We start from the raw sequence: 72089 nt of genomic DNA on the forward strand, positions 1-72089 counted from the left end.
GATAGAAAATAGTAAAAAAGAGAAGAAATGAAGGAATGCCGGCGGGGGTCAAAAAACTAGTCTACCTAAACACTGCAAATTGACTCACGTGCCTTTGCGTGAACGCCACGAAAAGCCTATCATCCAATATAATTTTCTCTTAAAGAAAAAATAAAGTAGAATTTCAAAAATTCGTTTTTTTTTCTTTTTGAAATCTAGTCGATTTCTAGATAAAGTGTAAAAATATTTTAATATTTACACCCAAAATCAATTTTACTCTTAATATTTAAAATGATGCAATTTTATTCTTTTAAGAGGTGTTCAAACTTGGGTTGGATGGGTCAAAAGCAATGTTACTAACGTTGGTAAGTTTGGTCAATTTCAAATATTATTATAAAATACAGATAATTTATTCTTTATTCTGTACTAATTGCATATCATCAGCTGGTTCTAAAAAAGATTTCATATTTTTTTATAATTTTAATAATAGAATTAGAGATTAATATTTATAAATTCGGTAAAAAATTTAAATTTTTTGTGACCAACTCAGATTGTATATTTTTTTTTATTTTGTTTTTAAAAAATTTCACGTATATGTTTGTAATCAGTCTTGATCACATGCACCTTAATAAGCACGTAGAATTTGCTCATTCACCGTTAGATCTAGGCTTATTAGAATCCTAAGGTGGAGATTCAAAGCATCCTGAGGCTTAGATTTAATACGGTGAATGAGCAAATTCATTTGCTCATTAAGGTGCATGTGAAAATTCCTGTGTTTGTAATATGCTACTAATGAGTGATAAATTGATGCACATGTGAAGTGTATATGATAAAATTTGTGACCAAGGTCCAAGAATATTAGCTGCATACCGGTGGCTGGAGAATTCACAGACCGATAATGGTCTTGTTGCTGACGTGGTTGCATATGGATAATTGTTGCTAGTGCTACTAGAGATTTTGGGAAGAGGTAAGTATATTAGTCCGGGTGCGCTTACCACTTTAATAAAAAAAAAACCGACGTGGAAGGAAATTGGAAAGTCAAGCTTCATCTTCTGTAACATGAACTGAAAATTGGAAAGCTATATGGAAATTAAACGTTCCCCCAAAAATACAACATTTCCTATGGAAAATGTTGAAGAACAACCTTCCATGTTTAATTAATCTATAGAAAAGGGGGATTACAATTGATACATTATGTCGTAGTGTGACCAAATGCCGAAAACTGTGCACCATGCTCTCCTCAAGTGTCCAAAGATTAAAGATATATGGCAATCAATTGATCTACCAACACGATTGGATAAAATTAAAACGATTGATATGTGGGAAGTTTTTCATTTTTTATTGTAGAATTTTAATGTGCAGGAGCAGCAGGTGGGTGTAATGGCTTTGTGGTGGGCATGGTTCAAACGCAATCGAAGGATTTTTGCGAAAGAGGAGATACCAAACGGTGTAATTTTGCAGAAGGTGGATGCGTTGCAGCTTGAATGGAATCACAGTATGACTCAACGTTTTTTATGCAGGCCTCATTCGACAGCTAGGACGCCTAGGGTGGATGTATGATGGAAACCACCGATTGCCGATGTATATAAACTCAATTGCGACGCATCCTGGGACCCGACTAGCAGAAGAACTCGAGTCGGCGTTATTGCTCGTAATTCTCTGGGCTAAATACTGGCGTCTGCAGGAATCCCAGTGGCTGATTGTGTTTCAGCAGAGGAAGCTGAACTTCTTAGTATCCTGGAGTGTCTAAAATTCTCCCAAGACTGCTGTTTGAATCCTATTGCAATTGAATCGGATGCCGGACGCATTATTTGTTGGCTAAAAAGAGGAATGGTTCCAGAGTCACATTTATCTTTTCTTTATGCGGATGCATTATATCTTTGTTTTGTGTTTGCTTCATGTAGTTTTTCTTTTATTCATCGTGAGGGAAATAAAGTAGCCCACGCTGTCGCTAGTTGGGCAAAGGATTTTGATTCCAAAATTGTCATTATGGAAGATTGTCGGACGAGTGTATGGAGCTTAATATGTAATGACCAAACCTGTTTACAGGCTTAATCTATTTTATCATTCTTTGATAATAATAATAATAAATAAAAAAAAAAAAAAAACTGACGTGGAAGCATCAACCTTGGGCAGAGGAAGGGTGGATCCGTATCAAGGATGGAATAATTGTTTTTTTACGGGCATTGTGAGTTATGACTAGTTAAGAGTTAGAGTCCATAACACTCTAATGATTTTATCTTCTTTATCCAAAGGCCATTAATAATTTTATTTTGAATTAAAAATTAATGAAATATATAGTAATTAAAAAATAATCGAAACTTTTGCGAGTTTCTAGGTCGAGCCTAAAAAAACTCAGGCTCAGCTCGTTATGTGTTGAGAGCTCTATCGAGCCGAACTTTGATCAAGTTGGCTTGAATAGCCTGTAAGCTACTCTAATTTCCAAATTGTTTATTGCGTTTTGATTTATGACTAATCTTAAATTCGATATTGATCTTGATATAATTTCAGTATATCATAAAGACATGATAATTAAGTATTTATTGTATAGAAATTTAATTTACGTTGGGTGTTGCATAAATGGATACGATGCCATGTTTTAATGTTTTAATGTGTACACTTTCTTTCTTTACATAAATTTTATATTTTTGAAATTGAAATATAATATTTTTGCCATGTGTTTTAATTGTTTGAAACTGTTTCTTTAACTTTTTTGTACTTATAGAAGATTAAACCTTTAATTTAAATAGTGTAGCTCAGTTGATAATACAAATTAAATTTATGAGAAGATCTTTCAAATTCAATTTCTATTAAATACATTCATAAGAAGACATGAAGAACATTAATGTGATTAAACTCCGATAAAAAAAAATTATCTCAAAAAAGATATATTGCTTTAGACAAAAAAATTGTAAAACTTCTTTTAAATCGTAGTTGCTGAACTTGTATTATCTAATTGCTGTGAGACTTCCTAAAATATTCGTTGGAAACTCGTTCCATTTTTTTACAGAACTTTTTTTTCTTAAAACTTTCAAACAAAAGTTTGTATTATTATTATTTTAAATATTATATTTTTCATCAATTTTTAATGCATTTATTTAAGTTCTTGAAAATTTTATTCAGCTTTTTTTCGTTGTGTCACACGTTTTTTGGAAAGGTAATCAGGTTGCAAATGCTTTTGCCAACTTTAGCAGGATCAGCTCGGAATCTCACTGGTGGGATTCACATCCTCATTTTTGTTCTAGTTATATTTGGAACAATTGTAACGTCCGAGACTTGTATCAGTTCGCTTAGTCTTACCATTTCTCTTTTGACTTTATTTGTATTTTTTTATTGATTTGAGTTCGAGGGTTATTGTCTGGAGTCCCAACCTTATTGGGATGATCCGAGCTTCCTTTTCCCTATCCTCTACCTTTTAATAAAAACAATAACACCACGTCTATTATAATAATAATAATAATAGACTTGGAACAACATTCATTTACTCCATTTCTGTTTTTCTTTTGATCCTCCTCAAACTCAATCAATAAAATAAAATATTTAAAAAGGAAAAAAAAAAGTGAATGAGAGGATAAAATTACTTTTTCATTAAAAAAGAGAGAGAGGTGAAGTTAGTTTTGTCATTTTCAAATAGGGGCAGTTTGGCAAACTGAAATTTAAATTATAATAATAATTAGAGTATTTATGTAGAAGTAGTTTGCCAAATATATAAAAATAGAATAATAAAAGACTTATGGATTGAGCCAACATTTATTGGATTGGAGGATTAGATTTTGGAAATAGACATGTCATAGTAACATCTCTATCCAAACTACTTTCCACCTTCATCAAACTAAAACATTCTCTTTTCTCTATCATTAACACTCAATCTGCTTTCTACCAACTTTTATAAATTACTCTTCATTTTTTCAATTTTATAGGTTTGGCATGTCATTTTCCTTTTTAAATATTTAATCCTCATCTTTCTTTAAATATTGAGCCTTATTAGATGAAATTTATTTTTTTTGGGTAGAAAAGGAAAAGAAAAACGAACAACAACAAACTACTCAGGAATTAGCCTATGAAAGCTAACCCCAATCCTATCTTCTAAGAGAAGAGGAGAGATGAAACTAGGAGAAACAGGAAGGGTAGTAACGCCTAACGTCCCTTCATGGCCCGCCGCCGCCAAGCGATCAGCAACACGATTCTGCTCTCTAAAAATGTGTCTGAACTCTACGAACTCAAAGGAGGAGCAAAGCCTTTTAATAGCTTTGATGAGGTTGCGACTGTTAAGACCCATAGAATGATTCTCAGAAATCATTTTGATTGCTTCCAAATTATCAGACTCCACAGAGAGCCTCTTAACACCCAGCCTTTTAGCAAGATTGATTCCAGTAAGAATAGCCCAGAGCTCCGCAGAAAAGGAAGAACCCAACCCTAAATTCTGGGAGAACCCAGAAAGCCAGGCGCCCCCTGCATCTCTAAACACACCTCCAACCGCAATCTTACCGTTACTGAGGCAGGAACCATCAGTATTCAGCTTCACAACCCCCTCTCTTGGCCTGCTCCATCCCACGAGATGGACATCACAACACTGAGAGGCTCTGGCAAGGGACTCTCCTCTGAAACTATCGATAATAGAGAAAAGTTTTTTCGAGAAGAAATTAGCTAAGTTTGTCATAAAAACAGTTTTATCTCCAAAAATCTACTCGTTTCTCCATTTCCAAACTTGGTGACAGATAATAGCAAAGAAAATGTCACCATGCTCCATGTATGGAAGCAACTTTCCTCTAACACCATCAGAGAACTAGTCGACCTCAGAATGTGCCATGAAGGAAGAGAAAATATGGCGTGGGAGAATTTTCCTCCAAACCTCTTTACTATTAGAGCAATCTCTAAGAGCATGGCACAAAGTCTCATCATGGCCTCTGCATCTACTGCAAGCTCCAGAATCAGCCAAGTGCCTTCTGTGCCTATCCGAATTAGTAAGAAGCCTGTCCTTAACGCCCAGCCACAGGAAACTCCCAATACGGAAAGGAACTTTAAGGGTCCAAATCGACTTCCACACATCCGAGGGAGGATCAGATCTAAAGAGAGAGAAAGCTTCAAAGGCCGATTTGCAAGAATAAACTTCATTGTTAGTCAGCGCCCAACAGTGCCTATCCAAGTCTTCCTCTTGATTACTCACCTTCACTCCCCGCATTCTAAGGAGAGTCTCAAGGCTAAAGAAAGTATCAAACTTTGACCAGATCCAGTCCCCTTCCGAGTCAACCACATCGGCAATCCTCCAGTTGCGTATATCACTAGGCGGGGGGGGGGGGGGGGGGGGGGGGAAGAACACACCTCAATTAACGGTATATCCCCAATCCAGTTATCAAACCAGAAACTAATGGACTTACCATTCCCCACCTCCAGGCCAACTCCCGAGCAGAACTCATCAAACACAGCACTAAGTCCTTTCCAGAGGAAGGAACAATTAGCAACTCTCTCTTTCGGGCCCCCGAAGATTTTGTCTTTCCGATACTTACCACAAAGGAGGCGAACCCAAAGAGAGGAGGGGTTTTACCACATACGCCAAAGGAGTTTCATTAATAAAACTTTATTATTGTCCTTTGCTTTCCTAATACCCAGACCCCCAGAATCTTTAGGCTGGCAAACCTCACTCCAAGGCACAAGATGGATCTTCCTGCCCCCCGCAGCTTCCCCCCACAGGAACCTACGGTTAATCTTGTCAAGATCATTAAGCACAGGATCCGGAAGCTTACAAGCCTGCATGATGTGATTGGGAGCAGCACAATTAACAGATTGAATTAACGTGAGGCGGCCAGCGAGAGATAGAGTCTTGGCTTTCCAAGTGGCACACTTCGAATTAGCTTTATCCAAAGTCTCTTTGAAGGAGCCTTTAGACACACGCTCACTGTGGAGGGGAACGCCCAGATACTTCCCAAGAGAATCAGTAAGAGGAATACCTGAGAGATCACTTAATCTCTTACAGACTCTCTGATTCATATTCTTAGAGCACATCATCCTAGATTTCTGGATATTAAGCTTCTGCCCCGAGGCCGAAGATGAAATTTAATTAATGTTTCAAATTCTAAATGTTGTTTATCAAGGAATCATTTGAAAATGATTAAGGTAATAGTTAAGATCAAATAATAATTTTCATTATTATTTCTGATAAGATGTAAAAGAATTAATGATAAATATGAATAGGATTATTGTTATTGTCTAAATAAGCTTCATTGTTAATAGGGTTAAGGTGCAAAAATACCCCTAACGTTTTGGGTAAGGAGCAATTTTACCCCTAACGTCTAAAATTGTGCAATTTTGCCCCTAACGTTTGTAGCCATGAGCAATTTTACCCCTAACGTTGGTAATTTGGGTCAATTTCAGACACTATTATAAAACACATATATTTTTATTCATTATTTTGCACCAATTGCATATCAATTCATACTAAAAAAAGTTCATGTTTTTTGTAATTTAATAATAGAATTGGAGATCAATATTTGTAAATTCGGTGGATTTTTTGATTTTTTTTGTCTAATTCATACAAAAGACAGAATATTTTTTTTATTTTTTTATTTTTTTTCACATCTCAACATATGTTTATGATTTGTTACTGATAAAATGACGCACATGTGAAATGTAGATGATAAGATTCATGACCGAATAGACAGTTTGATGAATTATTTCTGAAATTGACCCAATTTATCAACGTTAGGGGTAAAATTGCTCTTGGCAACAAACGTTAGAGGTAAAATTGCACCATTTTAGACGTTAGGGGTAAAATTGCTCCTGACCCAAAACGTTAGGGATATTTTTGCACATTAACCCTTGTTAATATATAGTATTCTACTTATATTATTTCTAATTAAATACAAATATTTGTCTATATAAACTGTTGTATATAGTTTATTATTTTAATATAAAAGAATGTGAGACTTTTATATGGTATCATAGCTACAAAAGTTTAAAACTCAAAGATTTTAATTTATGGCTTTACATCATCCTCCGAAAGAATGAAAAAGAAAAAGAAAATATATATCTCTTATGTGCTTCTTTGATGCTTGATTTAGAGAAGGTTTTAATGAGTTTGATACATCACTAAGAGGTGTTCTTCCATCAATCGTTTTGCTTTTCCCTCAAAATTAAATTCATGGGCACAAACTGAGAAAAATGTTTTATGCCTCTTCTCCCTTTCCCCTCTTCCATTAGCCGGTTGTAGTTTTCTAGGTGGAGCCAAACCCTAAACGCTACTAATATCCATTGGCCGAGTTTTGCCAAAGTGTTACAATCACTCGATTTGGTTTAAAAATCCGTATCAAGAAAAGTTGTTATTGTAATCAAAATAATTAGAAGATGCATTTTTTTTAAGTCTATCATACATAGAGCTTATTATCGTCTTCCAATTTCACTGATTGGCCCAAACTGGATATTTTTCTTTTCTTCTTTCTTTCTTTTGGTGAGATTTTGAACAGTCTTGAAATTTTGAAGGCTCAGAGATAAAGTAGCAAAAATAGGCCCTATTCAATAAGTATAAATAAAAAATAAATAAATACATAGGGGAACAGTCTCCTTAAATAACTGTCTGTTCCGCTTCTCTTCTGAATATTCAGAAAGACTTAAAGGATAAAGTTTGGATTGCAAACACTATTTTGCGGATTTAGATTTCCAAGAAGTATATATTTTATTATTTTTTTTATGTTATTTACACCTTTTATGGTTTGTTTTGCTCATTGCAGTTGTTTTTATCTCGTTGTAGATCTTGTAAGGTTTGATTCCTTACCGTTTTACTTATTGTATTTTCATTTAATGAAACTATATGCATTTCATCAAATAATAATAATAATAATAATAAAGTAGGAAAATAAATTACATAAAAAATTACTTGAAAATGACAATTTTTTTATTACACTTAACAGGTGATCTAATAAAAACATTCAATTTAATATGAAAAAATATTTTAAATACCTAATTAAAGATACAAAGCATTTTCTACAAACATTTGACTCCTTTTCAATGCTCCTTTGTTGGAGGATGCAGAAACTGACTGAGTTTATTAACAGCGAAGGCCACATCTAGACCAGTGAGAGTAAGGCATTGCAGCGTGCCCAGAATACTCCAGTACTCATCACTCCAGAAAGTACTTAGTATGATACACGGCCTAATTCATTTTCGATGGCCTGAATTATATGATGAATCATTGAGGAACTGCTCCATGTTATGGGGTCGACAAACCCTCTGCTACCCCTGTCCCTCCAACCCTGCTAGACTAGCAGAACACCATATATTAAACTCCCTGTCAATCTGAGAAAATACAACTCAAAACAGAAAAGGACCAAACAACCTGAGAAAATAGGCATTAACAATAAATTGGCAAAACCCTAGTATGGAACTCCCTTTGTCATATTTTGTCTTCATTCCGAATCCAATTTCAATTACTAAAAGGGAAACATAAATATTTTACTAATAGGGTGTTCTGCTAGTCTAGCTCACAGTTTGATTATTTTTAAGATTTACTAACACAAATTTGAATAGGAAAAGTATTCATGAACACATATTTGCAATTGAGAGACATTGTACCCAGTTGTAGAATTTAACAAGTACAGAATGTATTTTACCAGTCATTGCAGTACTGAGTTATGGCCTCCAACTTTCAGTCACCGCCATCCCCATCTTCTAGAAACAGCTGTGGCAGGGGGTGCGAATGGAGAGTTTATAACTCAACACACACCGCTAAAAACGCAAACATCAGCTACATATACATTTTATTAAGACATCTAAGAAGAAGCTTTTCTTTCCGGGAAAGGAGAAAGTTTAATATGAACTCCGAATTAAGTTTCACTTTTAACCAGTTTCTTACATCACATCACTACCTTCTTTTAATGCTCACCGGAAAATTAATCTATAGGTTCGCTATGTGGATCCAAATCTACATCCAAATCTACGAAATAAAAACATGAGACCATGTTAGTGCACCATATTTGCATAAACAATAACAGACAGCTAAATGAAACAGACACCAAGCATTGGGAAATTGCTAGGTTACAAATTAGATGTTGATTAATATCTCATATCATGTACTAAACTCTAAGGCCTTCAAATGAATTGAATTGCCTGTACACTAATGTAAGAATGTAGTGTAGCTTTCCATGAGTTCGCAAAGCCATAAGAGCAAGATGCAGAACATACAAGGGAACAAAGATCATGGCTTTTCGAAAACTGGGTAATTGTAAAAGATAATTCAAGATGGCTAGCTTATATGATGTCGACTCAACAAGAGTGGAATAGGAAAACCAAGTAGAATTACCAACCTAAATGTTTGACAAGGAATTTAACTAAATATAGTTGGTTTGGGTTATATATATTGAGATAATGACAAAATGATAGATTTCGAAATAGCTAGGAATTAAACTTACTTAAACTTACCTTCCAAAGAAAATTGCTGCGGTTTTAAGGATTCAGTTCATCTGTAGTTTGAATAAATAACAGCAATTACACTACCCCTTTTCCTTGGTTTTTCCATCACTGCAAGTCTGCATCAGGATAATGTCTAACATAGGCCAACAAATGTTGTTATATATTGTTGGTCACTTCTTGTGTATCATACATCATTTCTTGTGCAAAACAAGGTCATTCATTGCACCATTTCCTTTTTTTATCTTTTAATAATTTCTTCAGAGTTTCAACTTGAGATGCTGATGAGATAGGTTGAGTCCATAACTTTCTTCCATATCATGCTCTGTGTTCTTGCAATATCAGTGAACATGCAAATTTAATTCTTCACCTCAATGCAGAACTCTGATATTAGTCAGCATTAAAAACTAGGCTACTATCTGTGTTCGTAATACATTGATAATGACACTTCAAACCATGTTCTTTACCTTATCTGCTTTCTTCAAGATGCTCCATTTGCCCATAAGATCCATGAGGTGTTATCCTGCTAGCTGCATCACCCATAGCTCGAACACTGTTATTCTCCAAGCCACTTTCAAGCCAAGCCAGGTTACTTATATCTGTGGCTATTGCTGCCAACTCATAACTTGGAAAAGATGGGGGCTCTAAGAAGTCAACAAATTCTGGACCCAACAACGAACTATGAAAATTAGAGTCATTTTTTACCTCACAACAACAATGGCCACATTGGCGAGGAACAAATTGCTCAATGTAAACCCCATCAAGCAATTTGCAAATCCCATCATCTGGTGTTGAAACATTAATTAAAGGTCCTTGCCCTGGAACGGATCTGGAAAATGATGAAGTTGTTTCTGGAGCATCGATGGGATTATAAATGCTAAATGCACTAACACGTGCTGTGGGACGGAAAATTATAGGTGGTTCTTTTGCTTTGGCATTTGATGGGATCTCTGATTGTGTCTTCCCTTCACTCTGATCATCCATGATATCCGGGGAGCTTATGTCTCTTCCTTCTAAGGATTTGAATGAACTGGTATCCCCACAAGACAGAGTTTCTTCAGATGATGCTTTAGCTTTTTCGAAGTTAGCATCCTGATCTACCATCCCAGAAGCCACTCTTAACCTATCACGTTCGGTGCTCCTGCGTCTTAGGGTGGAATTCCAATGGTTCTTGATTGCATTATCTGTTCTCCCTGGAAGAAGCTTTGCAATTACTGCCCATTTGTTTCCATGTATAGCATGAGCTGCAGCTATAATACGATCCTCCTCATCTGCGACAAGTTAATGTTATGAAATAAACTTTGTTCATGGGGAAGCACTAAACATCGAAAATATATAGTCATTCAAGCATAGATAATGGACAAAGTTTAATATAGAAACATAATTTCTATTAAGACAAACAAATGACATTGAGATAATAGACAAGCAAATGATTTCAATTTTACCCTTAGCTTATGACAAGTGAACAATTCTCCCCATCACAATTGACTACTAATGCTTGCAGGTATAAATCTTAACTCTATCATTAAGAAGCCCAACTCCTTCAAAAAGGAACCTCAAAGGGAAAAAATTGTCGAAGGCTCGCAGAAGGAACTTTGGCTCATTAATCAACCAACATGAAATATCTTAACGAACCAGCTCACAACTAGGGGTGAACATCTAGAGCATAAAGCTTATTTGAAGATGGCATAACATCAAACTATTTTGATGATATATTGAATTGTATCTGAAAATTGCTTCTTTTACTTAGTTATTTACACACAAAACTGAACTTACAGCTGATCTTTGACTTTATTCTAATAACTTTCAAGAAAGCTAAGTAACCTGTTGTGTGGATTTAGCGAAAGATAAATAAACGAAAATCGAAAACACAGATTTTACGTGATTCACCAACGTTGTGTTAGTTAGTCCACGGGCAGAAGGAGAATAGCTTTTATTAAGGAAGCGGAAAAACAGATTACAAATTAGGGTTTACATAATAGAGTATTTATAGTACTCAATCTATCCTAAACCGACTTAGACCCCACGATGTCGCTTCCAAGTAGAAAACCAAAAGCCAATACTAATCCGAATAGGAAACAAGATATACGTCGGGCTGGGGGCGACTCCGCCCCTGGACCCCAGGCCAGGGGGCGCATGGCCCTCCTGGACCCCCCCCCCCCCCCCGACTCGCTGACCGGGCAGCGAGACCCTGTTACTTCCTATCGTAGTGTGTTATACAGATTCAAGACATTATAACCGAATATTAGTCATTGTTTAACTACATATTACTCTGGCTAATCTCTTGTAATACTGCATAATAATTCAACTCAATTAAGGGAGATAAATCTTTGCATAGAAAAATCCACCGAAGACAGAGGGGAAAGGGCGAATTGTTGCAAAGTGAAATTTACAGGTATAATATGTTTAGTTTCAGCATAAGAGTATGATAAGATCTTATAGCCACAGAGACGAACATGATCGTTTTTCTTTTTCTTTTCTTTTTTTAATGACATTAATATATATCCTGATCTCCCCTTAAACTATGCATCTGTTTGAGTGTCTGAATGTTTGCACAAACACATAATCAGTTATTCTCCCAAGTAGAAAGCATATGAACTACAAGGATTCAATTCAACAATTCCAGATGCCAGTGGGCAAGAGGACGGTGACACACTTCGCCCCTAAATAACAGATACAATAACTCAAAGATGAAATTTGAAAACTAAGAAGTTGCCATTTGCTTGCAACCCATACCAAAATGTAAAGATTCATATTTAATGCTAATTGCCTGACAGAAGATAGATTGAACATAATTGGCATTTCCAACATGAACTACATAATCATAAACCTAACTAGCCCTAATTAGTTGAAAAAATTGAATCATCAATTACACTCACAATAGTTCATCCTTGACAGAAGAAATCAACACATGAATCCAGCTAGCTTACCCCCAATTCAAATATCACATGTAAATAAGGTTCGGGTGAAATTACTACTAACCAGAAAAAGGCTTGCGCTTAACAGCGGGGTCTAGCTGATTACACCACCGGAGCCGGCAAGACTTGCCAGATCGACCGGAAATTCCTCGTGCGATCAAGCTCCAATTCCTGGCCCCAAACTTGCTCACTAATCTACTCAAAACGGCATCCTCTTCCGGAGACCAAGGTCCTTTAACTCGGTCTCTGCATGCGCGGCTGCTCCCCCTTCCGCTACCGCTCCCCTCCCCTACAGCCAACAGTAAATCGTCTCCACTTCCGCCGCCGCAGTCTTCTCCAGAGTTGGCACCGCCGATTTCGACGATTATCTTGTCTTTCGCCTCGATTTCCATTCCCCCTTCCATATCTGTCTCTTCAATTGTACTTCCGGTAAAGAGCCACTCCTCTCCGGTGTGTTAAAAAGAGCAAAGACAGCTGAAGGCTGAACTGAAGTGCAGTGGTTTCACCCAATGACCAAGATACCCCTCCTCGAGTTGATAAAATAAAAGGATAAAATCCAAATTTGCCAAGAGAAATGTACATTTTGATCCCTAAACTTTTGAAAATAAGATTAATTTTAAACAGACTGATTTATTATTATTTTACTCGTACTTACATTACGATTTAACCTTTCAAGTATCAATTATCTAAAATACTAATTTTAACAATTTGTCAAAATATCAGTATTTAAATCTATTAGATATAAATTGATCGCAAAAACTATCTGAAATGTATACTATATTATTAAACAGTTACAAATAACTTGTTAATGTATACGAAATTACTTAAGTTTATCAACACACTTGTTTGAAAAATCTCATGTAACAATCGAATAACTATCAAATCAGTTCGTTCAATTTTTTTTTTGTTAGATATGTGATAAAAAAAATGGTACTTTTACAACATTAGAAATAAAATTATATTATTTCATATTTCATATGTTCCAGATAAATGTGAACTTCCCTAAAAATGGTAATGCAAATTTGGATCTTATCGCTAAAATAAATAAATTTTTCAGTTTGCTTAATGGAAAATATTTTCTTTATAAAATTAAGGGTAATTAATTTATTAGTCCTTATATTTTAACAAAACACACTGTTTAGTCCCTATATTTTCAAAAACACACGGTAAAGTCCCTAACGTTTTTCTCAGTGAACTGTTTAGTCCCTAATGTTTTTCTCGGTGAACTGTTTAGTCCCTGCCGTTAGATTCTCATGAAGATTCTGTTAGTCAATTTGGATTTGCGTTCTTCTTTTCCTTTATTTTCTTTTCTTTTAAACTTTAATGCATCTGAAATAAACTTTGAGTGTTTTTCTTCTTGATTTTCTTCTTAATCGTTCAAATTCGTAAGCATTGAGTCTGTTCCTTTTCTTGTTCTCCATACAAATAACTTCTTCTAAATTAGATTTCCTCTTCTGAAGTTTGAAGGTAAATAGTAAAAGGTAATTTCGTCATTTCCGAAGTCATAAACGGTAAAAAATCTAACAAACAGACGGAAGGGCTAAATAGTTCACTGACAAAAAGGTTAGGGACCTTACCATGTGTTTTTGAAAATACAGGGACTAAACATTGTGTTTTATCAAAATATAGGGACTAATAAATTAATTAACCTAAAATTAAACTAGAATGAACTCTCGCTACGCTTTGGGAATGTTAATCTTTTTTCGGCAGAAATATGTGATGCAAATATATATAAAAGTGTACTAACATATGTTACATTATTCGAAATAAATAGAAAAATAAGACATACTCGTTCATAGGTAAAGCAAAGGACCCGTAAATGTGTATATGGCCATACACTTGCTAAGTGTCTCATTCGCTAAGTTTTGATCGACGAAGAAGATAAACTGTAGAAAAAAATGGGAAAGACCCTAACAATTAGAAATAGATACAATTGGAAGACCATTTGGTCCCTTAAAATCCCCTACCGCATGAGGAGCTTCCTGTGGCTGGGCGTTAAAGACAGATTACTTACTAACTCAGATAGATACAGAAGGCATTTGGCGACCTCTGGAGCTTGCGGTAGATGTAGAGGCCATGTTGAATCGTTGTGCCACGCTCTTAGGGATTGCCCTAAGAGTGAAGAGGTTTGGAAGAAAATTCTCCCTCATCATACTTTCTCTTCCTTCATGTCCCATTCTGTGAACGACTGATTCTCAGATGGTATTAGGGGAAAGTTATTGTCTTATATGGAGCATGGGGACATTTTCTTTGCCATTATCTGTCATCAAGTGTGGAAATGGAGGAACGAGGAGATTTTTGATAATAAAGTTGTGCTTTTGCCTAACTTAGCTGAGTTCTTCTTGAAGAAACTCTCCTCTATTATTGATAGTTTCAAAGGTGAGTCCCTTGTCAGATCTTCCCCGAGTAGTGATGTCCACCTCGTGAGCTGGAGCAGGCCGAGAGAGGGGGTTGTGAAGCTGAATACTGATGGTTCCTGCCTCAGTAATGGTAAGATTGCTACCGGAGGTGTTCTTAGGGATGCGGGAGGCGCCTGGCTTTCTGGGTTTACCCGAATTTGGGTTTGGGTTCTTCCTTCTCTGCGGAGCTCTGGGGCATTCTCTCTGGGATCCAGCTGGCAATTAGGCTGGGTGTTAAGAGGCTTTCTGTGGAGTCAGATAACTTGGAGGCCATCAATATGATTTTGGGTAGTCATGCCATGGGTCTTCATAGCCGCAACCTTATTAAAGCTATTAAGAGGCTTAGCCCCTCATTTGATATCCTTGAGTTCAGCCACATTTTCCGGGAGCAGAACCGTGTTGCAGATCACTTGACGGCGGTAGGCCATGAGGGGGTGTTAGGTGTTTCTACCCTTACCGTTCCCCCTATCGCTCTTTCTCCTCTTCTTTTAGAGGATAGGACTGGGGTTAGCTTTCCTAGGCTAATCCCGGCGTAGTTGCTTGTTTTGCTTTGCTTTCCTTTCCTTTTCTACCAAAAAAAAAAGAAATAGATTATTCAAAGAGCTATTAGAAATGTGTACAACAACAAAGTTACAAAAATTATAAAATATAATAGTCATTTAGTGTTACGTATTCCATGCGTATTTTCCTACTCAATGCATTGTTGATGGATATCTCACATGATGGGTTATCTTCTTTAAAATGCAAGGTCCTTTGTGATTGGACGTCAAAGTAAGATGAGTAGATGATATGAATAATGAGCTTGAACTTTCTTTTTTTCGGATTGTGTTTGAACATGTAAATGACTTTAATCATATGTTTGTCGAGTCATCGACCAAACTGCCAACTTGTACCTGAAGTATTTTCTCAATTCTATAAATTTTTGTCATCAAATGATGTTTATTATGTCTGTCCTTGAAACCACTTGCCAAAGTGTGTGATAAAATGTCAATTAAAATTATACCTTTAGGGGCAAATCTTGTGATATCTTCCATAACTAGCTTGATTGTGTATTGCAATGAATCAAGATTTTAAAAGATTACATGTTCTATGTGAAGAAGTAAAAAATATACCATGTCAATGATAATTCTTTGATATATCTACAGTTTTACACCAGAGTTTTCATCGATATTATGCACCATAAGGCCGACCTTTTGAGCCAAATAAAGAAAGCAATCAGTACAATCAATAAAAAAAGCGAGAAGAAGTAAGCCCTTGGCGAACTGGTTGGTATGCCAACGTCGTATTCGATGATGGGATATATTAGGTAAAGAAGCTCAACCCCGAACTCTTCAACGGCCAAAGCATTAAGCAGTTGTTTTCGGTTCGTTTTGAGTTGAATTCCTTTCTACATGGACCCCCACGCATCGGGGATATGGGGTAAAAAGGGAGGCTGACAAAGCAACATGGGTAAGTCCGCTAAGTCCAGCTAGTCCAGTCAAGCTAGTCTAAGCAATTATGGGCATAATCAATACCACCAACCCTCAGACTGATAAATCTCTTTGATTCTTGCTTTACATGTGAATTTCATATCCTTAATGAAAAATAGAAAGTAATAAACATGTAATCCAAGAAGGAATGCAATTCTCATACTAACGCGAAAAAAAACAAAGAATGAAAAAAATGTTCGATCCTCATTTACTCCTCTCAACGCCCTTAGAAAGGAAGTACTTATGTGGATAGAAAAGAGCATGAGTAAAAAATACATCTAGTGTCCAATCAAGAATAAGGGAAAAATGTATGGAAAGGATCATGGAGTTGGCAAGAGAACTTCTGGATTCTTCTATGGTTAGTGTTTAAGCTCTTGATTCGCAAGCCTTCTCGGTGATGGGCTTCGCTTAAGCCTTAAGACCCAAATCAATATCTTTGAAATTTTGCTTAAAATTAACCAAACACCTCAACAAACACATTAGTAAAAATAAATCATTTTTTGTCTTTTTAATGGGGTAAATTTCATCAATGGTGTACAACATTTGACTCATTTCACATTTTGGTGTACAACCTTCATTTTGTCTCATTAATATGTACGACCTTATTGGTGACCTCCCACTTTGGTGTATAGCAGGTAAAAATAACCGGTCAATGCCTGGTCAACACGCCACCTCACAATTTTTCAATTTTAATTAAACACATTATATATGCAATTACAAAAATATCCCTTCATGGTTTCCTTCCTAAATAAAAAAAATATACCCCCTCCTTCATTTATTTTCTGGAAATAGTTTCTCTCTCTAACTTTTCATTTCTCTCTCTAACTACTATTCTCTCCTTAACTCCTCTCCCTTTCTAACTTCAATAATCAAAGACAAAAGGAATATTTAAGGATTTTTCTTGAAATATGGGTGGTTTTGTCAAAAACTAAAATATGCAAATTTGACCTTCAAAGTTCAAAGTTCCCAAAATCAAAACCTGAAAGCTAACAATTTCACTAAAATCAATATATGGCAGTGGGCTGAGTCTTGATAATTTGTTCAACCTTGTATAATTGATTCATTGGTAATTAGTGGAGGCGTTAATTGGGAATTTTTTTACAAAAGGAGTTTGTTTATATGCCTTGTCTTCTTTTTAGCTTTTTTCCCTCAATCAGATCCATGAATCACATAGAGATTTTTATGCCTATGCTAGAAACATCAAAAGAGAAAGAAAATATTTCAGAAATCAGAGTTATAAGTACCAGAAATTCTGGGTTTAAATCAAAACAGGAGATAGAGAGAATTAGAATAAGGAATCTACAAATCTCAGATTTGCGATTTCTTTGTTTTTTCCAGTTTCAAAGAGGAAATGGGAGCTTGATTTTTCACAACCAAAGAAGAAGCTCCGTCGAGAAAAGCGGTGGTTGAAGCGGCGGAGGAATTAGTTTTAGGGAAGAAAACTCACAGCAACCCCATACCCAAATGTTGTTGAACTGCAATTTGGAGTTCACCATTGCTTAAAACTTGGGAAAGCTTTAGGTATGGCAGAAGAAACTGGGGAAATTAGAGAGATGATTTAGAGAGAGGAAGAGAGAGGGAGGAGTTGCAAGGAGGGTATTTTAGTAATTCCATAAGGGATAGGGTATTCTAGTAATTGTGTAAGGAGTGGGTCCTATTTTTTTAAGTGGTTATGATGAAAAATGGTGAGGTGGCACATTGGTCAGGTGTTGACCGGTCATTTTTACCTGCTGTATACTAAAGTGAGAGGTCACCTATAAAGTCATACATATTAGTGAGACAAAATGAAGGTTATATACCAAAGTGTGAAATTGGTCAAAGGTTGTACATCATTGATGAAATTTACCCCTTTTTAATGTGTTATGAGTTATGGAGATATAGTTATAACATTTTTGTCATAATCAAAATCTATGTGGAAATTGTGTTTCAACGGAAACTAATAGGTTGCCTAGAAAGCCTATTATGAATACATATTTTTCTGACCTCTATGATATGTTCATGTTAACCTTGAGCTGTAGGTTTGCTTTGGTGAATTCCGATATCTGAGTGTCAAAGTCAAAGCTTGAGAAATCTAAGATAAACTTTGAGTCCGTCCACCAAGATCGGTCAAGTTTGTTTTAGTTCTATAAGGCCGATCAACCTTATTTCCTAAAATCCAAAAACAACTACAGATGCAGGTTAAACACACAACAAGTCATCAATTATCATATATATAATAAATTAAAGTTGAGAATTACAGTGTAATTCAAAAAATTTAAATATATAAATTAGAATTATATATTCATTAACCCTATAAATTGATTAGATTGATATTATAATTTTTTTAGTATATAACAACTCATTTTCACTATTTTTTTCATATATAAAGCTATTTAGATCCTGTCATAGCAGTATTACCATTAAATCTAGGCACATAATTTATAGTTGTTGTATCTCATAATTTGCTTAAGACACAAATATATAAGCCTATTAAATAATATAAAATTATCAAACAACTATGAATATTCAATGAGAATCAAAAGTTAGTTAATTTTGGTGAACAAGGAATTTTGGCATTTTGTTATATGAAAAGCTGTTGTTTGAACTTGTCTTAAAAGACAAATTTTGATCGTTATATCTTCCCTATTATTATAACTATTCTTTTTTCTTGTTGAGGGGATGATTTGCCATAGATTAATTTTCATTTTAATGAAAATCGAACATTCAATTCTTTGAAATCATTGAAATAAACTATAGTTTGGTGGTTTACCAAAGTCCCGGCAACTGTTTCTATATTAAAAAAAAAAAAAAAGTTTTGGCAACTGTAACTGAGATTGAGTTTACAGGAAGAGGCCCGGTCCCTCCGACCACCGGAACCATCATGACTAGAGATAGTTTCAGCACTTGTCCCCATAAATTTAAATTTAATGATCAGGAATTTTCACATGCACCTTAATGAGCACGTGAATTTGCTCATTCACCCATAGATATAGACTTATTAAATCTAAACCTCAGGATGCTTTGAATCTCCGCCTTAGGATTCTAATAAGCCTAGATCTAACGGTGAATGAGCAAATTCACGTGCTCATTAAGGTGCATGTGAAATTGGTTATTTGATTAAACTTTGATTAGGTACTTGATAAACTGGGAATTTGACCTAGAACTTTGATTGAGTATTTGATAAATTGGTCTTTGGCATGCTGGTTTAGCACACCCAAAATGACCCGAGAAGTGTTAGACTCTTTCTAAATCTAAAATTCCTTTTTTTTTTTGCATGTGAAGTCCCCTGAAATCCAAATTTCTAATTTTTTTTGGCTTATTAGCCCTCTCAAATCCAAACTTCTAATCTTGATTGTCTGTTAGGCCTCTCTAAATCTAAATTTTTTTATTTAACATATTCTTTTTTACATGTTAAGAATCTTAGACACAACCTAACTTAATTTTAAGAAGTTTTATATTGATACTTAAAATTTGGTTCTTGACCACTCAGATTATAACACGTATATATACGGAAAAAATTGAGCAAGTTTGATTTAGCAAAAAGAAAATTTTACATACACACGTGCAAAATCGGCCCCCCAACTGATCAATCATGTATTTGCCACTGAGTTTGAGCATGTTCGGGATTAACTTGTTAGTATCTTGAGTCAAACCTCTCGAATCGAGTTTATTATTATACATGTATAAAATCGCATAAGCAACAAAAAAAACCTATATCATTCTCTAGACCTGGCAATTATCGTGTTTCGTGTCAAAATCGTGTTATCTTATATTTATGTTCCATATGGTTTTATATGTTACAAATGCTAGAAAAATGATTTTCGTGTCAATCATGTCATGTCAGTCGGGTTGGCTCTGTAATCGTGTTTTCGTGTCAGAAATTGCCACCTCTATTTCTCCATGTATGAATTTAAAAGATTTTTTTTTTTAAATTGCGCACAATGCGCTTACATTAAAGAAGAAAGAAAAATCTCCATCAGACCCGGATATGATTCGAACCCATAACCTTTTAAGGCATATGTAAGCTCTCAACCACTAGGTTAAGAGTTTCACTATAATTTATAAGATTTATTTAAAAAAACAATGACTTGTTAATATTGAGCTCCAAAAATAACAGTTGTTATTGGTGATTAGAGAAAACAAATAAATAGTAAAAAAACTTTGTTATCGGTGTGGTTGTATATGGATAATACTGCTAAAGTTATTATTGTGGATGACAAGGTAAAAAGAATTCAGAGTAAAAAAACGATTAGTCTTTAGTATTCAAATTTTAATTTTCAAACTAGCCAAACATCCAAAATAACCAACCTTAAAAGTTAGATGACTAATTAATAATCCAAAAAAATCAAAGAGTTAGAAGGTATTTCTTTGGCTTTTATTTATTTATGATAATTAATTATGATGGATATATTATTATATTAAAAAACACTTTAAAATTAATTTGTTAGAGTAATTGAACACTTGATTGCATTTTTGGAAGATATAGAAAATATTAAAACAAAATGGAAAAGAAAAGGAGAATAAACGTTGACAAGTACTAATAGAATAGAATTAATTAATAGTTATAAAAGTGAGGACATAAAGTACTTTGATTTGAATTGAAGCAAAAGATGTTTGACAAATGGAAGCAAGCAAGATATTTTGTTTTCAAAAGTGTCTATATTAATATTGTGGTGAAAATATTTATTGATAAGATTTGTGGAAATGCTTAAGTAATTAAAAGGCAAGTGGCCAACTCTCATCTATAACATAGTCAATGCCTACGTGGAGAAGTCCTAATGGATTTCCCTTTCTTAAATCAAACATATTTATTTATATGCAAACTAAGGAAAGGATGACACACTCAATTACGTAGTACTATCTCCGTTTCACATTACATGAATTTTTAGAGGTTTTTTTTGTTTCATATTACATGTCATTTTATATGATTAATACACGTTAAGTTATTTTTTTCTTCACTTTAAAACACGGATTTACGGAAATTAATTAGAATAATAGACTTATTATAGAATAAATAAATATTAGAATCAATAAATAAGGGGTAACAATGTCTTTTTTCCAAGATCCTTAATTTCTATACAACTCTCTAAAAAGACATGTAATATGAAACGGATGGAGTAGTATTTTATTGGCAAAAATCATCCTGAGCCCCCTGATCTTTCATTGTTTGGTGTATTAAGTCCTCGATCTTTAATTTAGACACATTGAGCCCCTGATCTTTCATTGTTTGGTGCATTAAGCCCTCGATCTTTCATTTAGACACATTGAGCCCTTGATCTTTCATATATGGGTGTATTAGGTCCTTCCATAAATCAAGTCACATATGATTGTATTAAGGGCCTGTTTGGTTCAACTAGAAGTGTTCAACGATCGGTTCAGTCTGAAAGCCGAACCGAACCAAAACAACCAAATACCGAATAACACCTAAAATAAAAACGAACCTAACCGATTTATATTAACAAATCGAACCGAACCGAACCGATTATTTCAGTTCGGTTCAGTTTGGTATTCGGGGTGGACATACGGTTCGGTGATTGAGATCCCTTTTCCTGGCCTCCAAATACTTGACATACGGTTTTTGAAAATCTGGAAATTGATAGTTCTATCAGTGATGAAACCGAATACCAAACTGAACCGAACCGAATAATTGGTTCGGTTTGGTTCGGTTTGTTAATATAAATCGGTTATGTTCATTTTTATTTTAGGTGTTATTCGGTATTCGGTTCGGTTCGGTTTTCAGACCGAACCGAACCAAACAAGCCCTTAATACACTCATATGTGAATTGATTTATAGAATGGCCTAATACACCCATATATAAAAGATCAAGGGCTCAATGTGTCTAAATGAAAGATCGAAGGCTTAATGCACCAAACAATGAAAGATCAGGGACTCAATGTGTCTAAATTAAAGATCGAGGGCTTAATACACCAAACAATGAAAGATCAGGGGGTTCAGGATGCCTTTTGCCTATTTTATTTGCTCACAATATTCTATTTTACAATTGGTTCATGCATTCCACATATTATGTGACACTCTGATTTGGAGCAAATTATTAGAAGGAACCGGTTCTCCATATCAAATAGAGGACCTCTTATATATATTTTGATACATGTAATACGGATTCACATATATTATAAGAGATTTTACTATTTTAAATATTACGTGGGATCACACTACAGGTGTCCAAATGTGAATTTACAGTCTTCCAAATGACATGGAAGACCGAATGCTTAATATAAGAACTCCTAATCTGGTGGTGCTTCAATTGCACCTTATACGCATGAGAGATAGTCTTTCTTCTAGTAATTAGTTAAAGGTTTGTAAAAGTTATTTACTTATAAACTAATTGAAACTCTTATTTTTTTTTCTATGTGGGATATGGAAACTTATTTTCCTTTATTTTTCTCAAAACCATTTTAAATAGTTTACTTATAGCATTAATTTTTCATTAATCACTTGTCCGTTTCGAGCTTCTAATATATCGTTAAAAAGATCTCATGATATAGAATATTTTGGTCCATTTCAAATTATTTTAAACTATATTTATCCGTTATATATTTAAACCTCAAGTTTACAAAAAATAACAATGAAAGTTTCAACTCGTTCATATCTCATCATAAATACTCCATCTGTTCCATAATACATGTCTTTTAAGATTAATGCACACTAATTAATAAATACAATTAATTTTAAATAAAAGACCTTGTTACACTTGTATTAATTGCATCCACTAGTAACTTTATCTATTCCGAAGGTAAAAAAAGTCAACTTAAATAGAAGTATATTTGGTAAAAGTAAATTAATATGCATAGATTGAAATAAAATAACATGTATTATGGAACAAAAAAAATTCTCTAAAAAGACATGTATTGTGGAACAAATGGAGTATCTCATTAATATAAGTATTATCACCAACATATCAATAACATCAATCTCATCACATATGTATATAATATACATTCCACATTCATATAGCAAATCATAACAAACAAATCAATCAATCATGTAACATATTGATACACATGTGCATATATATAGATATAAGATATCACATTTACCTATCTCCTAAGCTGTATGAGATGGTTGAACTCTAATTCTTCTATCTCAAGATCACCTAATAAACCAAAATGACTCTATAAATAATTACTCTCCAATCAATATAAATGTTTATGCATGTCAAAATAACCAGGGAAACCCTTAAAAACATTTAATAAGCAATGTTATAAAACTCAACTAAGACTTCGGAGTGGTTTTATGAATGTTCAAAAATGGGATAGACTTAAGCTTGGACTGGAAACCGATGTGATCCCTGTTTTATAAAAAAAAAATCACAAAATTGAACTTAAAAATTTGAAGAAAAGAAAAAAAACTAACATTTTTTTTTAACAAAATTAAAAAAAAACTTTGGGAAAAACTAAATAAAAAAAACTAATATTATTTTAACAGAAAAACTAAACAAGAGAATAAAAAAAAACAATGGGCATAAGTAAAAGTAGACTAGTCCAAGAGCCTCCATTTCATGCGATATTCGCTTTGCGCATATTATATAAGTGTGCCTCTAATTCGGTAGTGATTCGATTGAATACATGAGAGTCTTTCTCCTAATCATTTGTCAAAGACTTGTAAAAGTCTTTTACTTATAAACTAGCAGAAATTTTCATTTTCTTTCTATGTGAGATCGGAAAAATTAATTTTATTTGATCATCTTTAATTTGTCATTCATCACTTGTCCATTTTGAGCTTATAATATACCATTGAAAAGATATCATGGCATAGAATATGTTGACATATTTCAAATTATTCTAAACTTCATTTATCCATTATATATTTAAACCTCAAGTTGATAAAAAAAAAACCAAAAATTGTTTATAATTTATAAAAATAATTTTAAATTAATTATATATATTTAATATATATTATTTATTTATTTATTACGTCATCCGATCCGACCAATCCAAGTCATCTGATCCGACCAAGTGACCTGTGATCCAACTATAAATCTGATTTGATGTCCGAACCGGTTATATAACATTGCTAATAAGTGCTCTGAATTTTTTTGAATCGATAAAGAAAATTTAGAGGATTAAAATGGCGAAAAGATTTATTTTATTGTAACTCAATTTAAAAGCTCGAATTTGGAAAAAGTATCAAATATAATATTGCAAAGCTATGTATTAAGTTTATTCTGAAACTTGAATTGCTAATATCAAAGTTTGTATGAAAACATTTTGACAACAAAAAAAAACGAATGATTGTCAATATCGACAGTTCCATTTTGACTCCAATGGCCACAAAATGATCAGAAATCTAACCAAAACAAATTTAATGTAAAAAAACCTTCATAGAAACATTAATTGTTGATTAAAGTACATTTTTACATTATCAAAACGAAATTTTAAACATAAAAAAAAATCAAATATCAAAACCCTAATTCTTATGTTATCGAACTGAAATCAAAACAAATTTACAATAAAATTACCGTTTCTTCTTGAGAATTAAGAATATGATGTTAAATTATTTAATCCATTAATTTAACTATCATTATGATATCATGCAAAATGACATCAGACAAAGTGACGTTAGCATCGCCCTTTCTAGGCTAAAAGATCACGTGCAAATGAGCATGCCTAAGGGCAGTCTTAAGATCTTTTGTCTCCTATAAGCAAAAGAACATTCGAGAACATTAGAATTCTACATGACAAACGATTCCTCCTAGAGCAAAGACTCATTACAAGACACAGAACTCCTTAACTCATAAGGATTCCTAGTTAGTGAAGACTTCAGACTAAAAATCATATATAGACAGGTATAGACACAAGATACGGTACATTGACTATTATATCACAATTAGTCTATACTTTTTGATCATTCTAAATCGTAAAATGACTTAAGCATCAGAGCGAGTTTACAAGACTCCGACCCCGTATCACCTCCGGTTCTGTTTTACATGTTGATATCGAGGAAGATTACTAAGACATTTTAGACACTTAGGCAAGTTCAGATACGAGATTATAATTGGTGCGATGAGCATGGATTTGATAAATCAACGATACATTAGATCATTTAAAAGATGGTTGCATCCATTCATGTTCAATCAGAAATTCATCAAAATAACAAAGAAGAAGTTAATTAGGAAGCGGAGTGCCAAGCTCAGTTAGAGCCTCAATACCAACTTTTGGTAAAAGAAGTCTCTTGAAGGTTTGGTCAGAATTTAGTAACGATGCAAAAGGAGATGGATGATGCAAAAACATCTTATGAAAAAGAGATGGTATACCTTAAGCGACAATTATAGAAAGTTGAGGAGGATCTCTGAAGCAACTTTATTCATGCAGTAGAATCTAACTAGGAATCCACTAAAATTCCAAAGGGTCATTCCCGAAGCCCTTATCCTACAAAATGATATTTTTGGTCGAGAACACCTCCCCAACGTCAGGAAAAAAACAAAAAATCCAAAAAAAAGGCAGAGAAACCAATCTAGGGAACGCAACAGGAGCAGACGTCGATCTCTCTCGAAGCCCTCAAGCAACCGGAATAGACATTTGTAGCGAAATAAGCTAAAGGAAGAGGAAGAAACACCATTTAGCAAGAAGGGTATATTTGAGCTCCTAAAAAATGAAGTGTTGGATAGGCCAGATACGTGCGTTGGATATTTTTGCACACCTTTGTCTAAGGAGATTCAGCGCCAGCCAATGCCTAGGGGATTTTGATTTTCTAACTTCAGCCAGTATGACGGCAGTAGAGATCCAGTCAATCACGTTAAAAACTTCAGACAAATCATGGAGACTACCACATCAACAGATGCAATACTTTTTCGTCTTTTCATAATGATTTTGAAAGAATCGGCAGCTTTCTGGTATGAACAATTTTTCTCTGAGTCCATTTATAATTTCAATCAAATGGTTGAAGCGTTTGTAGATCACTTCATCACATCCATACCAGAGGGAAAATCCATGCAAGGTCTCAACTAAACGATTCAAGCCGAAGGAGAATCTTTAGCTTAATTGATAGAGAAATTCCAAGAGAGAAATTCCAAGCCCTAGCCATCAGAATCAAAGAATTCAGTGTTGGAGGAGATATTGATGCCATGCAAGTAATTTTTCGAAGCCTCGTGCTTCAGCAAAGCATTATTACATTCAGGCTAATGGATTTCCAAGAGCTCATGAAGTGGGCATGAAGTTACACTTGATGGGATGAACACAAACTGAACCCTTTGCTTAGAACGGACTCAGGTCTTGAAAAGCAATCTAGAGACAAAGACTGAAGTTCCCAAAAGCCTCGAGAGCAAAGGAATAAACCACAACTCACCTTTAACGCTCCCAAGAAAGAAAAGCTCTTTTGGGTAGAGGATAACGAGATGATAATCGAGTATCCACCTAAACTAAAAAAGGGTCGAAGCAACAGTAAGTACTGTCACTTTCATAAAATTAGTGAAGGTCACGAAACAGAAGATTATACACAACTGATCACAGAGATGGAAAAACATCCAAAACCAAGAAGGCTTGAAGTTCTTGTTGCTAGAAGGCATGTCTGGAACAAAAGATAGATGACCTGAAGGAACCTTCAAAATCTAAATTGAGTCATCATTTCCTCTAACCATAGGGGTCCAAAAATGATGAAACAAGGGCACAGTTAACACAAAGTCCAAATCTTCACATATTTTGACCAAACCCAGCAAGTCTTGCCAACCATTCAGAGATAACTGCGTCAGACATATTTCCAGCTCTTCCAGAACATTCAATACACCATCGAGAAAGGGGAGATGAATCCCATTCTCTAGGAAAATTTCATAAAAACCCAAATATCCTTCTGGGGCACTGATTATTACCTGATTAGGGGTTGGAACTCCAAACCCTATATGGGAAAATTTTGAGTAACGAGTCACCAACTTCGTCAAAGTGAGTTCATCCATCATAGAAGGTTGCTTGTAATTTCAAAGATTGGGGATTATAGGTTTCTCTGATTCCCCGGAGGTAGTACCCTTCTCAATTCGAGATTTCTTACCCTTCTCAGTATGAGAGTTCTTGTGACCCATTGCGAACAACGATCAAATAAAAAAGAAGAAGTATAGAAAGTAAAGATATCACAACTTATAGGGTGGACAGTTACAAAAACTTTGTAGATAGAGAGGTCAACCACTTCCACAGATCAAAAACTAAAACAGAAAACAAAATGGAGAGGTGTTGGAATCAAAAAAGCCAATAGGTCCTCAACAATTGAAAAAATGGTAAGGCAATAAAAAGAAATGAAACACCTTTATAAGAAGAGTAGAAATGACTCATAAGAAAATGAAAAGACCGCCAAAAGGTGGAAAACCAGTGCATTAAAAGCTCCTCGTCATTAAAACATAGATCACCATTTTTCGATAACATGTCGCCCGCATAAAGCCCCAGATCAAGTAAGAAGATGATACGTTAGCAAAGCATGAGAAAGAACCAGCCAGAATAATAAGTACAAATCCAGTACATGCAATCAACAAGGAATAAATCGAAAAAGATCATTTCTTTTACCCCTTATATCTCAAAAAGAATTTCTAAGTCAAAGAGGGGGGAGCATATGATATCATGCAAAATAACATCATATAAAGTGACGTCAGCATCGCCCTTTCTAGGCTAAAGGATCACATGCAAAGGAGCATGCTTAAATGCAGTCTTAAGAGTTTTGGTCTCTTATAAGCAAATGAACATTCGAGAACACTAGAATTCTACATAACAAAAGATTCCTCCTAGGGCAAAAACTCCTTACGAGACACGGAACTCCTCGGCTCATAAGGATTCCTAGTTAATGAAGACTTCAGACTAAAAACCTATATATAGGCATGTATAGCCACAAGATACGGTACGTTAACTATTATCTCACAACTAGTCTATACTCTTCAATCCTTCCTAAATCATAAACTGACTTAGGCATCAGAACAGATTCGTCGAACACAGGCCCCATCTGACCTTCGGTTCTGTTTTACTGGTGGATATTGAGGAAGATTGCCAAGACGTTTTGGACATATGGACAAATTCAGATACGCGGTTATCACATTACTACCAAATCAAATATCTTTCTATTATGAAAGGCAAATGATTAGTGTGTGAGGTAACTCTCAAGTAACCTAAATATATATATAGGTTACATAATGATCATTCAACTTTTTTTCTTATTAACATTATAGTCACTCAACTTTAAAATCTAATATAAAATTTATTTAACTCTTTGTCTTTTACTAATATTATGACCTCTTATAAAAATAAAAGTCCTCAAAATAACTGTTGACAATTTCAAAATATAAAAGTCTGAGAATTAATGTTGTGTAGAACCACCTCTACTATGAAATTACGTTTTCCATTTTCCGAATCACCATTTTTGGAGTTTTATCTTTCTAAATAGCCATTTTTTCTCCCCTAACCAAACAACACATAAATAACCCCAACACCAAAAGGTTCAAAATTTAAAATTACTTAAAGTACCATTTTCACGAGTTCTACAATGAAGAGTTAACTGCTATTAGATTAGTCAAATTTGAACGAATTTATGATAGATTTTGAAGTATTCATCCTACTAATTAGTAAGAACAAAATTGATTTGAAATGCGAAGGAATGTAAGTGGTTTTATGTAGGTATATGGTTTTGTATAATTTGTTTGTTGCGTACAAAAAGAATATTGAAGAAAAGTGAGGATTTTTAGAAATTGATAATAAGGCAGGTGAAATGCATGCTGGAAATTCGCCAATTTTAGAGTTCAGTCAACACGTGTTTTATTTCCTTTCCTGTAATTTCCAATTTCTAGCTAACTAGCAAGATTATAATATACTTTTCTTTGGAAAAAGTTCTAAAAATCCACGGTTTTGTAGTTGACATTTTGAGACATTTTTCTGTATTATATTTCTAATCTTGCTAGCTACAAATTTCAATGTAAAAAATGATTATATTTTCATAGACCATTTTGGCTTATTTAGGAGGTTATTATCTCTAATTATCATATTAGCTTAAAAAACAAGAAAACTAAATCAAAATAACTTGTCCTAATTGGCATCCTTATTGCATCCGTAGTCTTCCGAGAAATGCAGTTGACAAATAAAAATCGTTTTGCATACCAGATGATTGATGTAAAGAAAAAAAAATATACACACGTGACATTAATTGATTTGTTGGGTATACTAATCATGAATTACCTAAAAAAATCCGTAGTCCTCCAATCAAATTATTGTATTTTATGGATTCTTTGATATCTGTTACGCTATTTTAAAGAGAAATTCTACTATACTCCTCGTGCAATACATCCTACCAATGAATTGGTGCAATTTGTCAAACTTTTGTTCTTAATACCAATCATCTCTAAATAATTAAAGTGGTATACATTCATTTTTTCATTGATTGGGTGTATTACACCAGAATTATAGTAGATGCTCTCCTATTTTAAATTGGTGACTACAATTGTACGGAAAAAAATTCTAATATTCATTAAAAGATCTTAATAGCTAAAGGGCTAATTAACCGAATCTATTTTTTAGAAGAAAATGTAATTGTTCCGTTCCTAGAAAAAAATAGTACATCTTGATACAATTTAGTAATTAAAAACTTACAATCGAGAACTACTAGAGGAGTTTGAATCTGCATCTTCAATATCATAGATCGTGATAGAGAAATAATAGTCAGTGTTTGAAACTGTTTTTGATATAACGACAGGAAACCCACTTCACTCAAAATCGACTTTGGAGTCTTTTTCTCCAAGAATGACTTCATGATCTTTTAATGAGTCAAATCTATGTGACAGTAGATAAAAATTTTCTATCTTTCCATGAAGGAAAACATGATAATACCAATATAGGGAGACATACCACAACCACTCGTATTGGTAAATAAAACAAGACAAGTCATAGAGGGAGAAATACAAGAAATGATAAAAAAAAAAAAACTCTACATAAATGAGAAACTATCAAACTTACTGATGCAAACATAAAACTTATGCAAAGGGACAATGCGAGTATTCGAGACGTGCCAAACGATGCGAGAGTGATTGGAATACATCGGGACAGTAAGGAATGTGCGAAAGGCCATTTCAAGGGGTCCATGTTGCTGACCGGGATTGAGGTCGAGCCTAAATATTTCGAAATAGTAGCAACTGAAGTCACCGACCTCAGCTTGGGTCGGGGATCCCAGTTCACGTTGGGCGTGAAATCACGCCCAACCAAAGTCTTCCAAAATGCTCTTATTTTAAGCAGATTTTGGAATAGTGTGCGTGCCTCACCTCCGTCGTCTGTCATGATTTACAAGTTTTCCATCTAAAGTTATTTTCAACTATGTTATGTGTTTTTTTTTTATTCCTTTATGATTAGACTAACTAGAAGGACAAACAGAATATAAGGCAGTGTTATCGATGTTGTGACCATATCTCGTTCCAATTATCATTCTTTATTGAGAAGAAGACCAAGCAAATCATCAAAACTAGCAACCCCCAAACGTGCTTCAACAGAACGAACAAATGATCTATAAGAAGTCCTTAATCCCATTAGAGCCACATTAACAAGATCGTCTTCACTCAGTTTGTGTTGAAGCGATGCTGATGGATCTGGAATATTTGTTTCCTTTAGAATATATGATATTGTATTATTACCTCGATTAAGACTTTACAATTATGTTCTCAAATTGCGAATCTACGAGCGATAACCTGAAGAGTAAGCACAAACCAAATTACTCCAAGCATCAACTGCAGTATCGACATTGGCAATTTGAGGTAAAAGATATGATGAGATGGAAGCTAAAATCCAACTCGACACTTGTTGGTCTCATTGTTCCGAATCACAAAAAAGATGGAGAATTTGTAGTGAGATGCTTTGATGGTGGTGGATGATTAGCATCATGATATCCTCGTAAAAAGGACAATATAGTTGTATTTTCCATAGCACAAAGTTCTTCGGTGTCAGTTTCACTGTCCATTAAATAGTGGTGTTTAGGAATGAAAAAATGTGATTTTGTCTGCATAGGTAAAGCTCGAATAACTAATGGTAGAGAATGTGGAAGATGTGGGTACCAGTCCATTAGTGGACAAGGCAGATGTAAGGAAGGGATTATGAAAAACAAAAGGTACTGAGGTGTTTGACAATGATGAAATAACAATGGTTGTCGAGGTGTTTAATAAATATGGAATGTTAATGGTAGAAGTTGTCTCACTTATAGCTGTCGAGTAGACGACAGAAGCAACAGACATAGCGAACATGGAAAAAAATTAGGGTTTTTGATTCTGATACCATAAAGAGAATAGGTGACTTAATTGTATATTATGATTAAGGAAGAATATAAATATACAATAATAACAATGTGAACCATCGGTAGATAAACTAAAAATTCTACAATGGTCCCGGTTAGACATTGCCATGGGCTGATGAGTCCGCCCGCCCGGCCCGAGCCCAGGCCCATTTAGCCGGGCCTGGACACATAAAATTAGTGTCAGATCCGGCCCGGCCCAAGCCCGATTAAGCCCGTTTAGTAAATGGGCGGGCTTGGGCTATGTAAATATCCGGCGGGCCTGGCCCGTTATATATATATTTATAAATTTAATTATATAAATGTTAGATAGCTATATTTTATTGTTATGTTGTAATTTTTGATAGTTATTTTTTATTGTTATGTTGTAATTTTATTTCGAACTTAACTATTAGTTTGTTATATTTTTCTAAGACTTATTAACTATTATGTTTATTATTTTTTTATAAAAAAAAGTTAATATTTTATTTTAATTGATTTTTTTAAGGGTAAATAATTATAAGGTCCCTGTGTTTTTACTTAATACACTAGTCAGTCCCTCTGTTTTTAGAAATAATTATATAGTCCCTCAGTTTTTGTTTTCATCAACTCCTTAGTCCTTATGTTTGAATCAATGATCAAACTAATACCAAATAAATTTCAAAATACCAAAATTACCCTTTACTCTATGTTTTAATAATAAAACATCTATTTTTCCTACTTTATGTTTTTTTCTCCTTTTTTCCCACATAATTTCTACAACATTGAATAATTAATTTATTAAATTTTATATAATCATAAAGCTTTAATTTAATAACCTAAATTTTATTGACTAAAAAAATGAATAAAAAATATTTCAAAAATTATCTCTAATAAATTATTATTTATCTCTATATGAATTGTAAAAAGTAATTTTTATTTATCTCTAATAAATTTTATAAATGAAGAAAAAAATATATGATTTTTTTAAAAAAATATTAATATTTCATATTAGTTTAAAGGCATTATATTAAAAAATAAAAATTTAAGAGAATAAAAGTACATTTTTAATGATTAGTATATACAATTATATAAATTTTGGTGTATATAAATTTCATTAAAACTATTTAGAATAAATTTGAAACTGTTACCAAAAAAAAATTGAAACTAAGAGATAAGTTTTTTTTTATGTAAATAAGTAGGCAATTTGGACTTTCATCTACAAAAAACAAACGGAAGGACTAAAGAGTTGATTAAAATAAAACTTAAGGACCTTATAATAATATGATGGACCTACTAATATGTTAAGCAAAAACATAAGGACCTTATAATTATTTACCCTTTTTTTAATATAGATATGGGCTTGGGTGGACGGGCTTGGGATTCCTTGTTTAGGCCCGAGCCTGGCCCGGCCCGAGCCCGAATCTAATTAGTGTGGGCTTGTGCTGGGCTTGGGCTTATCAGGTTTTATCACAGGCCCGACAGGCCCAGCCCGAGCCTGGCCCAGCCCGGCCCATGCCGAGGTCTAGTCCCGGTCTATTAGACATTATCAATAGAAATATGACAATTGTACACTTTTTTCCTTTACACCAATCATTTTCCGATGAGCTTATACTTCTTTTCATTGGTCGGGTCTATTGCGCCCCATCCACTATAAAATTCTGGTAGACAAGACAAATTACATAATTATAACTTTCCTAATTACAATAATGTCCCATAACATGTAACGCTATTATCTATCGACTTAAACTTTTATATCAATCCATTCTTTCCCAATATCCAAGCAAGCATTAGAAACACTAAGGTTGAATTAATTTGCTTTGCACAAAGAAACAAGTTTTAAAAAGACTTGTCTATTGCATCTAACCAAAAAAAAGAAAAAAGAAGAAGAAGACTAGTCTATTTTGTATAGATAGATTTGATAGACCTAACATAGAGCCGGTGGATAACGAATTAATTCAAATCCCTAATAATGAATTAAAAATTTATAATCTTTATAGTAACCCTTTTTTTTACGCAATCCTATGACTCCATCAACTCTTTACTACTATATATATTGCATCCTCATTTTTTGTTTTACACATATTATTACATCAACACAAACATTTTAATTGGTCTAAAAGTTATAGTTTTCTCTTCTAAATTATAGTATTTTGATTGGGTTCAATTTCAATTTCAACAAATATGTTACGGTTTCAGTTTTTGATATTTTGTGGTTTAGCTCTTCTTACATATTCCTTTGCTTCTGCTGCAATTGTGGAGCACTCTTTCCATGTAAATTCCTTTGCTAAATTAACAACTTTTTACTACTTTTCACCATTTGATTTTGATTGTAATGTTTTGGCCTAAATGGTTTGTTTCAGGTGAAAAACCTCACCGTTCGCCGTCTATGCGATGAGCAAGTGATAACTGCAGTCAATGGTAGTCTCCCCGGTCCGACAGTACGAGCTCGAGAAGGCGATACCCTTATTGTTCATGTCTTCAATATGTCTCCCTACAATCTTACTATTCACTGGTACTAATCAATTAATACATCAATTTTATTATACGGCTAACGCACCACGTATTTATTAATTTTTTGACAAAAAGTTGTTTTTACTACATTTCTTTTAATGGGTTGGTCAAGAAGTTATTAATCACCATTGTTGTCAAATCATGCCCGACCTAGCATGCTCAACCCGGTTGAACCAGAGAGTCGGTATGATTTAGAGAAACATAAAATATAATATTGTTCAAAACCGGTAAAAACCTAACGGACGTTTAAATCGAGTTTGATTTTAAGTTTGAATTAGTTTTTTTTTTCTTTTAAAAAAATTAAAATATAAATTTATATTAAAGAACATTAGTATTAATAAATTAATTATACTAATCATTGTTAAAGTGATATATTTATATTATGAAAATATTATTTATAATGAATTTATTAATTCGATATCCTAAGATATTATAAATTTAAATTAAAAATACTATTTGTTAGTAATATAATTTTTATTAATATTATAAATAATTTAGTAGATTATAATGATAAATGAATTTTTTTTTATCATTTTCCATATATTTTTTTAAACTCCTAATTAAAACTCAGTTGAACCTCTAACTCGTAATCTCTATCATTTTTGGGTTTTTTAACCGGTCCGATTTTGAAAACCGAAGAATAACTGCACACCATTTGAGAAATAATGGACTCCAACAAGAAAATTTGCAAAACTCTGGATGACTTATTCAAAAGCTACGTGAAAATTTTGCTTAATTATTTTTCTTGACTATATTATCTCCTATATTACATATATTCTACTCTACGGAAAATAGCTGGAATATGAAATTTAATTAAGATATTATTTTATAGTCAAGTATCAGTGTCAATTAGTCTATGTTATAGAAATAATTAATTTAATTAATTTGGTGGACTTATTATTATTATTAATATTAATATTATGCAGGCATGGAATATTTCAAAAACTAAGTGCATGGGCAGATGGACCTAATATGGTAACACAATGTCCTATAATTCCTGGAAATAGTTATACCTATAAATTTAAGGTAATTAAACAAGAAGGTACTCTTTGGTGGCATGCTCATTTCTTAACTCTTCGTGCTACGGTTTACGGTGCTCTCATTATCCGGCCAAGATCCGGTCATTCCTATCCGTTTCCCAAACCCGACAAAGAAGTTCCTATTTTATTAGGTATATTATATATACTTTAATTAAATCATTTCATTATTAATGTTAATTATACTATACGATTGATTAAAAAACTCCGCAATTTTGATTTATACAGGAGAATATTGGAATGCTAATATTATTGATATCGAAAATGAGGCACTTGCATCCGGTGGAGGTCCTAACAATTCCGATGCCTATACGATCAATGGGTTGCCCGGTGATCTTTATCCTTGCTCCCAAAATAGTAAGTAATTGGGTTTGAATCGTGACAGCTCCATTTATTAATTTATTAATGAAATTTTAACAAATGATACGGATTTGTGTTATAAATAAATAATCAGGGACATACAAGCTTAAGGTGGAGCAAGGAAAGACCTATCTTTTGCGTATAATCAACGCTGCACTCAATAATCAACTCTTCTTCAAGATAGCCAATCACAAGATGACAGTTGTCGCGGTTGACGCCTCCTACACCAAACCTTACATCACCGACGTGGTTGTCACCGGTCCGGGAATGACCACTGATGTACTGATAACGGCGGACCAGCCAATCGGTTCTTACTACATGGCAGCAAGCCCATATGCTAGTGCGGCCGGCGTACCATTCGATAACACGACAACAAGAGGCATAATTACTTATGAAGGATCAACTCCGTCGGTAAATCCTATTATGCCTCTAATGCCAGCTACTGACGACACACCGACAGCTTTTAAGTTCTACAGCAATATCACCGGTCTCGCCGGAGGTCCACATTGGCTTCCGGTTCCACGTCACATCGATGAGCACATGTTTGTGACAGTTGGGCTTGGACTGGAGCCATGTGGAGCAAATGCCACGTGTCAAGGAGTGAATGGACAGAGATTCGCTGCTAGCATGAACAACCATTCTTTTCAATTACCGACGACTTTGTCGCTGTTGCAGGCGCACTTTTTTAATGTCAGCGGAATTTACAAACCGAATTTCCCAAATAAGCCGCCGGTGAAATTTGATTACACAAATGCTAGCATCGGTAATGATGCGTCGCTGCTATTTCCGCCCAAAACGACGAGCGTTAAGGTGTTGAAGTACAATTCGACGGTGCAAATGGTGTTGCAAAATACCGCATTGATTACGATTGAGAATCATCCTATGCATCTTCATGGTTTTAATTTTCATGTGTTGGCTCAAGGATTCGGAAATTATAATCCCGCAACTGATCCTAAAAAGTTTAATCTTGTAAATCCCCAGTTGCGTAACACTATTGGAGTGCCGGTGGGTGGTTGGGCAGTCATCAGATTCAAAGCCAATAATCCAGGTATATTTTTCTTCTTATTACGGTGTTTTCCTTATCTAATTTCGTCGCTAAATCTGTCGAAAATTATAGATCTAGCATATCATCAGTGTAAATTGTGTTACCGTGTCAAAAATTGACATCTTTTTTTTTTGTAGGTGTATGGTTCATGCATTGTCATTTAGACGTGCACTTGCCGTGGGGATTAGCGACAGCGTTTGTAGTTGAAAATGGACCGACTCTGGGGTCAACCTTGCCACCTCCACCGGCAGATTTGCCCCAATGTTAATTAGAACTAATTAACCCATCCATGAAACACATTTCAACCCCAATTTTATTCATTGTTGAATTTATATATATTTATTTTGTATAATTAAGTTTGTATACGTGCATAATTAATTCTTTCTGATTGTTATTTTGTCAAATGTTGTAATACATTTCAAGTTCAAATTGTATTGTTTTCTGAAATTTATTATTCAGATCATATGAATAAATGTCTTTTCGTTATCATCCATTTAGTTCTTTTTTTCAGCTTATTTTGTTTTTCACTCCTAACGGTAAAATAAAAAGTCCATAGTTAAAATTGAAAAACAGTTATTTGATAAATATATTATAATGAAAATTAATTAAATTCTACCATTTATTTGCAATAATAAACAACTAACAAAAAAATAATAGATATAAACAGTTGAATCAACTATGTTCTTAATTTATATTGTTTTTCAATCATATTGCTTCTTTAATGACTTCAGATTTTACTATTTACTCTGATCCTAATAGCTTATCTCCAAGAGTAAAGACATAACACGTTAATGATCTTCTCTTATCTAAATTTCTCGCATAGATAGAATCCTCAATATTCACTTTCCGCTTCCAAGTGATTTTTTTCAGGACACGATATACTAACAACACTAACCACTTGTTCTAAATCCAGACAAGTACATACCATACCATAGTATACATCATGTTATTGATTGTATTGTAAGGGGACATGTCCCCATGTATCTTTTTTTTTATTCAATTTGTTACGGAATAAGCAAGTTTAGGGAGTTAGTGAGACACTTGCAAAGTTCAGAAAGCTAATATAATTTTATAGATAAATTTATGGAGTTGGTGATACGAAATAAACAAATTTAGAGAGCTGGTAAGACACTTACAAAATTGAAGGAATCAATCTACTATTTTAGACAAGTTCAGGGAGCTTGGTGATGTATTACGCCTATTTATTTCATTTTAATTTAAAATTTACTAGCATATCTCGGTTTGGGGTTTTTTTGGTTCGGTTTTTTAACCTAACCCGTCCGTGATCACCCCCACCCCCACCATCTCTCTCTTCTTCCGCGTTTGTGTCCATATTTTTGCTGCTTCTTTCTCTGTGAATCTGTTCTTCGCTAGCATCGCCATCAAGGATTTATTCACTTCATTGTGCGTCTTTCCCAGTCCTTCCAGACGAGATTCCGTTGATTCCCTATCCACTGCCATTGAATAAGGTACATCGTGGCGTAAACCACCTACGGAATACATGAATTCTAAAACTCATCTATATTAAGAGATCACCAATGGAACACATGACTTCTAAACTTAAATTATTTATATGCTTAATACTATATGCATGATATGTTGTTGCAATTGAAATGCATAGAGTAACAATGCCTATAAAGTTAATCACATGAAGGAGTTTGTTTATTATCTACCGATTGTAGATCTTGCATTGCTCTTTCCTGCAAAGAGTAACATAATTGGACGTGAAGTTAGGAATTTTATTGTTTCTTAAAAGTACATAGGGCCAAGACTCCTTATGAGCGCACGTGTCTGAAGATGTTAAATTCAATGAGTAAATCTGGGCATAATGCATGTCAGACATGGCTGCAAGATAGGGTAGACATGCTTCATAGGTTTGAATCATTTTAATATCTACTGTGGAAGATTTTTCTCTCAAATTGATGGTCTAGTAATGTGGATCACTTTTGCAGGCAAACTACCGTATTTACAGAGATTATGGAAATCTACTTCTGTCAACAATCCAAGGCCTTTTTATCAGTGTTCGCAACAGTTGGTATGCCATCTTTAATTATCTTACCCTTTATTGCATCAGGACTTATAGAATTTATGGGTGTTCATGTCCTTAGATTACAGTTGTGACTTAATGTAATTGGTTAAACCATTATACATAATTCAACTCAGTGCCTCCAAAACCTCTATCAAACATGTTGGTAGATGTTCAGAAATCTAAAGCATGTTTGACAGACATCATTTACAAGTTCATAATAGTGTGCCTGCACCTGGTCCCTGCATGCCACATTCTCATTGTCTAGATGCTTGTGTAGCAGGCCTTTGTTTCCTCGACGCTTGATAATTTCTGGAGACCATCTGCAAGTATAATTGTGATATAGTTTTTGTCATTAAGACTGGCATAGAAAATCACTAAATCAAAACGAATCCCACAATTTGTTGGTTAAAGAATGTCCATACCACCTGTGTGTTTTTAGATCTCTGATTGTTTCATGCAGAAATTGCTGACAAAACCGTTTTTCTTTTAATAGATTGCTGACAAAACCACAGAAGCTGTCTTTCTATATTTTCTCCATTACACTTGCATAATTTGTTTTGTCTCATGTTTGTAGGGCATTTCAAGTTCAAGGATATTGCAAGCTGATTCTTCTGAGACACCAATTCGGTCTCCTTTGATTCCAGCTTTGACTCCATTAAGCAGTGAAAAAACTGAAGAACAGAAAGCAGCCTCTAAACCGTCGACAGTTCAAGCTATACTAAAGGGCATAAAACAGGTGGGATCTGCATCATTGCATTTTATTTATCTTTAGTCTCTACCAAAATCCCTTTTTGCTGCTAAAATTTTGAATGATGTAAAAGAATGATTTTAAAATTAACTTTATAGAAGATATTATTTATGCATTATCCAAAATATCGGTATTCATCAATTGTTTAGCATGGTTGTGAACGATGCATATGTAGAAAGCTCGTGATCTGTGGTGTGCATTTCAATTTATATTCAAATATCATTTAGTCCCATAGTAGTTTCTGCTTAGATCTTGGACAGGTAGGCTACTTACTCTACTTTGGATTGACATCATGGATAGGGCAAAATGATTTTGGCCTTCCTGCTTGGGCCAAATTTTACTTTTGATTCCTGAACTTTTATTTGGTGAGATTTAGTCTTTGAACACAATAATCATGTTGGACATTCACGAAAATATACTTGTTAATGAACAGAACTTCACTTTTCTTCATTCAGAATACGGATTTCATTGTTTCAAGCGTGACGATTCCACTCATTATGGGCTACATTTTAACAAAAATCAAAATTCAGGGCTAAACCTCACCAAATCAAAGTCCGGGACCAAAAGTAAAAATTCGGCTTAGTACACAGGCCAAACTATTGTTTCGCCTATTGGACAGGTAGTCTACATATATTCTACTCTCAATTGAAGTGCAAGATAGGATAGAACAATAAAAAAACCTGACAGGATGAACCTTAGTTGTTTGATTGATTTAAGATTGCTGGTTTCAGAGTCCTAAGAAGATCAACCTGGTTGCTGCATTAGTTCGTGGCATGCGTGTCGAAGATGCACTGTTACAGTTACATGTGACGATAAAACGAGCTTCGAAAACTGTTTATCAGGTTTCAATACGATCCTTCGACCTTCATTCCTTATAAGTAGTAATAAGATTTTAATATATGTAACTCTGTGTTTCTTCTAGGAATCAGGCTTCCGAATTTATCTATTTTGTTTTGTCCTTGTTCAATTACTGGCCCTGAATTTAAAGATAAAGAAATCAAACAATTTTTGCCTGTTGCAGGTTATTCATTCAGCCAGAGCAAATGCAATTCATAATCACGGTCTGGATCTGAATCGTCTCCTTGTTGGTAAGTAATGGAAGTGAACACCAGTATTTTGGGATTTTATTAGATACTGCACTAACACCAATTTTCCTCAATACTGTGCAGCTGAAGCGTTTGTTGGAAAAGGAAATTTTCAGAAGAGAGTTTCCTACCATTCCAGGGGAAGAGCCGGAATAAAAGAGAGACCGGAGTGTCGGCTGACAATAGTTGTGAGGGAGACAACCCCTGAGGAGGAGGCCAAGATTGCGAGGCTACGAGTGCACAATTTCCGCCACCTGAGTAAGCAGGAAAGGAGGCTTGTGCCACACAAGCTTATTGAGACCACTCCTGTTTGGAATCGCAAAGGCAATAGAACTACCAATACCCATAGTGGTGTGGCGGTATAAGGCACAGCTTTGATTTTGATGGTTAAGTTGTAATAAGTTTTTACCAGTTAGCTTAGACAGTCCTTTAACATTGTGTGCGCCAAAGTGCTGGAAAGCAAGCAAAGCAGCACTTGCTTCTTCTGAGATTCACAATTTTCCATTAAAGTAACTTTGGAGACCAAGGAATGCTTTTTCCTTTTTATTCATTTTTATCAAGGTTGTAAGTGCTAGTCGGGCAGATAGAGTTCTTGGGGATAAGCTTTTTGTTTCCTTTTTTTTTAATGTAAGGATGACACTAATTAAAGGAAATGTTAGAGATTAACTGCTCATATCCAAATAGATTTTAGGCTTTGAAGTTTGAACTACTGTTTGCAACAAGATTTAGCATTCACTCATAGAACAGAAAAGGAACTCATGACCCATGTGAAAAACTTGTTCAGCCATGGAAACAAGTGCAATGCTAGTCGTACTTGGTAATAAACGGCAGAACATTTTGGTATAATGTGTGCCTTCTCTCCACAATTCTTCTCAAAAGATGCTTAAACATGCCCTCTGTCTGACCTCACAACCATTTCACAATACTAACTTATTTCCATTCCCCCAAAACATATTTCAACTGATGTAAGGCGCAGATTCAATACATTATTCATAAAGTGTGTTAATAACTGACATCAAAAAGAAATTCAACTGCAGACAAAACAAGTACTGAAACAATGACAGTTTATTTGAGAGTATCAACACCTCTACGCCTGAGAATCTCAACTCCCAAAGAATCCAAAGGACCATGAACAGCAACATGGGGCTTCCCAATTTTGACACGCACAGCAGATATTCTGGAGTGCTTACTCAGGGTAGAAGATGCAAATTGTTGAGCCACCGACTCCAGAAGATTATACGGTGTTCCCTCAACGACTTCCTTAACTATGCTGTTCAAAAACCAACTCAATAATCATGCTCAAAAGAAATTGCAATTCTCAAAGAGTAGAAGAATGTTAAAGGATTGAGAAATTGCTCACCGGTAAATATCGGTGTAGCTAATAGTATCTGACAGCTGATCAGATTTACCAGCAGCCCTGAGATCCATCCAGGCATCAACATCAATCAAGAATTTCTGACCTAATACCCTTTCTTCAGGTTTTACTCCATGAAATCCATGGAATTTCAACCCTCTTAATATCAGTTTGTCTCCTCCAATCATATCCCCATTTTCCATTGTTGATCCTGATCAATCAATAACACCATTACTAGAAGTTATTTAAAAACCCAATGCACTTTGAAGCCATCAAGTTTCGCAAAGAAATACCCATTTTAGAAACCTCCGTAATAGTTCAATTGTGGTTTAATAACATCCAGATCCAATCATTAATAATATCCAATCACTCTCAATTAAGCAGAGAACGGAGGTGGGGGCGAAACCAAAAAAAGGGAGAATGGGTGACGGAAGAGAGTGGAGGCAGAATCAAATCACAGAAGGCAGAGAATGAGTGAGGCGGAGGGAAGAGGAAGGTTAGGTTTGGTATAGGTTAAAATTCAAAACAGTAAAACCGAATCAAACCAAACCGAATTACAGTTTGGTTTGGTTTGCCGGTTTCACTCCTTGAATTAAAAATAAAATGAAATATAAAAATTCTCAAAATAATAGCTATACAGTAAAACCTCTGTATAAGAATACTCTATATAAGAATAATCTCTATTTTGTTATAAAAAAACTCGGTCCCAACTTGGGCCAGTTATAATTAGGAATAACCTCTCAAACGTTATTTGTTATACACTTTTCAAGTCTCACCTTTAGAAACTATGCCTCTATATAGTAATATATATATATATATATATATATATATATATATAAGAGAGATCAGGTGTGACACATCTCTCATGGTGTGACAAGTTTTATTGTGTGACAATGACCAATTTTGTAATTAACCAAAAGGAGGTGGCAAATTTGTAAATAAAAGGAAAGAGAAAATTGTTTTATTTTTTTCTTTAAAATGCATTTTTCTGACTTTTCCAACCTCGTTTTTCAAAAAATTTTATACCGTTGGACTCGTCTTAATTAAACGGTCATTTTAAGATCCATGAAGCTCAAGTAAAAAAAATTCCCGTGAACGGAATCCGGGTGGGCATTTTCCGGCAAGCAAAAAAGTATCCAGAAAATTCTTAAAAAATTCCAGAACATGTAAAACATTATTCTAAGAAACTTTAATTCTTGGGTCGAAGCGATATTTCTTACGGTTTAATCCCAATAAAACTTTTCCCTTAATTTTATCCATTTTACATATTTCAACAATTTGTTGGGTAAAAACTGTAAGGAATCTCGATTTGAGCCAAAAATTAAAGTTTTTTAAAATAATGTTTTACATATTTTGGAATTTTTTGTTAATTTTCTGGACACGTTTTTTGTCCTACTTACGTTGTTCCAAATCAATGTACCATTTGTTCCAACATAATACTTATATTGTTCCAACAGAAAATTGTTTTATTTCTTTTCTTTAAAATACATTTTTCTGACATTTCTAACCTCGTTTTTCGAAAAAATTTATACTATTAAACTCGTCTAAATTAGACAGTCATTTTAAGATCCCTGAAGCTCAAGTAAAAAAAATTCCGGTGAACGGAATCCGAGTGGGCGTTTTCTGGCAAGAAAAAAAGTGCCCAGAAAATTCTAAAAAAATTCCAAAAAATGTAAAACATTATTCTAAGAAACTTTAATTCTTGGGTCGAAGCTGGATTTCTTACAATTTAGTCTCAATAAAACTTGTTCCTTAATTTTATCCATTTTACATGCTTCAACAATTTATTGGGTCAAAACTGTAAGGAATTTCGTTTTGAGCCAAGAATTAAAGTTTCTTAAAATGATGTTTTACATGTTTTCGAATTTTTTGATAATTTTCTGGGCACATTTTTTTGTCCTACTTACATTGTTCTAAATCAGTGTACCATTTGTTCCAACATAATACTTGCATGGTTCCAACAGAAAAATGTTTTATTTGTTTTCTTTAAAATACATTTTTCCGACATTTCTAAACTTGTTTTTCGAAAATTTTTATACTATTAGACTCGTCTAAATTAGACGGTCATTTTAAGATCCCTGAAGCTCAAGTAAAAAAAATTCTGGTGAACGGAATCCGGGTGGGCGTTTTCTGGCGAGAAACAAAGTACCCAGAAAATTCTCAAAACATTTCAGAAAATATAAAACATTATTCTAAGAAACTTTAATTCTTGGGTCGAAGCCGGATTTCTTACGGTATAGTCCCAACAAATTGCTGAAGCATGTAAAATGGATAAAATTAAGGAAAAAGTTTTATTGGGACTAAACCGTAAGAAATCCTATTTCGACCAAAGAATTAAAGTTTCTTAGAATAATGTTTTACATTTTCTGGAATTGTTTGAGAATTTTCTGGGCACTTTTTTTCTCGCCGGAAAACGCCCACCCGGATTCCGTTCACCGGAAATTTTTTTACTTGAGCTTCAGGGATCTTAAAATGACCGTTTAATTTAGACGAGTCTAATAGTATAAAAATTTTCGAAAAACGATGTTAGAGATGTCGGGAAAATGTATTTTAAAGAAAAGAAATAAAACAATTTTCTCTATCCTATCTTTCATTTTATTTACCAATTTGCCATCTTGCCCTTTTTAATTATCATCAAAACTACGTAGTTTTGTTATGTTATACAATAAGCTCCTTGTCACAACTTAAGCCCTTGTCACGCTGGATCTCACCCATATATATATATATATATATATCTATATATATATATATATATATATCTATATATATATATATATATATAATTCAAACTAAATTATAAAATATTAAAAAAAACTATTGAAATTATCTATGAGTTGGAAACACAAATTACAAATTGAAACTATTGAGCAACAACTTACATATGCTTTAAGTGAAGAAGAAATTGTTGATGCAATTAGACAAAATGAGCAAGAAGATAATCCCGCAGATAATGATAGTGTAGAAATAGAAAAAGATTACATGCCAAGAAGCTTTCAATATTCTTGAAATGTTAGAAACATTTTGGATTCAACAAGAAGGTATTCATGCAAGTGAGTTACTAAGTACTCGCAAGTTCAAAGATTTACTAGCAAAGATAAAAAAAACTAAATCAATGTGTCAAATAACTTTACATAAATATTTTCTGAATAATAATAATTAGAGAGTTCTTGTTATTGTTAAAAATTTAAAATTTTATGTGTTGAGAAATTTTATTATACCAAACTCTATTTAGTAATAACCTCTCAATTGTTATACAAATAGCCTGGTCCCAAGTGTATTCCTATATAGAGGTTTTACTGTATTAGATCAACCAAAAATGCATATTTGAATTGGCATTATAATCTTTTAGAACAAAAAGAAAAGTTCAGAACAGTCTGAAGATTCCAAAAGCCAATCCAAGCAACGAGTTTGATTTACCTCTATATGCTTTATTTTGGTTAGGAATTGGCATCGAATGAATTATAGTACATTTCGTGTTTGATAGTAAAAGAATTGTTTATGTGTCTTATTATTGATCAGCTCAAGGTATTTATAATAGCTAAAAAAACTAAAAAAAAACTTTAACATCTGGTGACCATTGACTATGATTTTTTTTTTTTACTATTTACAGTTGACTATGATTATTGGTATATATATAATATATTTACAAGTGGAAACCAAAGAATATAAATACATTCTAAGAGAGGAACATGGATGTATAAAGGGTTATATCTACATAGGTCAGACCTATATATTTACATTGTCCAAGTCCAACCCAACCCGTATTTAATTTACATCGGACTTGAGCCGTACTGGATTGGGTTAAAGAAACAAATTTTCAAATCCAGTCCAACCCGTCCAACTAATATGTGTATATATATATATATATATATATTAAATTTTTTTACTATAATTATAACAAATAAAATTGCAAGTAAAATTTAATTGATTAATTTACTAATGAAACCTGAAGTTATATTTTATAATTTTTAATTCTAATAAAATCAAATTGTTGTTATCATAAATTAAACTGTTCTCGTAAAAAAACAACAGTAGATAATATACATTTTTGTAACCTATTTTACAAGAAATCATGTAATATATATATATAAGGAGTGGGCTGGGCCGGGTGAGTTCGGATTTTCAAAAAAAATCTCAAGTCCAATCCATTTTATGTGCGGATTAGTACGGGTTCGGGCCGAACCAGGTCAAATAATGAATATACATATCCAAATTCAACCCATGATGGATGGATTGAGCGGACCAGCGGGTTCATGAACAGATCTACATATATTCTTACATTTTTTAAAAGGTGCATAAAAGAATGGTAATTTATATGAATGTTGTAATTTGAGAACAATTTTAGTTTTGTCATTTATTTAAAAAATTAAATTTGACAATCGGGATTATGATTAAATCAATTGCTCAATCATAAGTCAGGATTATAAAGGTTTTCTATAGTTAGTAACTGAATGTAAATTCTGATAAAATCATCTTTGTCCTCGCTATATCCATTATTAATGCGTTGATTGGAATTGTATAAGTGCATTTCCACTCGGTCAAATTCTAGATATATGACGGACAAATTCACCGGTCACCAGTTAGGACGATGTAAAGACAAAACCTTGCACCCGGGCTTTGGGGTTCTACTTCTTCTCCGTCACTACTGTCTTATCCTTGTCAGAATTATTTTGGATCGGGAGAGGCATGATTTTGAAATCGCTGGAAGAAGAGGGATCAACTATGATGAGCTTTTTTGGGTTGTGAGAGTTCTCCCGTCTCAAAACTTTCATACAACAAAAGATAAACCAAAGTAAAAGAAGGAAAATTTTCAAATTTTCGAAGAATTGGAAAGATTGAGAAGCTGGAAAGAAATGCAAAGATCGAGAAAGGAAAATAGGTCCATTTGATCCCCTTCTATAGAAACTGATGGAGAAAACATCGCCTTCAACAAATGATCTCTAGTGCCGCCTAATTTCATCTAGGTTACGGATCTATACGGCACATGCAGTGGCGAATACAAGATTACTCGATTGAGAGGCCGATTTTACAGGTCTACACGGCACAGATCAGGTTATCACTAAAAGAAGTTTAAGTCTGTTCACAAATTTTATTGGAAGAACCTCTTCCAAATATCAACAATCCAAGTGAAAAAAAAACTTATAAAAATAAAATAATAATAATAAAAATAAAAGTATATTAATATTCTTTTTGTTACAATAATGAATTAATATGAACTCTCATAAAACCAAGTAATTATGCTTACAATACAACAAAGAAGAGAAAGTTAATATCGTATTTATTAATCACTCATGGATTAATTTTTAAAATAAAACAACATAAAAAATAATAATAATAAAATTCTCGCAACAAATCCTGTCCAACTCGACCAAAGTCCAATAAAAGGAATTCCAAAATTCCCTCTCCAATTGGACTTATCTTAATTATAGTAATTGTTTTAGGAATTTTCTTTACACTAATTATTTTAAAAATAAAATAATATAGAAGCCTCCGAATAAATTCATCACTGAGAAGGAGCAAAAGCAGGGCTCACGGCTGACTCGGCACTGGTCGGACCGGAAGCAGGACCAGAAACATCACCGGAGCTCATCAGCTCAATCATTGAACGGTGTGGGTTGGTGCGTGCTGCTTCACATAGATCGGGCAAAAATGCACCTGTATGCATCCGCATTTTAGTTTTACATTTTAATTTAATAAATTCAATTGACACGATTATTATTTTTATATAATAAATGCATACCTTCACCGGCGGCCAAGTTGAAGTAAAGATCAACGATGTTAGGGCATCTGTGGTAACAGATTGGGGAGCAGAGCTTTGAGGTAAAGTTAGGCTCAAGGAGAGCATCGGAAGAAATGCCGACACAGCTCCTGTCAACTCCACAGGCTCTGACGCAATCATCGCTTTCAATATAATCAGCAATTCTTTCAACAATAACCTCTGATGTCCTGCATTGAAATTCCATCCCTCCGTCTCTGGTCGCGGATGTCTCCAGCAAGCATCTCTTTCCAGATGCTGCCACTGAAAATGCACATACGTCCTTCTGCAAATCCTCGCACACTATCTCCCCTGCATAATCAAATCAAATCCCACATCAATTAATGACGAAAACGCGTTTTAACTACAGATCCTACATAATTAAGTATTAGCGACGGAAAACATCGTCGCCAATTTTTAACTACGGATCCCAAGAATTAGTGACGGAATCAATCGTCGCTAATTTATTAAAACCAAATTCATTTTCGCTAGCGACGGCTGTAATTTTTATTTACGACGGAGGATTATTTTTAGCGACGGGTGTATTATATTTAGCGACGCAAATATCTGTCGGTAAATATAATCTCTTTATTTTCTCTCCGTCCCTGACCAAAGAAAAGACGGGAATGAAATAAGGATTACATACCAAGAGCGGCGTGGAGGAAGAGGGAGGAGACGAAGAGAAGCAATGGGAGTTTGTAAGAGGCCATTGTATGTTTCGGGTAACGAAGAACGAGGAGAAGAAGGGGGGAAGAGGGGAGGCACAAGAGTTAATTTAACTTTGTGCCTTCCAAAAAAGAGGAGGGGTTGTTTTCTGTTATTTCAATTTTGATGATAAAAATATGAATTGATGGGATTGATTGATTGATGAGTTTTTCTGAGTTTTGTGTTTGTGTTTAAATAGGTAGAAGGAGAGATTTGGAGGAATTGAGAAATTAGGATTCTATAAATAGGGGTACATCTAAATATAGTTAAGTGGTAGGTTAAGGTTGTCCTAATTTTCCGAAGAATTTTCTAAAATTAAGCAGTCAAAATTCATTCAAACAGCAATCTTTAAGTGGGGACGGACGTGTTGGGAAGTTTGGTTTCCTAGACTTTCTGCCAACCTCAAATTCACACCAAATGGCAGTTGCCAATTAATTAATCATTTTTCTATACGCCACCTTTTCAACCCCTTATTAATTTTATTTTTATTATTAGTAATTACTTCTAATTCACACATTCTTTGCCTTATTTTGAAGTTTTTCTTAAATTCGTGTGGTTCTAGTAACCTCATATAGGAGGAAAAAAAAAAAAAAAAAAAAGTAATAAAGGACTGTGGTTTACTTTTTGTCAAAACGAGTACTGAGGTATTCAACTTTAGCAAAATAATGACTGTGGTTTACTTTTTTCGATTGATACTATTAAAATCACCCTTAACAACTTCAAAAATGACATATTTTAAGAACTACTAATATTCTAAGCAACTTTAATTCTTCAACTTTTTTATTTCGAGATTATTTAGATGATGTTTGGTAAAGAGAGAGAAAGTTAATGTTTAGAGAGAAAAAGTTCCAAAAAAGATGATTTTCTAAAATCGAAAATGTAGTTCCATAGAAAATATGACATTGAACAACTTTAATTCTTGAAAATTTTCATTTTCAGGTCGTTAAAGATAGTTTTAATAGCATTATTAAAAGTGTAAAACCTCAGTCCCCGTTTTGATAAAAAGTAAACCACAGTCCTTTATCTGAAAATTAGTGAAACCACAGGGGTTTTATTTGAACTTTCCCCTAAAAAAAATTACAAAATATTTGAAAGTCACAACGTACAAGCAGTTTTATCGTTAACATTGATAAGTTGCATCAATTTAAAAAATAGATTTAAGAGGCACCTAACCTCCTAAATTTGTAACTTTTTTCACCTGGCCCCCTCAATTTAGTGGACAACCTCTCAACCTTCTCAACTCTCCAAAAACATTACATACAGCCCATTACACCCTTATGTTCGGTCAAAATATTTACCCGTGTAGAAAACGCGCTTGACTGTTGACCACACCAATGCCACGTGTCATTTTTTATTAAATTTTTCCATTGAGACTCCTGCTCGGCGAGCAACCCCATTTGTGCTCGGCGAGCAACTACCAGAGATGGATTTCGATCAGAATTCTTATGCCAAAATGGAAAATTTTAATAAAAAAGTGACACGTGACATTGGTGTGGTCAACAGTCAAGCACGTTTTCTACACGGATCAATATTTTGACCGAACATAGGGATGTAAGGTGTTGTATGTGATGTTTTTAGAGAGTTGAGGGGGTTGAGAGGTTGTCCCCTAAGTTGAGGGGGTCATGTGAAAAAAAGTTACAAATTTAGGGGGCTGGGTGTCTATTAAGCCTAAAAAATAATTTATCAACTATCTCTTATATAAACTTTGTCATCTCTGTTACATATGCATGTCTTTTTATCACTAATCTGATTTTTTAAAAGAATTAAAAAATTTATACTATGTTTTGTATGAGTTAGAAAAAAAAATTCAAATATTTTACCGGACTTAAAATTATTAATCTCCAATTTTATTATAAAATTGTAAAAACATAAGAATACAAAACAAAATATATATGTTTTTTAATGATATCTGCAATCAATCCAACTTGACAATGTTGGGTAAAATTATATTTTTAGACGTTAGAGATAAAATTGCTCTTGATTAATAAAGTTAGAGTATTTTTACATTTTATTCCAAAAAAACAATAAAAAAAAGATGCATGGCACTTTATTAGAAAATGATTAGTATAAAGTAAAATTGTATAATTATTACATTTGCATTGATAATATCCAAGAGACCCGGATCATATATAATTTCATATAATTTCTCCTGATTGTGGATTTTAATCCAATTTATATTAAAAACGAAAGTCTTTTGTGGTTCTATTTGGACTAATACAATAAGATGAATATTTTTCTTTTTAGAATTTTCTTCTTATTTTACCATAATATAAAGTTGAAGATTAATTTGTTTTTTCTAATGGAGTCCAAGATTGATTTGGGTGGTATTTTTTTTATATAAAATTGTGAATGGTCTTCAAGTTCAGACAATTGTCTACATGATACGTATGTCAACATATTTTATTATACAACTAGAAAAGATTACGTTATTAGTGAATATATATGGGTTTTTAACCGTTTAAGGTTTGCCATGACTTTATACTACCTTCTATAATTAATCTATTAATTAAGAATAGAAATTTCTAGTTGATAGTGACATACCAGAAATTCTGCGATGTAATACTCTTGATTATTGAAAGGAATTTTTTTTGCGTACAAAGATGATCGGAATGAGACCATTGATAAGAATCTTACTTTGATGCTTAAGTTCGTGATGTATATAGAGGATTGAGCAATTGAGTGTAATTACATAGAAGAACGTGTGTATGTAATATGATTATGTGATTTATATGATATCATTGTCCTTAGATTTCTCGGAAGACAGCTGAATGTAATGTAGGTAAGTCATATCCTACTCGTTTTGGATTACCTTGATTCTATGCGAATCTGGCAGGATATAGACTGAGTCGGACTTGAAGAATCTCCTATTGGTCCACGTGTCTGAGGAAAATTGGTATTCCTGTTTAGTTAGATCTGACGGCTCCAAATGCTCTGAACTCATGATGGTCTAGGAAAATTGGTATTCCCGTTTAGTTAAGATGTCACCTCCTTTAACGTGGTCGATAACATTTGACACATGATAGTGTCAGTGGCATTTGTGGTTTTCAAGACCCTTCGTTAATTCTTCACATGCCCATCATATTTTTATAATAAAGGATATTTTATCCTTTAAGATAGCATCTCCCTCTAAAGGCACAGTCAGAGTGGGGAGGTCATATCTATTACCTCTGGCATCAAAGAGTCTGAGGTTGAATCTCCCACTATGTTACGTAACTCCTTTCAGATGAGCTTTGTCATCGATTCTTTTTCTTTAGGCTCCTGATTATTTATGTTGTTACAGGATGCCTTTTCGGGTCTTGCCCATCAATCTTTATGAGATCTGGGAGCATATGTTTTCTTGTTTCGGTGAAACTGTTGGAGTATGACCTTTTAATTGTCTTTTTTTTTTACGATGTGGGGATTCAGATTCGTTTGGGGACCTCCGAAACCTGCGCTTACACTTCGGTAGTGTTGGGGAAATACAGTGTTCCTCACGTTGCTTACTTCGGATAGAGGGTTTGGTTTGCTCCTCTTCCAACAATGCGATGAGGGGATTAATCTTCTCCGAATGAGTCGTTTTAGCTGCTTTTAAAGTATGAGGATGAGAATGATTAGAATGTGTTAAACATGTTTTCTTGAGTTGCCTATGTTTTACTATAGGCTCTTCCTTATGCACCCTCTTTGAAGTACTCATAAGAGATATTTTTCCTTATCGAATGATTGTGATCTGTGGGTCATCTAGTGGACCAAGTGGTGGAATTTTTGTTCTTTACTAGTTGATGGCTTCTTCAGCTGCAACCAGTTTGTCTTGTAGTTCGGCCATTGTGGCAGCTTGCTCATTTGTGGCTTGCTAGATGGTGCTCATAGTATAGAAGGGCTTCTTTGTAATGCATTCTGTGAATTCTTTGTTCGATAGCGCTAGGGAACTTGAGGTTCCGCCCATGCACCGGTAAATCTATGTCGTGATCCAGAAAAAAGTTATAGAGTTGTTACTAGCGTTGGGGAAAGTGCCAGGTTGATATGAAGATGTAGGATTTGAGCTATTTTTGTGTTGAGTCATAGTCGTTTTGGTTTGATCAACACTCACTACACCAATTTGATATTAGAGATTATGTGAGGTAATACTCTGTGACTGAAAGGATCTTTTTGGTACCTGAGATAAGACAGAAATATTGTCAGGGCAAGGTTGTTGACAGACAACCCCATTTCACCAATTAAGATTAATTGAAAGAATATGTTAGACCGGCAAAGCGACACACGACCCGATGACTCAACACGAACACGACACGCCTTTTTAGTGTTAGTGTTTAGGGTTTTATGACACGACACGAAATGACATGTTAATTTTCGTGTCGTGTTCGTGTCAACCCGAAAACACAAAACTGACCCAAAATTTAATTACAAATATACCCTTATAACACGAACCTGAAACCTGACACGATACAAACATGAAAATTGCCAGGTGTAGTCGTGTTAGACAGGCCGTGTTGAGCATGTTAGGTCGTGTTAGGAGGTCATGTCGTGTCAATTTAATTGGTTGTGTAAAAAATTCGTGTCGTGTCGTGTTTACCGTGTCAAGAGCAGGTCGTGTTCGTGTTCTGGTTTTGTGATACGAAAAGTTTTCGTGTCGTGTTTGTGTTTCAGGTGTTGACACGAACCCGAAACCTGACACGACACGAACACGACATGAACACGAAAATTGTCAGGTCTAGAATTAATATGTGCATGTACCTTGATTGTGTAATTTCTAGACGTGGATATCCTTAGATTTCTTGGAAGACTGTTGAACGTAATTTAGATAAGTCGTATTCTACTCGTTTTATGTTAACTTGATTCTGGACGAATCTGGCGTGATTTATTCTAAGTTGGACTTGGAGACTCTCTTATTGATCTACGTCTACGTGTTAGAGAAAGAGTGGTATTTCTACTTATTTGACGACTCTCAATACTCCGAACGCTCCTAATTATCTAGGATGGGGACAAATATATTGATACTAATTTGCATTATTATCAAGTAGTATTTTTTCTATTGTAAGAAGAACAATTTACTATACATAATTAGTAAAAAAAAATAGCGTGGCATTTCAATTGTCAATTTACCTTAAGCGGTTATATATGTCAATAAGTAGTTGAATTTTTTAATTTGTAGTAACAGTATATAAATCACATTATTATATTTTTGCAATAAAGAATTCAGAATGTGTAGAAACGTGAAATCACGTACAATTTATTTCCTCTAATGATAGTCCAATTAAGGTAACTGCTGGGAACCGAGTGAGGAAAGAGTTGAATAATTTATACAGAAGAAATGGAAAAGTATCTCAATTATATAAATAAACAAATTTTTGGAACATACCTATATTAGTAGTCGCCTTCCTCCAATAACGCGTCTGAAGTTTCTCTCACGTAATAAGACTTGAGACCAACCGAAAACACCTTCTACTTTCATCATTATTATGCTTTTCTAGAATTGCTGAATCAGTAACATTATTATTATTATTATTATTATTGGTTTTAAAGATCTAGAACTTTTGAATCAAAAAAAATCTACAGCTTTTGAATCAGTCTTCACATGCATAATATTTATGAGCAAAAACCCAAAACTAAACATAATCTAAAATATATAATATCATATAATTATAAATTTTATTTTGTATATATTTAAAATTTAAATACTAAGTAAACTTTGATTACATTGTAAAGATGAATTAACTTTCAAATAATATTTATCGAAATATAAAAAAAAATGCTAAAAAATATTTTAAAATTTTAACGTTTAAGTATTAGCATAATATACCAATTAGGTAAAGGCTATACTTACTTTGTTTTTTACAAATTAAGGTTAGTTTAAGTGGTTAAGGACAATCAAGTTGCTTAACTTAGTGATCTCGAGTTCAAATCCTAGTGTATGCAATGGGAAAGGATCTAATTTGACTCTTGATGATCCGCGAAGCCAAACCGGGCCGAATCATAAACACGGGCCCAACCTATACTTAGGCTCATGGTTCCAGATCAAATGGGCTCCTAATAAAGGAAGCGGGTAATGATAACTTGTCGGATTTAATTCGATGGTCCTCGTCGTAGTTACCTGCAAAACAAAACCGGAGACAGGATCTCCGGAAAAACTCTCCGACGATCAAGTCAGTTTTATGTGGAAGGCTAGTAGATTGATAATAGTATTGATGGGAAAAATGTCAACTTACCTCCCCTATTTGCTTTCATGTCTCTTTTATAAGTATCTCTAGGTAACCGCCGAGGGCGGTTACTCTTTCTATGCCACGTCCCTTACGTGGCCACCAACGTGGTTTCGTTTGTTTGAGTGGGAGGTTTAATGCCCTGTTAGGATTTCGGAGCGGTTATCCGCTTTACCCGCTTCCTTTATTAGGAGCCCATTTGATCTGGAACCATGGGCCTAAGTATAGGTTGGGCCCGTGTTTATGATTCGGCCCGGTTTGGCTTCGCGGATCATCACATGCCTCCCCCTTAGTTTGGCAAGAGCCCTTTAGGGTCTTTTCATATGCTATAGGCAACTCTTCGTCTTTGTCTGGATATTCAAAATTCGAAAGTGGTTCTTTCGTTCTCCGTCATTTCTTCTCCGGCGTCAACATCTTTGCGTTCGTTCTTCTCTGTATTCTTTCTCACATGTAAGTTTTCCTCTTCTGTAACTTGCAACTCGTTCAACTATTTCTTATTTCTGTTCGTTCCCTTCCCTGATATGTCGAACCCTGAACTTGATTTCGCACCTTTCGACGAAAATTACGATCGCGAGGTGTCTCACGAGGTCGAGGAGATGGTTGATGAAGTTTCAACTAGCTCTCCTAGGTCGGACTCTCATCCCGCCGATTTTCTCCATTTGGCGAATACAACTGATGAGGGCCTAGGTTTCGACCCCAAGAAGTTGATTCCACCACTCGTCCCAACTCCCCGTTTATTACCGAAAAAGGATAGGTCCGGAAGCTTAGTTTGTCGCGAGACGATTGACGACTTGCGGGAGCAGTATCCTTGGCTTCAAGGCCTGGAGACAAGCATTCCCGGGGAAAATAGAGGGCCTGGCGACTATCCAAAGGGGTACTTTACCATTTTTGTCGCCCAGATTATCTGTGGTTTCACGTATCCGCTGGCGGATGAGATTGCTTCCATCCTTGGTGGTTATGGAATCGCACCTGGACAACTGCATCCCAATGGATGGGCCGACTTAACCCTAGATAAGTTTCTGGTGGATTGTCTGGAGGTTCCCCTCTCACTCAAGATTTTCTCCAAGCTTCATCATTTCAAGAGTTCGGGGGAGTACTTTACTTTCATCCGACAGAGCGGTTACTACGGCTTTGATGAGAAGTCGAACAAAATTCGTGAGTGGGATAAGTCCTATTTCTTCATTAAGTTCCATGAAGGGAATCCAAACTTTCTGCGCTGCTGGGGCCGACCCAATGTAAAGAGTTTGAACTTTGGTTATCCCAGCCAGGAAGAATCCGCTATTATAAAGTTCTTGAAGAGTACTCCTCCATTTGTATGGACATATGATCAGGCATTCCATATGCTAAGAAGCCGAGTAGCGATTGCCTACCGCGAGGGAGATCGCGTTGTCTATATCCCTTATCGCGTTTTTGTACAAGGTACTATTAACTTATTTCCAAGTTGATGATTTCTTTTAACCCTTTGCAGGGGTGATCCTTTATCTCAACTCACTGCAGATCGGGAAGCGAAAGCCCTGGCAAGAAGGAAGAAGCGGATGGCGGGAACAACTTCTATTGCAGGGGCGAATTCTCCTGTGGGGGCGACTTCTGTTGAGGCGGCTTCCCCCACAATTGCTTCTGTTTCACAGGGCCTCGCTTCTATTTCTGAGGAGCTTCCCTTAAATAGGAAGCGGAAGAGTAATGTAGATGTGGAGTCTTCTCGCCCTAGGAAGAAGAATACCTCCGTATCCTTGCCTGTCGTTGGTACATCTACATCCACTCCATCCAAAGCCAAGGGCGATACCCCATTTCATGAGGTATAATAATTTATTCGCACTTCTTGCGTTATTTATTTTCTCTTATCAGTTTTCGCTGTTCTCCTGACCCTTCTCCTTGTGTATCCATAGCCGATTCCTGATATCAGCGGATGGTGGACCAGAACCTTTGGTAAAGCCGTGAGCTTTTCCTGTAGGGACATTGTTTCTTCCATATGTAATGTCCTTGGGCGACTTCCCTCTGCTTCTCGCGTGCGCGAACAGGTGCCGCTTCCGACTGCCATGGAAGGGATTGAGAAGCGTGCTATAGAGGTATGTTGCTTTCTACTCATGTTCCATCCCTCAAATGCATGTCTCCATTCGCTCTTTTTATTCACGTATCGTCCTATATGCAGATCATCAATTTCGCGGAGGGTGCTCTCTGCAGGGATGCTGAACGAGCTAGAGAGCTGGAAAGCCTTGGCACCGAATTGGCGACTCAGAAGTCGCTTTTTGATGATGTCCAAGGCAAAGTAAAGGCCCTTGAAGGTGCTTGTCAGAAGGCCATCAGCGAGAAGGAGGAAGCTTTCAAATCCCTCCAGGCTAAGTCCGATGAGCTTCAGAAGGTTATTGATGATCTGAATTCGTCCAAGGAAGCTTTGGAGATGCAAAAGAGGAGGGCCGAGAAGATCACCGCTGAAGATGGTGCTCGCATCTATTGGTATGGAGAGCGGATTCATGCTGCCTATGAGCATGGACATCCAGATTATGTACTTAATCGCCCCAAGGTTCCCATTCCTGAAAAGGATTTAGCTGAAAAATGGGACAAGTTGGAGGCCGAGGATGCCGATATGGATGAGGTACTTCTCCTAGATTGGCAGAGTTTTCATGACTCTCCAATTAGCTGTGAGATCCCAAATCAGAACGTAGAAGGAGGGGTACCACAAGATGTTTCTCATGTTGAACAAGAGGTACCTCGCTCTGATGCGGTTACTGATTTGACTGTTGGGGATTCTCTTGAAGCAGATCACCCCACAGGAGAAGATGAAGGAGCCGCTGAAGGCGAAGGGGGCAATAGAGGCGAAGGAGAAGAAACTGTAGTATAATTTTATTTATATCCGAACTGTTGTATGTAACAAACTGCCAGTATATATATCAACCGAGCGACTTTGCCGCCGCTTTTACATATATGTGCAATTATTGTTTTATTCTTCTTCGCTTTAATATCGGTTATTTTCGTATGCGACCCTTGCCTCTTGCCGACTTCATACTTGTAATTTGTCGTAATTAGTTTTGTTTTCATTAGGGTGGCCATACCCTTTTTGCAATTTTTTTTGAGTACTCATTTATTCGCTTAATTTTATGCCTTATAATTTTTCAAATAATCATAAGGTTAACCATAAGGTTTTGCGAGTGATGCGTAATCATGTATCCGCCTTTCTTTTGTAGGCAACACATTTATGTGTTTGTATTAGCAGTTTGAAAAGGACCTGCATTCAGCCGTAGCATACAGAATAATTGTAACCAATGAACCTCTTTATTGATAAAGAAAAAAGACTTCTTGTTACATGGGTACCTAAACTGTGTGGGATCAAAGCCTCATTAAAACCTTTTATCAGAAAACCCAGTGGGAAAAAACTCATAAAAGGAAAAAGAGTACTCGTCATTTCCCTGAACTACGCGGCCTGTTTATATAGGCGTAGATTCTCTAGATTCCAGGTGCGCGGGAGCTTTTTGCCGCTCATTTCTTCTATTTCAAAAGTTGATGGTCCCAACTTCTTGGATACCCTGTAAGGCCCGATCCAGTTGACGCCTAATTTTCCTTTGCCTTCTCTGGATTGTATTTTATCTGCTTTTTTCAAGACCAAGTCGCTCTCATTGATTATCACCTTTCGCACCCTTCTGTCATGATACTTCTTGATTCTATTGCGATATACTACCATTCGCATGTAAGCTTTTTCCCTTCGTTCTTCAACAGAATCCAATGCATCTCTAATGTTGATAGGATTTTGGGTGTCGCAGTAATAAATTACCCGATCTGTAGGCGATTTGATTTCAATAGGTAGGACTGCTTCGGCTCCATAAACCAGCGAGAAAGGTGTTTCGCCTGTTGCTGCCTTTACAGAGGTTCTGTATGCCCATAACATATGAGGTATCTCATCCGCCCAACCTGTTTTCTTATCACCTAGTCGCTTCTTGATTCCCTGAATCATGGCCCTGTTGGTAACCTCTGTCATACCATTCGACTGGGGATGATTTACGGAAGAAAAATGATTCTTGATCCCCATGCTTTCGCAATATGCTTTGAACTTGACACAGTTGAACTGGGTGCCATTGTCGGTTATAAGCGTTTGTGGGATTCCAAACCGCATGATAATGTTCTCTCGTAAGAACTCGATCATTCGCTCAGGTGTTTGAGCGGTTACTGCCTCCGCTTCTACCCATTTGCTGAAGTGGTCAACTGCGACTATCAAGTACTTCCTTTTCTTTGTTGTTTCTGGGAACAGACCCACTATATCGATTCTCCATGTCGCGAATGGCCACGCCGTCATTATAGTGACTTGTTCGGCTCCGGGAATATGCTTTTCATTTGTATGGATTTGACAGCTGTGACATCCCGCTACCATCTTCTGGGAATCCTCCCCCACCTTTGGCCAATAATAACCCATCAATTTGACTTTTCTTGCCAACGCCGCGGATGCTTCATGTGCGCCACAAATTCCTTCATGGAGTTCTCGCAGCACGTAGTCTCCTTCATTGCGGCTAATACATTTCAACCATGGACATGTATATGATTTTCGGTATAAAGTTCCATCCCGAATTGAGTATCTTGCTGACTGCCCGAGTAGCTTTCTAGCTAAACTTTTATCAACCGGCAAATCTCCATGTTCTAGATAGTGGCGGATGGGCATCCGCCAATCTTCATCGTCCTCTAGCTCTTCGATGACCATAATCTGATCGGCTTCAAATGCTGGTGACGACCTTATTTCCAAATTACATGCCTTTTGACTCCATGGGTCTCTACTCGCTGCTGCCTTTGCCAACTCATCAGCCTTTGTGTTATGGCCTCTTGGAACATGCACCATCTCCCAGACGACTCCTTTATATGTTAACTCCTGCGTCAATCTGCCGACAACCTGATGGTACTTGACCAGATCCTCCTGTTTCACCAGATAATTTTTTGTGATCTGATTTATCATAAGCTTAGAGTCGCTGTAGATTACCACTCTTTCCGGCATAAGTTCATTAAGCAACTTCAATCCGCATATCATTGCTTCATACTCCGCGGCATTGTTGGTAGTTTTGAATGTTAACCGTGTCGCATAGTACAGGCGAATAACATCTGGACCCTTGATGGCGACTCCTACTCCAGCTCCATCTGTGGATAATGCCCCATCTGTGAACATACTCCACTCTTCTTTTTGTGCCTTTGGACATTCGTCTTCATCCCATGTGAACTCATTCACGAAATCGGCAAGTACTTGACTTTTTAGAGCTGGTCTTCCTTCGTAGCGAATATCGAACTCTCCCAAGCGAATTGACCACTCCATTAATCGGTCGGATGCGTCAGGTTTCTGTAGTACCTTTCGCATTGGAATTCCAGTTCTCACAATGATAGTATGCGCCTGAAAGTATGGCTTTAACCTAGCCGCCGTGGTTATCACCGCGAGGGCCATTTTGTCTAACCTCGAATATCGAAGTTCTGCGTCCTTCAAGACTTTACTCACGTACTACACCGGATATTGTTGCCCTTCTTCTTCTCCTACCATTACGGTGCATATCGCCGTGCTGGTGACAGATACATAAAGAAATAAATCTTTTCCATCCTCTGGCCTGCTCATTAAGGGCGGATAACATAGTAGTCGTTTTATCCCCTCGAATGCTTCTTGACAATCTGGTGTCCATTCAAAGGACTTAGATTTTTTGATGGCATTGTAGAAAGGTAGACATCTTCTAGCCGAGCATGATATGAACCGCCCTAATGCCACCAACCGCCCATTGAGTCGTTGTACTTCTCTTATATTCCTCGGTGTCTTCATCTCCATCACTGCTTTAACCTTCTCAGGATTCGCCTCAACTCCCTTGCCACTAACAATGAAACCCAGGAACTTCCCCGCTCTTGCTCCAAACGTGCATTTCTCTGGGTTCAATTTGAGGCCATATTTGATCAGCACTTCCAGGATTTCTTTAATATCCTGCGGGTGGTCTTGCATCTTCTTGCTTTTAATGATCATGTCATCTACATAAATCGAGAAGTTCTCGCCTGATTTGTCTGAAAATATTTTGTTCATCATCCGTTGATAGGTTGCTCCAGCATTTTTCAGTCCAAAGGGCATCACCTTGAAGCAATAAGTTGCCTGATGAGTTATGAATGACGTCTTGATCTCATCCGCCTTCTCCATTGGTATCTGGTGGTAACTGGATTTCACATCGGTGAACGATAAAGCTTCAAATCCCGCAGTCCTATCTACCAATATATCAATGTTAGGTAGCGGATACATATCCTTCGGACAAGCTTTATTCAGATCTTTGAAGTCTACGCACATTCTGTACGTTCCATTTGGCTTTTTAACTATCACCACATTGGCTAGCCACTCCGGATAGGTGACTTCTCGAATTGCATCTGATTTTAGCAAATCCGCCACTGCTTTTTCAATCGCCTTCTGCCTCTCTGGAGCATGTCCTCTCTTTTTCTGTCGCACTGGGGTTGCACTTTTGTCCACATTCAAACGATGTGTCGCTATTTCTGGGCTTATCCCCTTCAACACTTCATTTGGAGCGGCGAATGCCGACTCGCACTGGATCAACACATCGGTAATGGCTTTCTTCGTTTCCTCTGTAAGTCCTGCCGCTATCCGTACATTCTTGTCATTTGAGATGGCGAATAGTTCTGTTTCTCCTAACGCTTCAGCCGGCAACTTCTCATCAACTTTATCCTCTTCATCTGGCTTTGGTTCAAGTGACAATGTATAAGCTTGTTGAGATATAAGTTGATCTCCCTCAACAACGACTCGCCCTTGGTGTGTTGGCAAATGCAATGTCAAATGCTTCATTGAAATGAGCGACTCCGTTTCCGATAGGAACGGATGCCCCAGGATTATATTATAAGCCAATGGGAGATCAACAATTGCGAATTCCAGATCACCTCGCCATTTTAGATTTTTATCGCCCATTTCTGTCTCCAACACCACCTGTCCACTTGTTTGAGATGATTGACCTCCAAAACCAGTTACATCCATGAACGTATGTTCTACTCGTTCGTCGTTGATTCCCAATTTGTTGAATGCAGTTCGAGTAATAACATTATAAGAACTGCCTGTATCGATAAGGACCCGCTTAACATCCTATCCTTCAATGGCCACCGTAATCACCAACGCATCTGCATGCGGCTCCGTGATTCGCGCAAATGAGTAATTGAGGGCATCCTCCCTACTCGTGTTGCTTTTTCGCTATTCACGGCGAGCCCTTTTTGTTGGAGGCTCATAGATCCCGCCTGCTATCACGTTAATCACTCCTTTTTTCTGCTTCTTTTCTGGTCTTACTTCTACCTCACGCGGAAGTGTTACCTTTTCATCCATCGTTTCTTTTCTAACGAATTGACTCAGTTTGCCTCTCTCAATCAGCTTTTCAATCTCCCTCTTCAGTTCGTAGCAATCGTTCGTGTCATGGCCGTTCAATCTGTGGAACCTGCAATATTTGTTAGGATATCGCCCCAAACTAGTTCGACCTTTCGTCTCAGGAAACTGCACATCTTTCTTCAGGGGGTTCTTTTCAATCCAAAGTAACACCTCATGGCGAGTCGTATTCAATGGCGTTTGATATCCTCCTCCCTGGAAGGAGCGATCGCCCTTTCGAACAAAATTACCCTTGGACTGGGTTTGATGTTGATGGCGTCGATTGTCCGAAGTGGATCTAGTGGCATCTCTTTCTCGCCGGGTTTGAGCTCTATGTTCCCTGTTGACATCATCCACTTCAATGAAGTCCTTTGCTATCTTCATGAGTTCGGCCACTGTGCGTGGCTTGTTGCGGATGATTTCCTCCCGCATGCTCCAATCTGTGGTTCCATCCGCCATTATGTTGCGGATGCTCACCATATTCGGGTTCTGTAGCCGCACCAGAATATCATTGAAGGCTACAACAAATTCCCTTAGGGAATTGTAATTTCTCTGTTTGATCTCTTTCAGCTGTCTATCCGTCACATCTGCTGCTTTACAGCCTACGAACTTTGCACAGAAATCACGACTGTATTGAGTCCAGTTGTGAATAGATTCAGTAGGTAGAGACCGAAACCAATCGGATGCTGCACCACCCAAAGTGGTCGAGAACAATCGGCAAATTATGCTTTCGCTTGCTCCTGCAACATCCATCAATTCCCTATAGTTTCTGACATGTGCCTCAGGATCAGAATTTGGATCCCCATAGTATTTAGGTATCGTCGGCACTTGTATTCTGTGATCTGGAATAAACTCCCGCAACGATGGGGCAAAAGGCGAATCACTCTGCACCACTGCTCTCGCCCTAGGTGTGTACCCCATTCGCTCCATCATGCTTCGCAGTTGATCCTCCAATTCAGTATTGGGTTCCCGCCGAACTTCTTCCATCCGCTGCTGGTGAATTCTGGGTGACATCCACCCGCCATACTGTGTCGACATTTGTTCTCGCTGCGGGTCTAACCGCTGTCCAGTTATAGGATCAAAGTTCCAAGTGTGCTCCCGCCCAGACATATGCATTCCAGACGTCATCAACTCTGAATGTCTATGGACAAACGGCTTCGTTTGTTGTAGCGAAAGAATTCCTTGCCTTCCTGACATCGGCTGGGATGTTTGCCAGGTCGGATGGATCATCATAATAGGATCTTGGTGCGAGTAGTTGTGTGGATGGCTGTGTGGGTTCATGCGACTACTCTGACCCATCCGATTTGTCTCTCGAGATGGTTGCGGAAGCGCAGATATGGCAGGAATAGTCGGTGATTGTGTCGAGATGACAACGGGTTCTTGAGGAGCAGCCGCTACGGCGGTATTGTGATCAGCGATTGCAGTTAACAAACTAATCATTCGATCTCCAGCCGCTTGGCTCATATTCGAAGCCAAGACTTGTCCTGCCATCTGTATGAAATCGCTATTGGACATCTCCCTCTCGGTTTGCACTTGGACCTCCAATAATGGACTCAACTGTCCCGAAGGATTCGACGAGCTGGGTACCACAGGTTGTGTACTCGCAGGCTGCGAATTCACAGTCCGTGGACCCCTTGAGTTCATACTAGTTGATCTGGTTGTAACTCCGGTCGTTCGTGATGGTTCTGACATGTTCTTTGTGTACCTTTACCCAGATGTTGGTAAAAAAGGTCCACGCTCATCGCACCAATGATAACTTGTCGGATTTAATTCGATGGTCCTCGTCGTAGTTACCTGCAAAACAAAACCGGAGACAGGATCTCCGGGAAAACTCTCCGACGATCAAGTCAGTTTTATGTGGAAGGCTAGTAGATTGATAATAGTATTGATGGGAAAAATGTCAACTTACCTCCCCTATTTGCTTTCATGTCTCTTTTATAAGTATCTCTAGGTAACCGCCGAGGGCGGTTACTCTTTCTATGCCACGTCCCTTACGTGGCCACCAACGTGGTTTCGTTTGTTTGAGTGGGAGGTTTAATGCCCTGTTAGGATTTTGGAGCGGTTATCCGCTTTACCCGCTTCCTTTATTAGGAGCCCATTTGATCTGGAACCATGGGCCTAAGTATAGGTTGGGCCCGTGTTTATGATTCGGCCCGGTTTGGCTTCGCGGATCATAAAGCGGATAACCACTCCGAAATCCTAACAGGGCATTAAACCTCCCACTCAAACAAACGAAACCACGTTGGTGGCCATGTAAGGGACGTGGCATAGAAAGAGTAACCGCCCTCGGCGGTTACCTATAGATACTTATAAAAGAGACATGAAAGCAAATAGGGGAGGTAAGTTGACATTTTTCCCATCAATACTATTATCAATCTACTAGCCTTCCACATAAAACTGACTTGATCGTCGGAGAGTTTTCCCGGAGATCCTGTCTCCGGTTTTGTTTTGCAGGTAACTACGACGAGGACCATCGAATTAAATCCGATAAGTTATCATTGGTGCGGTGAGCATGGACCTTTTTTACCAACATCTGGGTAAAGGTACACAAAGAACATGTCAGAACCATCACGAACGACCGGAGTTACAACCAGATCAACTAGTATGAACTCAAGGGATCCACGGACTGTGAATTCGCAGCCTGCGAGTACACAACCTGTGGTACCCAGCTCGTCGAATCCTTCGGGACAGTTGAGTCCATTATTGGAGGTCCAAGTGCAAACCGAGAGGGAGATGTCCAATAGCGATTTCATACAGATGGCAGGACAAGTCTTGGCTTCGAATATGAGCCAAGCGGCTGGAGATCGAATGATTAGTTTGTTAACTGCAATCGCTGATCACAATACCGCCGTAGCGGCTGCTCCTCAAGAACCCGTTGTCATCTCGACACAATCACCGACTATTCCTGCCATATCTGCGCTTCCGCAACCATCTCGAGAGACAAATCGGATGGGTCAGAGTAGTCGCATGAACCCACACAGCCATCCACACAACTACTCGCACCAAGATCCTATTATGATGATCCATCCGACCTGGCAAACATCCCAGCCGATGTCAGGAAGGCAAGGAATTCTTTCGCTACAACAAACGGAGCCGTTTGTCCATAGACATTCAGAGTTGATGACGTCTGGAATGCATATGTCTGGGCGGGAGCACACTTGGAACTTTGATCCTATAACTGGACAGCGGTTAGACCCGCAGCGAGAACAAATGTCGACACAGTATGGCGGGTGGATGTCACCCAGAATTCACCAGCAGCGGATGGAAGAAGTTCGGCGGGAACCCAATACTGAATTGGAGGATCAACTGCGAAGCATGATGGAGCGAATGGGGTACACACCTAGGGCGAGAGCAGTGGTGCAGAGTGATTCGCCTTTTGCCCCATCGTTGCGGGAGTTTATTACAGATCACAGAATAAAAGCGCCGGCGATACCTAAATACTATGGGGATCCAAATTCTGATCCTGAGGCACATGTCAGAAACTATAGGGAATTGATGGATGTTGCAGGAGCAAGCGAAAGCATAATTTGCCGATTGTTCTCGACCACTTTGGGTGGTGCAGCATCCGATTGGTTTCGGTCTCTACCTACTGAATCTATTCACAACTGGACTCAATACAGTCGTGATTTCTGTGCAAAGTTCGTAGGCTGTAAAGCAGCAGATGTGACGGATAGACAGCTGAAAGAGATCAAACAGAGAAATTACAATTCCCTAAGGGAATTTGTTGTAGCCTTCAATGATATTCTGGTGCGGCTACAGAACCCGAATATGGTGAGCATCCGCAACATAATGGCGGATGGAACCACAGATTGGAGCATGCGGGAGGAAATCATCCGCAACAAGCCACGCATAGTGGCCGAACTCATGAAGATAGCAAAGGAGTTCATGGAAGTGGATGATGTCAACAGGGAACATAGAGCTCAAACCCGACGAGAAAGAGATGCCACTAGATCCGCTTCGGACAATCGGCGCCATCAACATCAAACCCAGTCCAAGGGTAATTTTGTTCGAAAGGGCGATCGCTCCTTCCAGGGAGGAGGATATCAAACGCCATTGAATACGACTCGCCATGAGGTGTTACTTTGGATTGAAAAGAACCCCCTGAAGAAAGATGTGCAGTTTCCTGAGACGAAAGGTCGAACTAGTTTGGGGCGATATCCTAACAAATATTGCAGGTTCCACAGATTGAACGGCCATGACACGAACGATTGCTACGAACTGAAGAGGGAGATTGAAAAGCTGATTGAGAGAGGCAAACTGAGTCAATTCGTTAGAAAAGAAACGATGGATGAAAAGGTAACACTTCCGCGTGAGGTAGAAGTAAGACCAGAAAAGAAGCAGAAAAATGGAGTGATTAACGTGATAGCAGGTGGGATCTATGAGCCTCCAACAAAAAGGGCTCGCCGTGAACAGCGAAAAAGCAACACGAGTAGGGAGGATGCCCTCAATTACTCATTTGCGCGAATCACGGAGCCGCATGCAGATGCGTTGGTGATTACGGTGGCCATTGAAGGATGGGATGTTAAGCGGGTCCTTATCGATACAGGCAGTTCTTGCAATGTTATTACTCGAACTGCATTCAAAAAATTGGGAATCAACGACGAACGAGTAGAACATACGTTCATGGATGTAACTGGTTTTGGAGGTCAATCATCTCAAACAAGTGGACAGGTGGTGTTGGAGACAGAAATGGGCGATAAAAATCCAAAATGGCGAGGTGATCTGGAATTCGCAATTGTTGATCTCCCATTGGCTTATAATATAATCCTGGGGCGTCCGTTCCTATCGGAAACGGAGTCGCTCATTTCAATGAAGCATTTGACATTGCATTTGCCAACACACCAAGGGCGAGTCATTGTTGAGGGAGATCAACTTATATCTCAACAAGCTTATACATTGTCACTTGAACCAAAGCCAGATGAAGAGGATAAAGTTGATGAGAAGTTGCCGGCTGAAGCGTTAGGAGAAACAGAACTATTCGCCATCTCAAATGACAAGAATGTACGGATAACGGCAGGACTTACAGAGGAAACGAAGAAAGCCATTACCAATGTGTTGATCCAGTGCGAGTCGGCATTCGCCGCTCCAAATGAAGTGCTGAAGGGGATAAGCCCAGAAATAGCGACACATCGTTTGAATGTGGACAAAAGTGCAACCCCAGTGCGACAGAAAAAGAGAGGACATGCTCCAGAGAGGCAGAAGGCGATTGAAAAAGCAGTGGCGGATTTGCTAAAATCAGATGCAATTCGAGAAGTCACCTATCCGGAGTGGCTAGCCAATGTGGTGCTAGTCAAAAAGCCAAATGGAACGTACAGAATGTGCGTAGACTTCAAAGATCTGAATAAAGCTTGTCCGAAGGATATGTATCCGCTACCTAACATTGATATATTGGTAGATAGGACTGTGGGATTTGAAGCTTTATCGTTCACCGATGTGAAATCCAGTTACCACCAGATACCAATGGAGAAGGCGGATGAGATCAAGACGTCATTCATAACTCATCAGGCAACTTATTGCTTCAAGGTGATGCCCTTTGGACTGAAAAATGCTGGAGCAACCTATCAACGGATGATGAACAAAATATTTTCAGACAAATCAGGTGAGAACTTCTCGATTTATGTAGATGACATGATCATTAAAAGCAAGAAGATGCAAGACCACCCGCAGGATATTAAAGAAATCCTGGAAGTGCTGATCAAATATGGCCTCAAATTGAACCCAGAGAAATGCACGTTTGGAGCAAGAGCGGGGAAGTTCCTGGGTTTCATTGTTAGTGGCAAGGGAGTTGAGGCGAATCCTGAGAAGGTTAAAGCAGTGATGGAGATGAAGACACCGAGGAATATAAGAGAAGTACAGCGACTCAATGGGCGGTTGGTGGCATTAGGGCGGTTCATATCATGCTCGGCTAGAAGATGTCTACCTTTCTACAATGCCATCAAAAAATCTAAGTCCTTTGAATGGACACCAGATTGTCAAGTAGCATTCGAGGGGATAAAACGACTACTATGTTATCCGCCCTTAATGAGCAGGCCAGAGGATGGAGAAGATTTATTTCTTTATGTATCCGTCACCAGCACGGCGATATGCACCGTAATGGTACGAGAAGAAGAAGGGCAATAATATCCGGTGTACTACGTGAGTAAAGTCTTGAAGGACGCAGAACTTCGATATTCGAGGTTAGACAAAATGGCCCTCGCGGTGATAACCACGGCGGCTAGGTTAAAGCCATACTTTCAGGCGCATACTATCATTGTGAGAACTGGAATTCCAATGCGAAAGGTACTACAGAAACCTGACGCATCCGGCCGATTAATGGAGTGGTCAATTCGCTTGGGAGAGTTCGATATTCGCTACGAAGGAAGACCAGCTCTAAAAAGTCAAGTACTTGCCGATTTCGTGAATGAGTTCACATGGGATGAAGACGAATGTCCAAAGGCACAAAAAGAAGAGTGGAGTATGTTCACAGATGGGGCATTATCCACAGATGGAGCTGGAGTAGGAGTCGCCATCAAGGGTCCAGATGTTATTCGCCTGTACTATGCGGCACGGTTAACATTCAAAACTACCAACAATGCCGCGGAGTATGAAGCAATGATATGCGGATTGAAGTTGCTTAATGAACTTATGCCGGAAAGAGTGGTAATCTACAGCGACTCTAAGCTTATGATAAATCAGATCACAAAAAATTATCTGGTGAAACAGGAGGATCTGGTCAAGTACCATCAGGTTGTCGGCAGATTGACGCAGGAGTTAACATATAAAGGAGTCGTCTGGGAGATGGTGCATGTTCCAAGAGGCCAGAACACAAAGGTTGATGAGTTGGCAAAGGCAGCAGCGAGTAGAGACCCATGGAGTCAAAAGGCATGTAATTTAGAAATAAGGTCGTCACCAGCATTTGAAGCCGATCAGATTATGGTCATCGAAGAGCTAGAGGATGATGAAGATTGGCGGATGCCCATCCGCCACTATCTAGATCATGGAGATTTGCCGGTTGATAAAAGTTTAGCTAGAAAGCTACTCGGGCAGTCAGCAAGATACTCAATTCGGGATGGAACTTTATACCGAAAATCATATACATGTCCATGGTTGAAATGTATTAGCCGCAATGAAGGAGACTACGTGCTGCGAGAACTCCATGAAGGAATTTGTGGCGCACATGAAGCATCCGCGGCGTTGGCAAGAAAAGTCAAATTGATGGGTTATTATTGGCCAAAGGTGGGGGAGGATTCCCAGAAGATGGTAGCGGGATGTCACAGCTGTCAAATCCATGCAAATGAAAAGCATGTTCCCGGAGCCGAACAAGTCACTATAATGACGACGTGGCCATTCGCGACATGGGGAATCGATATAGTGGGTCCATTCCCAGAAACAACAAAGAAAAGGAAGTACTTGATAGTCGCAGTTGACCACTTCAGCAAATGGGTAGAAGCGGAGGCAGTAACCGCTCAAACACCTGAGCGAATGATTGAGTTCTTACGAGAGAACATTATCATGCGGTTTGGAATCCCATAAACGCTTATAACCGACAATGGCACCCAGTTCAACTGTGTCAAGTTCAAAGCATATTGCGAAAGCATGGGGATCAAGAATCATTTTTCTTCCGTAAATCATCCCCAGTCGAATGGTATGACAGAGGTTACCAACAGGGCCATGATTCAGGGAATCAAGAAGCGACTAGGTGATAAGAAAACAGGTTGGGCGGATAAGATACCTCATATGTTATGGGCATACAGAACCTCTATAAAGGCAGCAACAGGCGAAACACCTTTCTCGCTGGTTTATGGAGCCGAAGCAGTCCTACCTGTTGAAATCAAATCGCATACAGATCGGGTAATTTATTACTGCGACACCCAAAATCCTATCAACATTAGAGATGCATTGGATTCTGTTGAAGAACGAAGGGAAAAAGCTTACATGCGAATGGCAGTATATCGCAATAGAATCAAGAAGTATCATGACAGAAGGGTGCGAAAGGTGATAATCAATGAGAGCGACTTGGTCTTGAAAAAAGCAGATAAAATACAGTCCAGAGAAGGCAAAGGAAAATTAGGCGTCAACTGGATCGGGCCTTACAGGGTATCCAAGAAGTTGGGACCATCAACTTTTGAAATAGAAGAAATGAGCGGCAAAAAGCTCCCGCGCACCTGGAATCTAGAGAATCTACGCCTATATAAACAGGCCGCGAATTTCAGGGAAATGACGAGTACTCTTTTTCCTTTTATGAGTTTTTTCCCACTGGGTTTTCTGATAAAAGGTTTTAATGAGGCTTTGATCCCACACAGTTTAGGTACCCATGTAACAAGAAGTCTTTTTTCTTTATCAATAAAGAGGTTCATTGGTTACAATTATTCTGTATGCTACGGCTGAATGCAGGTCCTTTTCAAACTGCTAATACAAACACATAAATGTGTTGCCTACAAAAGAAAGGCGGATGCATGATTACGCATCACTCGCAAAACCTTATGGTTAACCTTATGATTATTTGAAAAATTATAAGGCATAAAATTAAGCGAATAAATGAGTACTAAAAAAAATTGCAAAAAGGGTCTGGCCACCCTAATGAAAACAAAACTAACTACGACAAATTACAAGTATGAAGTCGGCAAGAGGCAAGGGTCGCATACGAAAATAACCGACATTAAAGCGAAGAAGAATAAAACAATAATTGCACATATATGTAAAAGCGGCGGCAAAGTCGCTCGGTTGATATATATACTGGCAGTTTGTTACATACAACAGTTCGGATATAAATAAAATTATACTACAGTTTCTTCTCCTTCGCCTCTATTGCCCCCTTCGCCTTCAGCGGCTCCTTCATCTTCTCCTATGGGGTGATCTGCTTCAAGCGAATCCCCAACAGTCAAATCAGTAACCGCATCAGAGCGAGGTACCTCTTGTTCAACGTGAGAAACATCTTGTGGTACCCCTCCTTCTACGTTCTGATTTGGGATCTCACAGCTAATTGGAGAGTCATGAAAACTCTGCCAATCTAGGAGAAGTACCTCATCCATATCGGCATCCTCGGCCTCCAACTTGTCCCATTTTTCAGCTAAATCCTTTTCAGGAATGGGAACCTTGGGGCGATTAAGTACATAATCTGGATGTCCATGCTCATAGGCCGCATGAATCCGCTCTCCATACCAATAGATGCGAGCACCATCTTCAGCGGTGATCTCCTCGGCCCTCCTCTTTTGCATCTCCAAAGCTTCCTTGGACGAATTCAGATCATCAATAACCTTCTGAAGCTCATCGGACTTAGCCTGGAGGGATTTGAAAGCTTCCTCCTTCTCGCTGATGGCCTTCTGACAAGCACCTTCAAGGGCCTTTACTTTGCCTTGGACATCATCAGAAAGCGACTTCTGAGTCGCCAATTCAGTGCCAAGGCTTTCCAGCTCTCTAGCTCGTTCAGCATCCCTGTAGAGAGCACCCTCCGTGAAATTGATGATCTGCATATAGGACGATACGTGAATAAAAAGAGCGAATGGAGACATGCATTTGAGGGATGGAACATGAGTAGAAAGCAACATACCTCTATAGCACGCTTCTCAATCCCCTCCATGGCAGTCGGAAGCGGCACCTGTTCGCGCACGCGAGAAGCAGAGGGAAGTCGCCCAAGGACATTGCATATGGAAGAAATAATGTCCCTACAGGAAAAGCTCACGGCTTTACCAAAGGTTCTGGTCCACCATCCGCTGATATCAGGAATCGGCTATGGATACACAAGGAGAAGGGTCAGGAGAACAGCGAAAACTGATAAGAGAAAATAAATAACGCAAGAAGTGCGAATAAATTATTATACCTCATGAAATGGGGTACCGCCCTTGGCTTTGGATGGAGTGGATGTAGATGTACCAACGACAGGCAAGGATACGGAGGTATTCTTCTTCCTAAGGCGAGAAGACTCCACATCTACATTACTCTTCCGCTTCCTATTTAAGGGAAGCTCCTCAGAAACAGAAGCGGGGCCCTGTGAAACAGAAGCAATTGTGGGGGAAGCCGCCTCAACAGAAGTCGCCCCCACAGGAGAATTCGCCCCTGCAACAGAAGTTGTTCCCGCCATCCGCTTTTTCCTTCTTGCCAGGGCTTTCGCTTCCCGATCTGCAGCGAGTTGAGATAAAGGATCACCCCTGCAAAGGGTTAAAAGAAATCATCAACTTGGAAATAAGTTAATAGTACCTTGTACAAAAACGCGATAAGGGATATAGACAACGCGATCTCCCTCGCGGTAGGCAATCGCTACTCGGCTTCTTAGCATATGGAATGCCTGATCATATGTCCATACAAAGGGAGGAGTACTCTTCAAGAACTTTATAATAGCGGATTCTTCCTGGCTGGGATAACCAAAGTTCAAACTCTTTACATTGGGTCGGCCCCAGCAGCGCAGAAAGTTTGGATTCCCTTCATGGAACTTAATGAAGAAATAGGACTTATCCCACTCACGGATTTTGTTCGACTTCTCATCAAAGCCGTAGTAACCGCTCTGTCGGATGAAAGTAAAGTACTCCCCCGAACTCTTGAAATGATGAAGCTTGGAGAAAATCTTGAGCGAGAGGGGAACCTCTAGACAATCCGCCAGAAACTT

At 36.8% G+C, this 72089-nt stretch overlaps 5 protein-coding genes across 14 annotated transcripts; 2 read left to right on the forward strand and 3 right to left on the reverse strand.

Annotated features, from left to right (window-relative positions):
- Nucleotides 1-7826: 7826 nt before the first annotated feature.
- On the reverse strand, nucleotides 7827-12789 carry LOC136206155 (transcription factor MYB1). 10 transcript variants are annotated; one of them, XM_065997101.1, is made up of 5 exons: nucleotides 12361-12789; nucleotides 9846-10649; nucleotides 9391-9703; nucleotides 8583-8905; nucleotides 7827-8233 (listed from the first exon to the last, which is right to left on the reverse strand). In XM_065997101.1, exons 1-2 carry the CDS (start codon nucleotides 12698-12700, stop codon nucleotides 9847-9849), a joined length of 1143 nt encoding a protein of 380 aa, XP_065853173.1. In that variant the 5' UTR covers nucleotides 12701-12789; the 3' UTR covers nucleotides 7827-8233; nucleotides 8583-8905; nucleotides 9391-9703; nucleotide 9846. The 10 variants fall into 10 exon arrangements, with proteins under 10 accessions (XP_065853173.1, XP_065853171.1, XP_065853168.1 ...); XM_065997099.1 differs by having other exon boundaries at nucleotides 9391-9710; XM_065997096.1 differs by having other exon boundaries at nucleotides 9391-9762.
- Nucleotides 12790-33428: 20639 nt separating this feature from the next.
- On the forward strand, nucleotides 33429-36799 carry LOC136206187 (laccase-7). The gene is made up of 6 exons (XM_065997145.1): nucleotides 33429-33628; nucleotides 33718-33869; nucleotides 34795-35039; nucleotides 35134-35262; nucleotides 35360-36313; nucleotides 36448-36799. The coding sequence occupies exons 1-6, from the start codon at nucleotides 33539-33541 to the stop codon at nucleotides 36576-36578; spliced, it is 1701 nt and encodes a 566-aa protein (XP_065853217.1). The 5' UTR covers nucleotides 33429-33538; the 3' UTR covers nucleotides 36579-36799.
- A 1444-nt stretch (nucleotides 36800-38243) lies between these two features.
- LOC136207393 (uncharacterized) lies at nucleotides 38244-41010 on the forward strand. Its single transcript, XM_065998658.1, has 5 exons — nucleotides 38244-38345; nucleotides 38914-39075; nucleotides 39819-39929; nucleotides 40109-40175; nucleotides 40257-41010. The coding sequence occupies exons 1-5, from the start codon at nucleotides 38244-38246 to the stop codon at nucleotides 40535-40537; spliced, it is 723 nt and encodes a 240-aa protein (XP_065854730.1). The 3' UTR covers nucleotides 40538-41010.
- Nucleotides 41011-41133: 123 nt separating this feature from the next.
- LOC136206221 (dihydroneopterin aldolase 2-like) lies at nucleotides 41134-42008 on the reverse strand. Its single transcript, XM_065997189.1, has 3 exons — nucleotides 41820-42008; nucleotides 41533-41737; nucleotides 41134-41442 (listed from the first exon to the last, which is right to left on the reverse strand). The coding sequence occupies exons 1-3, from the start codon at nucleotides 41821-41823 to the stop codon at nucleotides 41238-41240; spliced, it is 414 nt and encodes a 137-aa protein (XP_065853261.1). The 5' UTR covers nucleotides 41824-42008; the 3' UTR covers nucleotides 41134-41237.
- Nucleotides 42009-46679: 4671 nt separating this feature from the next.
- Nucleotides 46680-48206, reverse strand: LOC136205151 (uncharacterized). Its single transcript, XM_065995642.1, has 3 exons — nucleotides 47928-48206; nucleotides 47267-47593; nucleotides 46680-47181 (listed from the first exon to the last, which is right to left on the reverse strand). Exons 1-3 carry the CDS (start codon nucleotides 47989-47991, stop codon nucleotides 47030-47032), a joined length of 543 nt encoding a protein of 180 aa, XP_065851714.1. The 5' UTR covers nucleotides 47992-48206; the 3' UTR covers nucleotides 46680-47029.
- Between the last annotated feature and the right edge of the window lie 23883 nt (nucleotides 48207-72089).

Source organism: Euphorbia lathyris, chromosome 9 (genome assembly GCF_963576675.1).
Source record: "Euphorbia lathyris chromosome 9, ddEupLath1.1, whole genome shotgun sequence".
In the NCBI taxonomy this organism is placed as follows: Eukaryota; Viridiplantae; Streptophyta; class Magnoliopsida; order Malpighiales; family Euphorbiaceae; genus Euphorbia; species Euphorbia lathyris.

What these genes read in the sequence shown, in the direction of transcription:
- LOC136206187 (XM_065997145.1), top strand. Translation starts at nt 33,539, where the DNA reads ATGTTACGGTTTCAGTTTTTGATATTTTGTGGTTTAGCTCTTCTTACA. An exon ending in TTGTGGAGCACTCTTTCCAT is followed by an intron (nt 33,629 to 33,717) that starts GTAAATTCCTTT and finishes GGTTTGTTTCAG; the next exon opens with GTGAAAAACCTCACCGTTCG. An exon ending in AGAAGTTCCTATTTTATTAG is followed by an intron (nt 35,040 to 35,133) that starts GTATATTATATA and finishes TGATTTATACAG; the next exon opens with GAGAATATTGGAATGCTAAT.
- LOC136206221 (XM_065997189.1), bottom strand. An exon ending in AGCTACACCGATATTTACCG is followed by an intron (nt 41,443 to 41,532) that starts GTGAGCAATTTC and finishes GTTTTTGAACAG; the next exon opens with CATAGTTAAGGAAGTCGTTG.
- LOC136206155 (XM_065997101.1), bottom strand. Translation starts at nt 12,700, where the DNA reads ATGGAAGGGGGAATGGAAATCGAGGCGAAAGACAAGATAATCGTCGAA. An exon ending in TAAGCGCAAGCCTTTTTCTG is followed by an intron (nt 10,650 to 12,360) that starts GTTAGTAGTAAT and finishes AACTTGTCGCAG; the next exon opens with ATGAGGAGGATCGTATTATA.
- LOC136205151 (XM_065995642.1), bottom strand. Translation starts at nt 47,991, where the DNA reads ATGGCCTCTTACAAACTCCCATTGCTTCTCTTCGTCTCCTCCCTCTTC. An exon ending in CTTCCTCCACGCCGCTCTTG is followed by an intron (nt 47,594 to 47,927) that starts GTATGTAATCCT and finishes TTGATTATGCAG; the next exon opens with GGGAGATAGTGTGCGAGGAT. An exon ending in CAACTTGGCCGCCGGTGAAG is followed by an intron (nt 47,182 to 47,266) that starts GTATGCATTTAT and finishes GGATGCATACAG; the next exon opens with GTGCATTTTTGCCCGATCTA.
- LOC136207393 (XM_065998658.1), top strand. Translation starts at nt 38,244, where the DNA reads ATGTGGATCACTTTTGCAGGCAAACTACCGTATTTACAGAGATTATGG. An exon ending in ATCAGTGTTCGCAACAGTTG is followed by an intron (nt 38,346 to 38,913) that starts GTATGCCATCTT and finishes TCATGTTTGTAG; the next exon opens with GGCATTTCAAGTTCAAGGAT. An exon ending in CTTCGAAAACTGTTTATCAG is followed by an intron (nt 39,930 to 40,108) that starts GTTTCAATACGA and finishes TGCCTGTTGCAG; the next exon opens with GTTATTCATTCAGCCAGAGC.